The sequence below is a fragment of the Phaseolus vulgaris genome, chromosome 4 (assembly GCF_000499845.2).
Source record: "Phaseolus vulgaris cultivar G19833 chromosome 4, P. vulgaris v2.0, whole genome shotgun sequence".
In the NCBI taxonomy this organism is placed as follows: domain Eukaryota; kingdom Viridiplantae; phylum Streptophyta; class Magnoliopsida; order Fabales; family Fabaceae; genus Phaseolus; species Phaseolus vulgaris.
In genome coordinates this window covers 38,589,322-38,661,410 of record NC_023756.2, presented here as the reverse complement: position 1 = coordinate 38,661,410, position 72,089 = coordinate 38,589,322, and the positions used below count along the sequence as shown (strand labels likewise).

At 31.3% G+C, this 72,089-nt stretch overlaps 3 protein-coding genes and 1 long non-coding RNA gene across 4 annotated transcripts in view; 1 reads left to right on the top strand and 3 right to left on the bottom strand.

Annotated features, from left to right (window-relative positions):
* The first annotated feature begins 27,317 nt into the window (after positions 1-27,317).
* LOC137838787 (uncharacterized) lies at positions 27,318-29,650 on the top strand. Its single transcript, XM_068648013.1, has 3 exons — positions 27,318-27,561; positions 27,651-28,231; positions 28,499-29,650. The coding sequence occupies exons 1-3, from the start codon at positions 27,318-27,320 to the stop codon at positions 29,648-29,650; spliced, it is 1,977 nt and encodes a 658-aa protein (XP_068504114.1).
* Positions 29,651-35,939: 6,289 nt separating this feature from the next.
* Positions 35,940-39,115, bottom strand: LOC137837597 (BAHD acyltransferase DCR). The gene is made up of 2 exons (XM_068646626.1): positions 38,519-39,115; positions 35,940-37,139 (listed from the first exon to the last, which is right to left on the bottom strand). The coding sequence occupies exons 1-2, from the start codon at positions 38,966-38,968 to the stop codon at positions 36,258-36,260; spliced, it is 1,332 nt and encodes a 443-aa protein (XP_068502727.1). The 5' UTR covers positions 38,969-39,115; the 3' UTR covers positions 35,940-36,257.
* A 9,624-nt stretch (positions 39,116-48,739) lies between these two features.
* Positions 48,740-49,311, bottom strand: LOC137836505 (uncharacterized). The gene is made up of 3 exons (XR_011085315.1): positions 49,032-49,311; positions 48,898-48,942; positions 48,740-48,795 (listed from the first exon to the last, which is right to left on the bottom strand). It is a non-coding gene; the product is annotated as an uncharacterized lncRNA (long non-coding RNA).
* A 22,570-nt stretch (positions 49,312-71,881) lies between these two features.
* The window catches only part of LOC137838786 (uncharacterized), a 696-nt gene continuing 488 nt past the window's right edge, over positions 71,882-72,089 (bottom strand). The window contains exon 2 of the mRNA XM_068648012.1: positions 71,882-72,089. This exon is cut by the window's right edge and continues 64 nt beyond it. Coding sequence (XP_068504113.1) covers positions 71,882-72,089 — 208 coding nt within the window.

Genomic DNA, 72,089 nt, shown 5'->3' with positions numbered 1-72,089 from the left:
ATGTTGAATAGATTCCTCTTGCTTTTCACAAAGCGAACACATAGAACATATATGCAAAGTTTTGTCATCTGATTTTTAACTTACACATGTTTAATTTTATTTACTTTTGTTGTGGTATAAAATATAAAATTAACCTTATATTTTAAAGTATTTATTTAAGGTATTATTAAGAGTAATCTAATTAACCGAAATATAAAAAAATTAAAAGTGTGTAAATTTGAGAAATTTTTAAAATATAAAGATTAAAATTATGAAAAAACAATAAATAGAATAAATAGAAATTAAAATAATCAAAATTGTAATTTAGTCTTAAATGTTTATATAGAACAATAAACAAGTTACAATGAAGACGAAGTTTCATAATTAAAAATGAAAATGTGATTCTGTTAAAAATAATTAATCAATTTCTTCTACAAATCATACTTGTAAGATAAGTGGTTAAAAATAATGCAGATGCAACCATCCAAAAAATGTTCTATGCATATACTTGAAATTATGCAGAAAAGTTAGTTTATTAATTAGAGATAAATGTTTATTATCATGTCTCTTACAACTTTATATTATTTTATCCATAGACACTGTGCATACTGATATTATTGAAGACAAATGAAAGAATCAAAAATTAGAATTTATAGAAGATTCCTTTGTCTGAGTGTTTGTGCAAAGCAAACCTACCAACACAATACCATGTTTCATGTTTGTGAAATGACAATATATTTTGTTTAACTTAAAATTACCAAATTCATGTCTATGCAAACACATTCAAAGTCCTTTTAATTGGTCTAAATTTGTTGACTTATAGCCTTATATCTTACTAAACTTAGCTTCTTTATTAATTCACATATATTTTAACATTCTCAACAAAAAGACATGTTATTTATGTCTTCTTGCTAATAAGTGACTATATACAAACAAAAGATATTTTTAAAAAAAAAATCTTTTGTATCAACCTCAAAATACCCCATTAATTTAAAAAAAAAACATATATACTACTTTATGCTTGTTCATAAAAAATATTATATTTGGAGTATTCACTACAGAAAAATCATGAAATAAAAACTAATTTTAGAGACAAAAAATAATTAGTTGCTATAGTGACTAAATTACAGACCATTTAAGGGAAATATTTTGTTGGTTTCTAAATTAGTTTCTATTATTGTTAAATGGTTTCTAAATTGGTATATTAGTAACCAAAATTTTTGTTATCAAATTTAGAATCTAAATAATTGGTAGTTAAAACCTTGGTAACTAATTAGATACCAATTTAAAAACTATTTAGCAATAATAGAAACTAATTTAGAAATCAATTTTTTTTTTAGTTTTTAAAATGGTCTCTAATTTAATTACTATTGCAACTAATTATTTTGGTCTCTAAAAATTGATTTATATTTGATGATTTTCTTGTAGTGATTTTACTTCAAAATTGAAAAAAATAGAAAAATTATGAGTAGTTAATTTGAGATTTAAAAAAATAAAACTCAAAATCCATAATTTATTATGTATTATAATTAAATAAAAAAATAAAACTTGAAATAAAATTTAGATTTACACTTAAAAATATACTGATAAAATAAAAAATAAAAAAATATTTAATTATTTTAATTGCATAACAATATTAAAAGAAAAAAATTATAGGTTAACTCGCACTTTTGTTATCTAAACTATACATTGATATACTTCACGTTCTTATTATTAAATGAGATCTATTAAAATAATATTTTAAATGAGATCTACAAACATACATTTTTTTAAATTGAAGAAAATTCTTATATAAATAATTTTTTTAATTTTACAAAAAAATATTTTTATTTCAAAGAAGATTTGTAAACCATTTTCATAAATATTTTACCAAAAACAATTGAAAAAAGTCTATTAGAACAAAATGGATATAATATTTATTTATAAACTTATTCAGAATGTAAATATACATAAATTTTTTTTAAATAAAAAGTTGTGTACTAGTTAAGAATTTAGTATTAAAATATATCAATTACTATATTTTAGTAAAAAATATATTTAAATAAATATAAAAGTATCTTTTATGCTTATTAAATTCTACGATGTTTTTAGTTGAGTAAACTCAACAACTTTTGTGAAAGTCTTTTTATTTTAAGAAAATTTTATATAGTATATAAGAGTTTAAAAATACTTTTTTACTTTTTTTCTTACTCTTGCATGAAATAAGACATAGAATATACATATATATACCGATTAGTTATTAAATAATTATTAAATAAAAATTAATATCATTAATTTTAAATATCAAAATAATTAAATTAAATTAAATATTATTTTATAAATTAAATTTTTTTATTGATATTTAAAATAATTTTTATTATTAATAAAGATTATAAAATAATTTTTAAATTAGTATTTAACTATTAGTTATCGGTTACTAACTACTTTATATTTTAAATTATTTCAAGATTAATTTAAAATCTTAGTAGTTAAAACTTGAATAACTAATTTAAATTTATAAATAATTTTATAATTTTTTATTAATAATAAAAAATATTTTAAATATTAATAATTTTGTAGCTTCTACAATATAGTATAATTTATTAAATATATTGAATAATTATTTTTTATTTTAAAATTGATTGTTATTTAATAATTTTTTTATATCTATACCTATATATAAAGGGGATTCCATCTTAACTGCTCTTAATTTTTTTTCTATTTTATCCTTATATTAATATTTAATTTTATTATTGTATTATGGTCATTGTGTCATTTCTTATTCCCCTAACTGCTCTTATTTTTTTTTTCCATTTTATCCTTACTTAATAATTTATTGTATTAATTTATTTTGGTTATTTGGACATTTTATAATTTCAAAAATTAATAAAATATTTTTAATTTTAAAATTTATTTTATTTGTTATTATTTAACTAGGGAGTGGAGAGAATGGAGAGGGTGAAGAGATTGATTAGTTACTTTTTCTGTTTTAAAAATCTTCTTCTCTATTAAATAAAAAAAATTAAAGATATTTGTAATATTTTGTGGACCACTTTAGCAGTGAAGATTTGGTACGTTACTTTTCTGATTAAACTGATATTTTTTTTTATTAAAATTGATTTAAGAAACAGATTTTATGATTCTCCACTACACATAATCCACATATCCTACTTTCCACTCTTTCCTATGTAGGTACTTACTTCCCATTTTCTCTCTCCACTACTCTTTAACTTCTCATTTTAATGTTATTAAGAGAAATTATTTTTGAAAAATAAAAAAAAATACTAAAGAAATAAAAAATGCGGATACACAGACACGTTAGTGCCTATGTTCCTGCTAGTATACATAATTGTATTAGTATCTTTTGATATGTTTAATAATAATTATAATTATTATGAAATTGAATTACCTGAAATATGTAGAGAGAATTTATTGTATCAAAACATATTTTATGTATTTTTAATTAATATTTAATTTAAAAACTATGTTTATTCACTTTTTTTTAATATATATATATATATATATATATATGAGATTTTCGTACAGATATTTTACATTAAGTATTATTTCTTTTTTATTTATCATATTACTGTTATTTTTTAATATCATTATATTGAATAGAGTCTGGAGTCTACTAATTTTTTTTATTTCATATATTTGATGTCTAATAATATCAATATTTATTTATTATATTTTATTTTAAAATCAATTTGAAAAAATATACTAATTTTAAAACTGATATCAAATGGACTTATAAGCCTAAAAATAATTTTAATTAGAAAATATAGATTTCGATTCCAATACAATTGATTTATAAAAATAATTTTTTTAATACAAATCCGAACTTAATTATTTAACTTATAATAGAATCAAGCAGTCCAATAATAAAAAATATTAAATTTAATAAAAAATTTTAACATTGATGAAAAGTCTTAGCAAGACATGGTAGTTTTGAGAGTTTTGAAAACATTATTTTGATTGAAAAGTATGCAAATGGAGTAATATAGAATTAAGATGGATTAATAAAAGTGAGAAACTGAAAAAGAAATTTGCAATAAAAAGTAAGTGGAAAAGTTGTGAGGTAAAACCCTAATTTGTTTTTTAAAAGGAAGAAAGAGATTAGAGAAAGTTGTTGGGTTAGTTTAATATTTGTTTGGTTGAAAGGGTAATGTTGGTGTGCACGTGTGGGAATCCACTTGCGTTTTGGTGACATATGTGAATGGGTTTTCGTGCATTGCCCTCGTGTGTCTGTGTGTGAATGTGACATTCCCTAAAGGCTAAAGCATCTCTCTTTTTTAAAACCTTGCACGCTTGCTTCTCTTCATTCACATTATCCTTCACTCCATTCATATCACTTTCATATCTCAAAATACCTTTTTTTTTCCTCTCACAATTTCGTTTTTAACTATTCTTTTTGTACTTCTACCTTCAAATTTTGATATTTTCAAATTTCAAATTTTGATATTTTAAAATGATAAATTTGGAAACAAAAAATGAGAAAGAAGTTGGACTCTTTTTAAGATAAAAAATAATTAATTATTATATTAATTAAATTAAATAATATTTTATAAATAAAATAAAATAATTTTTATTATTAATAAATAAATTTTAACCGATATCTAATTAACTCACCAAATTTTTTAGCTATTAGCTACTTTAAATTCTATAACTTTTAACTATATGATTATTTTAGATTCTAGAGTTTTACTTATCAACTATTTTAGATTCTATAGTTGGTAGCTAAAATCTTTGTAGATAACTAAATATCAATTTAAAAACTATTTATTAATTATAAATTTCACTTTAAATATCAATATTTTTTAATATATAAAATAATATCTAATTTAATTAATGTTCTTACAATGTCAGGTTCCTCTCAGAGTAATTCTTGTAACTTCTATCTTCTCGTCCTTGCAGGTCCTGTGTTCGGCAGCTCTCCGTCTTGCGATTCTTTCTCCAAGATCGGCGGAGAGGGATACCTGCGAAGGCGCTCCGACTCTCAAGTTAGTTAGACTGCGATATGCGGGTAAGTTAAGGATTAGAAAAATTACTTCTAGCATTGGGTCTCCTTCGGTATTTATAGCTTTGTGTTGGGTGTCAGTTGTTATGGGCCTGCTTTTGAGCTCAGATGAAGGTCCAAACGTACTTTAATCATAACTTATGATTAAACTGGCTTAATTACAGTTAATCGTGGATTTATCATCTGCTTCCAAGTTCATCCGGTCTTATCGATCATTCGACCTCTCGACCACTCGGTAATACAATAAATATAATAGTTAATTATTTTTTATTTAATATTTTTTTTATAGTGTTTCTTTTTATTAAAAAAAATACATTGAGATTTTGAATAGTAACTTACTTAATACATGCTTAGAAAAGAAAAATAAAAGGGTAATTCAAACTCACTCTTAAAAAGAGAATGGTTATGAATTGTTCTCCACTTGTGTAACTGGCACATGTTCTTTCTTTGAAAAGATTAGGCAAAAGCTACTTTTACTAACTTGACACCACTTTTTAACCTTGTCCATTCAAAAGGTTGAATACTGCATAATTGAACCTATAATTATTCATAGATATGTTGATGATTAGCTCAAACTTACTCAGTTAACCACTAACCCAACAGAAAAGATTTTTAAAAGTACCCAAAAGATTGTTCTTTTAAGGTCAATGTCAGTGTGATTCATCTTACTTTACATATGAATGGCTCACACAAGGGTTTTTCTCCTTTTCCACACACCACTTCCCACAGTTAAGTGGATAAAACAATTCAACTTTTCATTTTTATTTTATTTTATTTTTATACTATTTCATACACTTGCTCTATATAATTTGTTCAATTTTGATTCTTTCTTCATTCATGAATGATTTGCACACCCTTTTGAATGTAAATAATTTATCATGTATTACTTTTTATAGTAGTTATTTAAAAGTCACATCCATTGTAATTTCTAATTAGTAAATGGTGTAAAAATATATGAAATTAATTCTTTGACCTTTCTGATTTCCTTGATGATGAATGCAATCTTTTTAAAAATGAATGTTTATTAGTGTTCTACTTCTTATATCAGCTTTTTCTGAAAAGATGATAATCATACGAGAAAAAGACCCCATTATGTGTTCATCCTATGGAAAATGGTAATAGTGAAAGATAAAAAGTATCATTCCAAAGTTAAAAAAGAAAATTGCCTTATTCTTCTTCTCCTTTTATCTATGATAACCCAATGAGCTTGAACAACATTCCCAAGCAATGTTACTTTCAAAATCTTTTAAGCATATTTCCATTATTCTCTTTAGAAGCCTTGAGATGGGCTTGGGCTATGTGAAGTTTAAAATAATTTGTTTGACTTTATAGATTGAGTTTGAATGATATGAATGGAAGTGAAGAAAGAGAGGGGGAAAAGACACTAACTTTATTCACATAGCTAATTCATAGATTGGTGGGTCCATTAGGAGGTGGAACTACCTGATAATTGACAAGATGCTCCTCATATGGGATGGCTTTGTGTGGCCATGGCCCTACCAGTCAAAAGCTTAGCCAGCACACCACATGCTCCAATTTAACAAGTAGGTGGTGCTTCATCTACACATTTTAATATTTTTTTAAAAAAATATATAGAAAAAGTTTATGTGAACAAGGTTCCTAAATACTCTCTAGGGTTACTACACATACCAAGACCCAAAAAAATGCTTACAAATTATCTATCACATGTGTCTTTAAACTTATGTATGAGTTTGGTTTTCTTTAATCAGCAATATATATGGGAGTACTTGGATACTCCAACCCTTTCAAAGAAAAAACAACATTAAATTATAAAAGTTTAAGAAATTTCACTTCTTAATTATAAAAGTGATGATTCCAATACAACATTTACTATTAAAAAATCATTAAAAAAATTAATTTTAAAAACAAAATAATATTTATTATTATATTAACTAAATTAGATACTATAAATTAAAAATTATTAATATATAGTAGTTTCTAAATTTATAAACTAGTTTATAAATTAATATCTAATTAACTATCAAAATTTAACTACCAATTTAAATTTAAATTAGTAGGTAGTTAAAATCTTCATAGTTAATTAAATACCAATTTAAAAACTAGTTTATAAATTTTATTAATAATAAAAACTAGTTTATATACTAATAATTTTTTAACTTTTAAAATAATATTTAATTTAATAAATATAATAATTAATTGTTTTTATCTTTAAAATTAATTTTTTATTTAATTATTTTCTTATAATGGTTTAAGAACTCAGCTGTTGATTCCATAAAAAAAAACAAAGATATGAGTTTGGTTCTAATCAATAACTGGATTAGTATTGCACCAAAAGAAAAATGAAAATGAAAATGAAACATTTGGGTGTGGAGAATTGTCTAAGGATGATGTCCTTTAAGGATAAAATGGAGCAGTCATGGTTGTTTGAAAACAGCTTGTGTTGAAAGCTGGATATGAACTGGGAAGCCTTTTTTATGAAGCCACCAAAACTATTTAATTAGCAGAATCTGACAACTCTGTCACTAATAAACTATTGCCACCATTCTTCCCTTCCTTTCTTTTCAAATTTATCTTATGCCCTTAGATCCAACAGATTCAATTTATACATACAATAAAGATGCAAGTACAAACGTACAACAAATTTAATATATATATAATTACATTTTTGGAAGCTTAATTTAATTAGAAAGAAATTGTTATATGTTACTAAATGTTTTAGGAAGATCCCATTGTCCAAAATTATGTATTTTTTAATTACGGTATTGATAGAATTTATTTACTACTAAAAATATAGTTAGGATCTTGAACTCATATATAGATATTTTTCTCTTAAAATTATGTAACTGAAGGATTTTAAGCAGAAAATAAGAAAAATGTATTAAGTTTTGTAAATAAATAAATTGGATTATTAAAAAAAAAAACTAGAGGACTAAAATAGCATATAATCCAAACTACATACACTACAAGAAAATCATGAAATAGAAACCAATTTTTAAAAAATCATGAAATAGAAACAAATTTTTAGAGACAAATAATAATTAGTTACTATAGTGACTAAATTAGAAACCATTTTAGAAACTAAAAATTTGTTGGTTTCTAAATTAGTTTCTATTATTTTTAAATAGTTTCTAAATTGATATCTAATTAGAAACCAAGGTTTTTCTACTAAATTTAGAAATTAAATAATTGGTAATTAAAACCTTAATAACTAATTAGATACAAATTTAAAAATTATTTAACAATAATATAAACTAATTTAAAAACTAATATTTTTTTTAGTTTTTAAAATTGTCTCTAATTTAGTTATTATAACAACTAATTATTATTTTTTAAAATTAATTTCTATTTCATGTTTTCTTATATTACAGGAAAATTACTACTATGATAATTTTTAAATTATCAATATGTTAATCCCCAACTTAAAATTGTGAAGAAAGAAGTATGAAAAATTATTCGTTACTATTTTTCACATTAAAGAACTGTAGTTCATACTCTCATTGTAAAAGTGAACAAAATTTAATGTAAATGATACGAATATTAAAAAAAATATACATATACATTTTAATTCTCTCTTATATATCTTATTTCTATCTTTTTTTTTTTACCAACAACACATTACTTATTATTTATATTATTTTTCCTTTCTATTTTTCTTCATCTTTTGGCCACAAAAGGTTAAAAGAAGAGGTACAACTCTATTCGAGTTGACTTTAGCTTCCTACAATAAACTTGTGCCATATTTCATATAATAAAAATAGAATAAGAAGCCAAATATTTATTGTAAAGTGGTGCATGTTGCATAACTCGATAAGACAATAAACACAAAATTTATTACATCAACTATTATACTTTTGCCACCCAACTAAAATTATATTCTCCCTTCTTTCTTTTTATTAGTGGTTTAAGATTTTTTCACTCAAACTAAGAAAATTATTTTGATTTTTTTATTTATTTTAATGCACTTAAATAGTATTATTTGGAAACAACATAATTTACTCTTAAGAATCAATGGTGGTCACACCTTGATTGTGCTGACTTTTATAAGTATTTATAGAAAAGTAATTAAAAAAATTCTACATAAATACTAAATTTTGAATAAGTAAATTTTCTAGAAACTTTTCCATTCAATTATCTAAAAACTTATTTTTAATCCATATATAATTAGTTTTTGATTTTTAATTTTTTTTTTCATATAAGTATAAACATGTATCTAAATATCTCGTAGTAAAATTGCTTATTGTTTTCACCAAAAGAAAAGTTTCAGACAGAAACAAGCAAATATCATATTAACTCGGTAATGAATATTGTATTTATTGCTGTATTATTCTAATGGCTTCATAAACATAACTCAAAAACATAATAATATTAACTCGAAAAAGTAAAAAAGAAAAGCATTCAACAATAACAATAAAAACAAAAACGAAAAGACACAATCCCTACACTATAAAAACATTATTCTGCATTTCCATTTATTAATCTGTTTATTTAATTTTATATTTATGCCCTTTTTATTCTATCTTTGATCCATTATCGTATCTAACATCCAAGTGTTGAAAAAAATACTAAAGATATTTCTAATAAATGAGTTATAGATACATTCTTAAGCTTTAAAACCTAGATATTACAAGAAAATCTCATTATAATGTAGATATATTAAATTTAAAGTTTTAGGTACTTAAGCAGAAAGTGAATCACAATAACTAAAAAATATTTTTTATTTTACAAAATTTAACCTTACATTTAATTTTAAATGAAAAAACTGTAAAAATATAATATGAAACTTGCTAAAATATAATGTGATATAATGAAATGTATTTAAAATAAAACCTTATACTACTATGACAAAAGTAATGGATCCAAACCTGAAATAAAAGTACTTAAAAAAGAAAGCCCAAAATTATAATGATGATGGTACAAATTTATCCAAAGGAAATGGACTGTTTCTTCGTGCACCTCTACATGTTCTTCTCCCACCTCCATAAATTTTCATATTTTCAAAATGTCTCTTTGTACGATTTTGGGTTACATAATTCAGAAGTCATTTTATAAATTCATAATTAGATTATGGATTACATAATCTGAAAGTCTTTTTTGAGATGCATTATTAATTTTCAGATTACATAATTCGGAAGTCTTTTCTAGCTTCTGGATTATGTAATCCAGAAGATGCATGTCCAAATTACATAATCTGGAAGTTACTATCAAATCCAGACTTCCATATTATATAATCCAGAATACCGTTCTGGATTATGTAATCAAAATATAAAGGTGTCACAAAAAGGATAAAAAAGTATTTTCATGTTTTGTATAGGATGCCAGAAGCACATATGGAGGTGCAGGAAGAAACAATCAAGGAAATGATGCACTACATCTAGCAGGCTTTTTCCTCCCCTATTCAACTGCTTATTCCTGCATCTCCATGCCTTCTTGTGCTACTCCCATACTAAATGTGAAAATACTTTTTTATCTTTTTTGTGCCACCCCCATACATAATCCGAAAGATGTTTTTGGATCTGAAAGTGTTCTTTGGATTTATGAAATCCAAAAGTCTTTTTTAGATTTGAGATAAGCCTATGGATTATGTAATCCATAAGCTAATCACACATTTGAAAAAAAGACTTATGGATTATATAATCCAGAAGCTAATCTCAATCCATAAAAGACTTCCAAATTGTGTAACTCAGAAGCTAATGAAACATAAAAAAAAAGGCTTTTGGATTTCATAATCCAGAAGCTAATCTCATGTATAGAAAAGACTTTTGAATTATGTAATCCAGAAACTAATCACAAAAGGTTTTCGGATTACATAATCTAGAAGCTAATTACAAAATACTTATGAATTATATAATCCAGAATATTAAAGAAAGATATTTTTTTGAATTAAAAAACTTATGGAAGTGGCACAAGAAAGTACCGAGGATAAGAGTCCCTCTATTCTCAACATTTCTTTTGGTCCATAATTTTTAAAAGAACCATTTTTTAAAGTGACTTCTAGACTATCCGTTTTGAAAATTATGTAGAACATAAGTTTTCTAAAATTGATGAAATATATTTTAAAACATGATTTTTAAAATAGTATAATATTTTTAGAATAAAATTTCTGGAATGGAATGAATTTTTTAGAATGAATGAAATACATTTCAAAGAAATTTTTCTAAAACATATGCAATAACTATCTGAAATACGTTTTCTAGAATAAATTTTCCAGAACATATAAAATGTGTTTTGGAAAGAGTTTTCCCAAAAGAGCTTTCTTTTGCTCTTTTTCTTCCTCTGCAACATTCTCCATCTCTTCTTCTTCTGCAGTGATGGTGCAACATCAGAGGCAACGGTGGTGGATGCAGCGAGAGAGAAGCCAACAGAGGACAATTCAGTCATTTCACCCAACTATGGGGGTGCAGATTGAAAAGGGGAATGCAGGAAGCAAAATCCAATCTAGCAAATAAACCCATGAGACCAGTTGTAAAAACAAAAACATAAAATAAAAAAGTAAGAGAATGGAGGACGAAAGCTCATAAAATGTCATGGGCTTCTACTTCCTGCACCCATACGTTTTTATTCCTGCACCCCCACAATTTTAAAAATCCCTGAACTTGCCTTGACCTTTTATTTGGAAAAGGGCACAATGGTGGAGTGTGCTACGGATTCATCAATCCAGAAGTGAATCATGTTTTTTTTTCTGGATGAGGTGTTCCGGAAGCAAATTATTAATAAATTGTTGATTTCTGGATTGCTGAATCTGGAAGCCTAATTTCTATTACGGATTTCCCAATCTGAAAGATTTACGGATTTCCCAATTTGGAAGATTTACAGATTCCCCAATTTGGAAGATTTATGGATTTTCAAATTTGGAATGTGAAAAAGCAAATGCGGATTCCTAATTCTGTAAAATTATTGAACTACATTGTTTGGAATACTAGATATAAACTGCGAAAACGATAATCCGAGACACTACCGACCACCACCAAAAGAAACACCTTCCTATACTAAGAGATGGAGCAGCGCCGTTGCTGTTCAAAGAGAAATGGAATTCGTGTATGCAGGCAAAGGAAGAAGAAAGAGTAGTGTGGATTTTATGTTATTTTGAAGTTTTTAAAAAATAATAGGGTTAGTTTTGTCTTTGCAAAATATTGCGGAGTGCAAGAAAAAATTGTGGGGTATAAGAAGAAAAATGTAGGGATACAAGAAAAAACAACCAATGTCATGTGCACTGAACTGGTCTAAAACCCAAAGTAAATCCATACTTCATTTATTGACCCGGCTTCCCATAGGTGTTCAAGATATGACTAAATACTCACTATTTCTTTTTGCACCCATGATTTCTTCCGGTGCATTTCCATGGATGTGAAAAGTTTAAAATGCCTATGATTTAAATTTTTTTTTATAAAACTTGAAAAACCTATTTTGAAGAATTTATTTTGAATTATACAATCCAAAACATATTTTTAAATTTGTATTTCAAATTATACTTTAAATTATATAATTTGAAATAAATTTTCAAATTAAAAAATATATTTTAAACTATATAATTCAAAATATATTTCTAAATCTAAAAATATATTTTAAATTTTGTTATAATATAACAATTTGAAATGTATTTTTAGATCACATAAATTTTTTTAAAATATATTTCAAATTATGCAATAGAAATATATTTTAAGTTCTACAATTCAAAATGTATTTTTGAATTAGGTTATTAAAAAAAGAATATCCTATTGTAAGAATCAAAATATATTTATATATTACGTAATTCAAAAACATATTCTAAATTATATTCAAAAATATATTTCTAGATTATGTGATTTTAAGGTCCATATATATATATATATATATAATTTAGAATATGTTTTTAAATTATATAATTTTTAAATATTTCTGAATTTTAAATGGTAGAATGTGTAATAAATTTTATAGGATTATTATACAATATAATTTTATAATCCACATGTAACACTCTAAAAGTACATCTAATTATTATAGCATTTTGAAGCATAGCATTCTTATTACACCTCTCTTATGCATAGCATTCTAAAGCATATAACAAGGAGGCTATTTACCATAGTCACCCTTATAAAGTTTTGCGTCGCATCTAAGAGGGCGACTATGCTAAATAGCCGCTCTTATAAAGCTTTGCACTGCATCTAAGAGGCGACTATGGTAAATAGTCGTCCTTGTAGATGGTAACTTTTTTAGTACATTCTATTTAATGCTAATTCCTATCTAAATTGACCCGTTCAATTATAACCCAACTAGACAAATACATAAATTTAGAGAATCAAATTATATATATTGATAAAAATGTATTACAAACAGTAATAACATATATCTTTACCTATATTCCTATCTATCTATCTAATTCCTACACTATTGATTAGCTATCCTAAAGTTATAAAAATTTAGGAAATATGTAGCCCAAGCATGTCTCACATATTCTATGGCGGCCGAAGGCATTGCTTGCTCATCCATAAAGAACTGCATTACAAAATAAGGTTCATATAAATTAGTGTTAAGATACATATATGTTAAAAAATTATAAAAATAATTTACCATCATGTTACCTGCTCCCAATCACTTTTAAGCCCTAGTCTTACAATGATAACCATCTATTGCAACGTAGTAGCCACACTCATAGCTTCCTAGTTGTCTATTACACTATAATTCAATAGAAAGTAAAAGTTAATATTGATGAACAATGAAAAGAGAAAGACAAAAATTACAAACCTTTAGTGTGATCCATTTCAGATTTTGATAATTTGAATTGGATCGACCTTTTAGGATGTTATATCCACGCCATGAACTGATTAATACAAAAAATTGCGTTAGTAGATTCTTAATTAGTAATATACAAAGTTAACTTTATAGTGTACTTACTTATCAATCATATTCTTCAGATGTGTGGATGACCTCTTGTGTAGGGAACAAAACCACACAACAGTCTTATCAATCATGGATAAAACCAGTAACTGCCAATGACCCCTATATCATCCATGAAAAGAGTTAGTAAATATTTAAAACATTAAATAGTTGTTGACCAAGTGGTGTTCAAGCTTTGAAGAATCCAAACCCTTTGAAGGATATTGAAGCCTTTGCTGTGCTTGCTGTTGATGTGCTGTTTTAGTTAGGATTTGGGGTAGATTGTGTATGTAATCCACCTCTTTGATTGAATCCAAAGCATAGGCATTCTCAATCTTTTTGAAAGAAAAATGTTTTTCAAACTAAGTTAAAAACAACTGATTGTTTTGTCGAAACAACCGATTGTTTATACTTAGATGTTTTTAAGAAAAGATTGAAAACTGTTTTTCAAATGGTTGAGCTCTTAAAACCAAAACAACCGATTGATTCGAGGAAACAATCGATTGTTTATTTTGGGACCATAACAGAAAAACTATTTTATCTTTGAATGAGCTTTAAATGGGTTAACTGCTTACGCTTCAGTCATTAAATGCTTTGACCAATATTTTAAAGCAATTTAAGAGTTTTTTAAGATTCGATAACAAACAACATCTTTGAATAAATTCAGAAAAACAGATTTGAGTAATCAATCTTTTACAAGATTTTGAATAGAGTTTTTGAGTTTTTCAAAGAGATGAGATTGCTTAGAGTTTGTGATCGATCAAAGTGTGTGAAATAGGATTCTGCTTGTATTGATTTCAAATTATCTTCTGTAACAAGTGTAATCCTTGTACTCTGTGAAACAAGTTTCGTTTCTGTGTTTGCTGAGATTGGCTGTGTGTTCTTGAGGGGGTCAAGATCAGCAATCTTAGTGTTGGTGTGTTGGCCAAGAAGAGTGTGTGTCTTGAGGTGTTCAAGGTCAATTTCTTGGTTGTGGTGTAAGTGATCAAGGTGTGGTTGCTTAGTGGATTTCCTCAGGGTTTCTAAGAAGACTGGATGTAGCTCTGGGTTTAGAGTGAACTAGTATAAACATCTGTGTGCAATCTCTCTATCCTTAATCTCTTTAAATTCAGTTTTGTTTGTTGTTTGCTGGTAAAAAACAACCGATTGTTTATGTGAAACAACCGATTGTTTCTGTGAAACAACCGATTGTTTTTCTGGTACTGCAGCTTTTGCTTGCTGTTTTGTCAAACTAAATTCTTTATCAATTGTTTTCTTGAGAGAATTTCATTTTTGACTTAAAAGTTTGCGAAAACCCTATTTAAACAATTTCCCCCCTTTAGTTTAAAGTCATCCATTCTAACAATTGGCATCAAGAGCTTGGTTCTTGAAAGTTATTCAAGTTGATCCTAAAACTGTTTTTAAAATGGCTGATAGACTACCTTTTGGGGAAGGTGCTTCAATTAACAGGCCACCTCTGTTTTGTGGTTTGAACTACCAATTTTGGAAAGTAAGAATGAAAATCTTTATGGAATCACTTGACAAAGGAATTTGGGATGCAATTGAAAATGGTCCTTTTGTTCCAAAGTTTGAAAAAGATGGATCTGTCATTGAAAAGCCATGGTCTCAATGGACTGATTCAGAAAGCAAAAAGGCCAAATTCGATTGCATTGCCAAAAATATAATAACCTCTACTTTAAATTCTGATGAGTTTTTCAGGGTCTCTCAATGAAAATCATCAAAAGAAATGTGAGACACCTTGGAAGTCACTCATGAAGGGACAAATGAGGTGAAGAGAGCTAGGAAGCATACTCTAATCCAAGAGTATGAGATGTTCAGAATGCTTAAAGGTGAAACAATTGTTGAGGTGCATAAAAGATTCACTCACATCATCAATCATCTCATGAGCCTTGACAAGACCTTTGAAAAGGAAGAGCTGAACATCAAGATCTTGAAATGTCTTGATAGAGCATGGCAACCAAAGGTAACAGCTATTTCCGAATCTAAAGATCTAACATCATTAAGTATGGCTTCTTTGTTTGGTAAGCTTAGGGAACATGAGCTAGAGATGAATAGACTCAATGTTCAAGAAAGTGAAGACAAGCACATAAGGAGCATAGCCTTAAAAGCTTCCAAGCACAAAGGAAAACAAGAATTCAGTGATGATTGTGATGAGGAAAACCTTAGCTTGCTGTCAAGAAAGTTCAGCAAATTCTTGAAGAGAAACCGCAACAAGGAAAACAACAAAGATAGGTATGGAAACAAGAAATCCAATGATTTTAATTTCAATAACTATACTTGTTTTGGTTGTGGTGAGCAAGGTCATATAAAGGCAGATTGTCCAAACAAGAGCAAGGAGAAAAAACCTAGCTACAAGGAAAAGAAAGGCAATACAAAGAGAGCCTACATAGTTTGGGATGAAAATGAGGTATCATCATCAAGCTCTTCATCAAGTGAAGATGAGAAAGCAAACATCTGCTTGATTGCTGAAGATGATGATGAATCTTGCAGCTCAAGTGAGGTTAGTTCATGTACTTCATTAAATGAACAAAATTATAGTGAATTGCTTGAAGCTTTTCAAGAAACTCATGATGAAGCCAATCGATTGGTTCTTTCAAACAACCGATTGAAAGAACTTAACAGCTGGCAGGAAAAGAGAGTGAAATCACTTGAAGATGAGATTGCAAAATCAAAAAATGATTTCAAAAATCTGGAAAATCATTTAAAAAATTCTTCTTGCAAGTGTGACACTCTCATTTGCGAAAATTGTGAAAAGCTCGAGAAAAAGGTTCATTATCTAGTTGATACTGTGGACAAGTTTTCAAAAGGGAAATCTAACTTTGAGAATGTCTTGGCATCTCAAAGCTGTGTTTTTGGAAAGGCTAGTTTAGGTTTCAATCCACAGAATCAACAAGATAAGTTTTCAATTTTTTTTTTTAAGAAAGCCAGTAAAACAACCGATTGTTAAATCAAAACAACCGGTTGTTACATGCTTTTATTGCATGAAAAAGGACCATTCGGTTAGATTCTGCAAAATAAGAAAATTCTCTATTTCTAGAGGCTACATGAAATGGATTCCTAAAGGATGTGAGGTTCCAAATGAGAAAAAGAAATCTATTGGACCCACATTTGTGAAGGGACCAAATCTTGTTGCTTGAAGTCATGTTTGTGCAGGAATTCTAAAGAAGTGTGAAGGACTAAGTCATGTGATCAAGTTCTTGGAAGAAAAAGACCATAATTGAAGCTGAATCAATGCTCTGCATATGTCAAAAGGTCCTCAACAGTGAAAAGAGGCTTTTTGATCATAAAGCACATGACTCATTGAAGAAATAACATAAGGATATGACTTTCCTTATCATGTTCTTAATTTCTGTTTTAAAGTTCATTCTCATGGTTAAAAATCTTCTTTAAAATGCTTAATATCATTTGCTTTGAACGTTTTCTGCTAATAGTTAAAATTCAAAATCAGTTTTAACAGCTGCAGAAAAACAACCGATTGTTTCTTCGAAACAACCGATTGTTTTGAGTCTGACAACATTGTGAAGAAATCAATTTAATTGCTATTTTGAATTTCTATTCGTTGCAGATCAATTCAAAGAGAGAATCTTGGTCAAAGAACCTGTGATTGAAAGCTGATCACGTTCAGAGAGAAGTTACAACTGTCATAAAGGAAAATATTCCAAAATCTTGGAAATTCAAGAGCCTTAATGACTAGTCAAAGATCACATGTGAAGATCATGTGTTTTTCAGATTTTCTTGACGTTTTTTGTGCAGGGCAGAGTCAAGTCCTCTCTCTTTGAAAATCTGGTACCCACTCATATCATCGAATGCTATTTGATTCTTTTACTGCTATAAAATCTGTTGCAGCTAATCTCTTCCTCAAGAACAACCAATTGCAACATCTCTTTCAAAAATTGTGAAGTGAGCTTTTCTCTGTTTTCTTCTCTGCCATCATGGAATCAACTCCTCCCACCTCAAAGAGAGTCAAAACTAGAGCTGTAAGGTCTGGAGGAAGGCTAGAAGGCTGGTTTTCTGGAGACAATGATCTTATTGAGAAGTATAGGTATGAAACAAGTATAAAAAAGATAAACAACCTCAAGGTTGTGTGCTTTGATTGGCTGAAAAGTCAAAAGCTTGATAATGTAAGGAGGCTGCTCAAAGATCAATCTCTCAGAAAGTTCCTGGATATGAAAGGAAACATTTACCCAAATTTGGTAAGGGTGTTCTACGCAAATCTAAAGTTTGAGGGAAACAATCTAGTTTCTCATGTGAAAGGTGTAGAAATGGAGATAACTCAGGAGGTATGGGCTGCTGTTGTTGGTCTCAAGTTCTCTGGCCTGAGAATCAACAAGGGAAACCTTGGAGTACTGGAGGATTTCAACAAAATCCAATACTACAAGAGTTGCTTGAAGAATCAACATGCTCAAGTTAGAACATGCTCATTAGAACATGCTCGGTTGGAGGTCTAAAGCTTGATGAAAGGTTGCTAGCCTTCATTGTGAACCTTGAAGATGAAACATCTGAGTTGGTCAAGTCAACTCAAGAGTTGAACAATGGATCACTCAGCAAAATGGGTTTTACCAAAGTAGGTGGAAAATGGATTAGCAAAGATGGTGACCATGATGCCTCAACTAGTGCTGCTGCTGATCTTGAACAAGATGAACCTGCTGATATGGATGTTCAACATGAAGATCCACCTGAAGATTATCAAGATGCTGGACCAAGTGCTGGTGCTGGAAATCAAGAAGAAAGGATGCAAACCATGTCTCCTTTTGAGAGACTCATGATGAATAGGCTTGATAGCTTTGGGGAGAATCAAAGAAATCTCCATGATCTCTGTGTCAGTAATTTCCAGAGGATTGACAACAGGTTTGACAGCATGGATGCACGCTTCATGGCTCTAGATGAACAAATGGAAGTTGTCCAGAACCAAATCTTTGATCTTCAATTTGCTGATGATGATGAATGAGGAAAAACAACCGGTTGGTTTATCGAAACAACCGATTGTTTTTGTTGATTATATCTGTTTTTCAATTTTTCTTTCCTTTTGCTATTACTGCTTTAATTCTGATGTAATCAAAACAATTATCTCTTGTCTTATCTCTTCTTTTTGTCTATTTGTGAAGACAAATAGGGGGAGATTATGCTGTTTGTGTTTGATTTCAGTTTTATGTTTTCTGCAAAAACAATTTGCTATTTTGAATGTTGTTTATTCTGATTTTATGCTCTGGATTTCTGTATTTGTTTCTGTGCTAACCAAATATTAGAAGTTCTATGCTTTGCTTAAAACTGTATCTTGCAGGAATTGCTTCAGATTCAATCAGGTACAATACAAGCATCAGGGATTTGTCTTCATCAAATACGGGGAGATTGTTGAACCAAGTGGTGTTCAAGCTTTGAAGAATCCAAACCCTTTGAAGGATGTTGAAGCCTTTGTTGTGCTTGCTGTTGCTGTGCTATTTTAGTTAGGACCCGGGGTAGATTGTGTATGTAATCCACCTCTTTGATTGAATCCAAAGCATAGGCATTCTCAATCTTTTTGAAAGAAAAATGTTTTTCAAACTAAGTTAAAAACAACTGATTGTTTTGTCGAAACAACCGATTGTTTATACTTAGATGTTTTTAAGAAAAGATTGAAAACTGTTTTTCAAATGGTTGAGCTCTTAAAACCAAAACAACCGATTGATTCGAGGAAACAATCGATTGTTTATTTTGGGACCATAACAAAAAAACTATTTTATCTTTGACTGAGCTTTAAATGATTTAACTTCTTACGCTCCAGTCATTAAATGCTTTGACCAATCTTTTAAAGCAATTTAAGAGTTTGTTAAGATTTGATAACAAACAACATCAGTGATTGCTCAAGCTTTCGATACCCCGAATGAGACAGTACGTGTGGGGTAACATTCTTTAATGCTATGTCTTGAGCTTTCTTTCGACGATCCTGTCATAAATGAAATAAACAAAGTGAATTAAATAATATTATGTTATTAAGTTATATAAATGAAAATAGTTAAGTAACTTCACTTAACATCCACGCTTTACATTCACGGCTTTGACCAAAAAGACGCCATGTCTTTTCATCAATATGGTTGTACTTTAAACAACGATTTTCACATTTATACTTGCCAAAAATATATTTCGTCATCAGTGTTGACTTAAACTAATGAAATTTAATTTCGATATTGGATATGATCTTTGATTGAAGCGGTTCCACATTAGGGATTTCAAAATTTGTTCGCAAAATAATATCATGAAATTAAAATTGATCAATGAATATTAAAAAGCATTATATGATAACGATAATAGTGTAAAGCTTACCCGAACATCCTCCCAGAGCATGTTTCGATCGACCTCTGACACATCCTCCCATGAATTAATCAAAATAGAGAGCCTCTCATGAGAAACAACTCCAAGATAGTTGCTAAAGGTCTCAACATTAGGACCATAAGCCACTCCAGTGTTGACGTTAATGTCAACAGGTGTCTTCTCACTAGCAACACGTCTCAATGAGAGACGCTTCAATCTAGTAGGTCCTCTGTTGGCTTGTCCGGATTGGGGTCTGATCGGAGTCTCCATATTTGTGTTAAAAAATTAGGTAACAAACATTAGTTAAATTGCATCGAAAGGAAATCATATCAAACAAATACATAAAATTCTAAATTTGTATTATCAAAAATATTTCTAAATTTATTAGCATAATGGATTGAATGTTCATATGTAAATTTCTTCACTGTGGTCTTTACGGTTGCATGTACATCATCAACTATATCGTCATCTCTATTCATTATGATTGGTGTGAATGAACGGGGGTCACCATTTTCAATATCATTTATGACCACCCCTTGTTTTTTCTCGTGTAAAACGACATACCAATGTTCTCACGTAGGATCTTCGACGTTGAAAACCTGAGATGCTTGTTGAACCATTATAAATGGCTCATCTTGATACCCTATCTTTCAAAAGTCCACTAGTGTGAATCCTAATTCATCAATTTTAACCCCATTTTTATTGTCAACCCATTTAGACTTAAAAATTGGAACGAAAAACTTAGTGTAGTCAACCTCCTATATCTCTTCTATAAACCCATAATATGTCATTGATCCAAGTACATGATTTGTATCTTTCGAACTGGAAAACTGCATTGACTCGACTTTAAGAGTAACACCAGAATTTTGAATTGTACTCTTTTCATCCATAGACTTCGTGTAAAATATACAATTGTTCACTTCGTAACCTGTACAAGAAATGACATCAAACTTCAATCCAACAGCCAACCAAGTCAAGGTCTCCGATGCTGTTGAATCCTTTAACACCTCGTTTTTAAACCAAGGCATGAAAGTTCTGTTCCATCAAGACCCATTTCTCTGGTTGTCTTGGGTTATTTGCCTTCACAATGGCTTTATGAGCATCTATGTAAGATATAACTTCATCTGTGTTATTCAATATATACAAATGTGTTTGCAAGACTTCTGATCGAGATTTGCTTACCACATGTACACCACGTAAACATTTACTTGTAGAACGCCTGTGGTGTCATGAGTTAGTTGGAAGACCTATTGGATTTTCTTTTGACATGTACTCTGAACAAAATTCAATACTTTCTTCCGATATGTACCTTTCAATCATTGAAGCTTCTGGACGATAATGATTTTTCACATAACCTTTCAAAATTTTCATATACCGCTCAACAGGATACATCCATCGTAAGTACAATGGTCCACACAATCTAACCTCTCTTACCAGATGCACAATTAGATGAACCATGATGTCAAAAAAAGATGGAGGAAAAAACATCTCCTATTCACACAAGATAACAACAATTTCATTCTCAAGTTCATCTAATTTTAATGGATCAATGACTTTACAACAGATGGAAGAGAAGAATGACCATAAACGGGTTTTGGTATGTCTAACATTTTTTTGTAAGATCCCACGAATAGCTACCAACAACAACTATTGCATCAAGATGTGACAATCATGAGACTTTAACCTAATTAACTTCAAATCTTGCATTGGCACTAGGTTCTTCACAGTGGAGGAATGTCCTTGTGGCACTTTCACATCCTTTAGACATTGACAAAAAATTACTTTTTCATCTTTTGACATGGTGTAACAGCCTGGGGGCAAATATGTACGCTTACCCATTTCTATCGGTGTCAACTCGCCTCGTATGTTCATCTCAATCAAATCTAAACGAGCATTTAGACCATCATTTGTCTTCCCGTTAATGTTAAGAAGTGTACCAATTAAGCTATCACACACATTCTTATCAACATGCATTACATCTATACAATGTCTGACTTCTAACCTCGACCAGTACGAAAGATCAAAGAATATTGATATTTTCTTCCATATGTTTGTCACAGATGACTTCTTTTTCGACTTACCGAAGGTGTGGTCTATGTTAATTACCTTTTCGTAAACCTCAATACCAGTTAATGGAGTTAGTGAACTACTAGTCTCCTGATGTCCATTAAAGGCTTTTTTCAACCTCTGGTAAGGATGATGACTTTTAAGAAAACTCTGATGCCGAAGATATACTGTCTTTCTTCCATGTTTCAATTATTGAGAAGTGGTGTCTTCTTCGCATATTGGACATGCTTTATGACCCTTAACACTACACCCTGATAAGTTACCATATGCCGGAAAGTCATTGATGGTGCAAAATAACATGGCATGCATCTTGAAAGTTTCATTAACAAATTCGTCAAATACTTCAACACCCTGATCCCACATTAACTTAAAATCTTCAATTAGGGGACTTAGATAAACATCTATGTCAGTTCCTAGTTGTTTTGGATTGGATATCATCATAGACAACATCATATGTTTTTGCTTCATGCACAGTCCAGGAGGTAAGTTGTAAATAACTAGTAAAACAAGCCCTGAACTATGATTCATACTCATATTACCAAACATATTCATTCCATCAGTAGCTAAACAAAGTTGGATATTTCTTGATTCTTTACCAAACTCTAGAAACTCGTCATCAAATTTCATCCATTGAATAGAATCAGCTGAATGTCGGTACATGCCATCACATTTCCTCTCATCTTAATGCCATCTAAGATTCTTAACATCATTTGGGTTTGCAAACAAATGCTTCATCCTTGGAATGATGGAAAGATACCACATAATCTTCATTGGGGGTCCATGCTTTTTTCTCTCTTCAATAGTATCATCATCTTTTTGTTTCAGTTTAGAACGTGATAACCCACACCTCGGACAACTTTTCAACAATTCAAAATCTTTCCTATATAATATACAATCATTAGGACATGCATGTATCTTTTTATACTCCATACCCATCGGACAAAGAATCTTTTTGGCCCCATAATTAAAATTAGGTAGAGTATTTCCTTCTGCAAGCATATCCTTAAAAAACTGAAGCAATTTCGTGAAATTTTTATCAGTACATCTATTTATTGCCTTCAAATTCATCAATATTAACACCCTCGACAACCGTGTGAAGTTAGTTGATCCAGGATACAATGGAGTCTCGACATTGCTTGACATATTTCCATATCCATGCGCTTCTGCAAAAGACTCAGCTCCCACATCACGAATCATGTCCTCCAATCGATCATCATATACTTCACCATGTAGTACATCATCCATGATGGACCCCACATATTCTTCAGTTATGGAAACACGTGGTAAATTTAATAATTCACCATGCCATATCCAAGTTGTATAAGATCGAAGAAACCCATTACATAGAAGGTTATCCCTGATTTTCTTAACATTAAGACTTCTTCCGTTAAAACAGTTAAAGCACAAACACAATCTTTGCTCCATCGTGATCACTATTATTCGTGTTACATTGCACAAATTGTATAAATTCTTCTACTCCTCTTTCGTTCTCATCACTTACGCAAATAAAATTATTCCAATTTCGATCCATTATATTATGTAATAGTCATTAATGTGTTTACTAATGAGTGTGAAATCTCACATTTGCCGAGGGTCAAACACTCCCGAACTCAATACCAGCACATATCAATTGCCGAGGATCGAACACCCTCGGGCTCAATACTAAAATGTATCAATTGCCGAGGGTCGAACACCCTCCAACTCAATACCAACACGATAATTCTATTTTAACCTAACAACTAACATAATATAAATTAATAATAAATATAAATTATAATAAATACTAAATATATAAATGAAAAACCATTAAATTAATTATAAATATTAAATAATATAAATCTATCTACCATATAATAATTTAATAAATCTATTCTAACCTAAAAACAAAAATAATATAAATTTAGATTTAAAAAAATTTAAAAAATTATAACCACCAACCTTGTGCGTGAAGGCAACCAACAACGACAATGAAAGCAGCGACAACGACAACGACGACGAAGCAATGGGGACACAAAGAAAACCCAAAGAGCAACAATGGAAATGGAATAGTAGGATTGTGGTGACCTTCACAACAATGACAAAAAAAGAAACTTAAATAAGAGAAACAAAAAAAAAAAGAAAACCAAAAAGCTTAAACAATGGTGAAGAAGTAGAGAACTTGAAAACAACTTACCCAACAGAACGAAGAAGAAAGGCTCGAGGAAAACGAAGAAGAAGCACAAAGCAGAAGAGAAAACGAAGCATTAGAGACAAAGAAAGTATGAAAGCCTAACTGGCGTGCTCTTAGTTAGGAAAAAAAAGAGAGTCTAAAACGACAACTATTTGGTAAAGTCAACCTCTTAGAGAAATTTAATTTAAAAAATGTCACCGCATTTTGAAGGATAGCGTCTAGCCGTAAAAGCGCTTTAAGTGTAGTAATAAGTCTTTTTTGCACTACTGTGATCATCTGCTCGTGTACATAGTACAGTCACCGCAATTCAAACACAATAAGAAAAACCAGGGTAAGCTAGTGAAAATAAAATTTTATAATATACACAATTCAATCAAAAGAGGAAACCAAATTACATGGATAAATTTCTCAATTATTCAATCTTCTTCAGTTCTCAACATAAAATTCCACATGGATATACACATCCAAGATATTCAACAAACATAATAACAATTGGCGCCTTCTGGAAGACCCATATTAAGTAAGTCCTACCAGAGACTAACACCTGATCCAATACCAAAGACTTAGATTACTAGTGAATCAAAGAGAAAGGATCAAGGTAAGTTCAATACAACCCAAGTCGTACATCTCATATGTCACAGTGTGCATTTACTCCCCCATCAGCTTCTCACCACATGATATCTTAGTCTATGTGACTTATATCATAAGTGAAGCTCGAAGATCTCTGTTACCACATAGGCATCAATACTTAATACACAAACAAACATCATTCCATACACTATCCCAAATGCATGACTTCAATTCTATACAATTTTCATTATACAATATCATTCAAAACGAGAGAAAGTGTGAGGTGAGATAAAGAAGAAAATGAAAAGGGGGTGGGAGGGGCTATTTCTGGGTCTTACAAATTATCCCAAACAACAAAAATTTTCGTCCTAAAAAATTAACTTACCAAGCAAAAATAGGATATGATTATCTTATCTTCTCTTTTATTCCTCAAGTGGAATCACAACATGTGGGATTTCACAATACTTTGACTATGTTGATGTTTCTACCATGAAGTTACCTTATTTTAGAACCCAAAATTTAAACCCCACTTTAAAAGAGAGATATTTTATTTAACTAAATTAGACATTAGAATATGATTATTGTTAGAATGTGTGGCCAAAACAAGAGGGGGAAGGGTGAATTGTTTTCACAAGATTGGAAGTAGAGTGAAAAGTTATGAAAAATCAACCAATTGATTTTTTGTTCAACTGGATAAAATTTTAGTTTTATAGTTCTTAATGATGCGGACATCCAAGCCCAAGGGCCACACACAACAAGATTGAAATATTAAAATAAAATAATATTACACAGAGTATCAACCTAACCACTGACACAAATGATCATTCTTGAAATATAAGGATTGTAGTATCGTCTTATTTTCTTACAAACAAGAAAAGACCTTTGTAATTTATACACTGTTGAAACTCAGATTAGGGGAACAAATATTTTGATAATTTTAGAGAGTGTCTCTCTGCTAGGGTTTTTCCCTGTATCTTGCGATCTTATCAAGAATCCACCAATTCTTGTGGCGATCATCCTTAGGCTTATCAAACTTTGTTTGTGGCGCCTTCCTTTATCCAGGTTTCTATTATTATTGTTTTGAATTTATTCCGTTTCGTAACCCTAAATTCCCAATTTTATTGTCATGTCTATTTGGATTCATATCAGTTGGTATTCAGAGCAAAGGTTTGAGTCATAATATAATTGTGCATCCTGAATTTTTTTTCTGTCTCCCCTCATTACTGTTCACGGGGTAATGTTCACGGTATTGTTCACGATACTGTTCACGGTATTGTTCACGACACTGTTCACGGTACTGTTCACGTGTACTGTTCACGGTATTGTTCATTTTTTTTAAAAAAAAAAGTAGAAACAGAAAAAAAAAGAAGAAGAAATAGAAAAAAAGAAAAGAAAAGAAAAAAAAGGAAGAAAAGGAAAACAAAAGTAGAAAAAAAAAGAGAACAAGAGGAAAACAGAAAAAAAATAGTTCTTATTCAGTGCATACTTGGTGTTTGTTAAAAGTTCTAAAAGTGTCCTATCTACATATTTTATTTTCTCTATATATTGTTTTTGCTTGCTGTTTTTTTTAATTGTCTTGCTTGCTTGTTGATAGTGAAATTGTTCTTCACTATTTTGTTCTTTACTATTATTTTTAATTGATTCTGATTGCTACTTTTGAAAGTGATTCTGGATTATTGATTGCTTGATTCTTGTAAGAACCTTAAGTAGAGAAAGAGTGGTAAAAGGCAGTGTGATCATTAGAAAAAAAGCCTTATTGTGTGAAACACGAGTGTTGAGTGTAAACACGTGAGAAAGTGGTGTGAGGCCCAAACTTATTGTTATTTGTAATCTGTTTACTTGAGCATGGCAGGGGAACCGTCAGATAGTGGACTGTCTCAACTACAGATGCAATGCTTAACACAACACTTGGAAAGGATAATGAAACAACAAAGTGATGGACTCCATGAGAGGTTGGATCAAATGGAGCAAGCACAACAAGTAAATCCAGAAAATAGAGGAGGAGATAGGAGGAGGAGAAGAGAAAATGATGGAGAACAAAGAACTCTGAGAATTGATGGAATAAAATTAAATATTCCCACATTCAATGGGAAAAGTGATCCCGATGCTTACTTGGAGTGGGAAATTAAAGTGGAGCATGTGTTTGCTTGCAATGAGTACAATGAGGAGCAGAAGATGAAGTTGGTAGCAGCTGAATTTTCACATTATGCCTTAACTTGGTGGAATAAATACCAAAGGGACAGAACTAGATATGAAGAACCCATGGTAGAATCTTGGATAGAAATGAAAAGGATTATGAGGAAGAGATATATTCCAGCAAGCTATAATAGGGAGTTGCAACTCAAACTCTAGAGAATGACTCAAGGAAATAAAAGTGTGGAAGAGTATTTTAAAGAGATGGAGGTAACCATGATTAGAGCTAGAATGAATGAAGAAAATGAAGCAATCATGGCTAGGTTTTTGAATGGACTGAACTACGATATTAGGGATGTTGTGGAGCTGCAAGAGTATGATGACATTGAGGACTTGTTGCACAAGGCTAACCAAGTAGAACAACAACTCAAGAGGAAAGGAATCATGAGGAGGAGTTCTAACAATAATAATAATTCCAACTGGAAGGATAAGGTGATGAAGGATAAAGGAGTTCCCTCAAGTTCAGCTATGTCTTCAAGTCATCTAATAGATATAATAATTCACCACCTAAAATGAAGACAAGTGATGTAAAATGTTTCAAATGCTTAGGAAGGGGACACTATGCTGCAGAATGTCCAACAAAAAAAACTATGTACATGTTATCAAATGGACAAATAGACAGTGAACCTTCAAGTGAAGAAGAGAATGAGGATGTAGAGGTGGAGTTGGATGCATTGGAGGGTGATTTGTTGATGATTCGAAGGCTTATGGGAAGCAAAATGCAAGCTTTGGACCAAACCCAAAGGGAAAATATTTTCCATACTAGATGTTCCATTCAAGGGGAAATATGTTCACTCATAGTTGATGGAGGAAGTTGCACCAATGTAGCTAGCTCAAGACTAGTTACCAAATTGAATTTGGAGACAAAACCGCACCCAAGGCCATACAAGCTTCAATGGCTTAGTGAAGATGGAGAGATGATAGTGAGTAAGCAAGTGGAGGTGAACCTATCCATAGGACAATATAATGACAATGTCTTGTGTGATGTGGTTCCAATGGAGGCAACTCACATTTTGTTAGGGAGGCCGTGGCAGTTTGACACCAAGGCTATTCATGATGGTTTCACCAATAAAATCTCTTTCATGCAGAATAATAAGAAGATCATTCTCAAACCCTTATCTCCTAGAGAGGTGTGTGAGGATCAAATCAAATTGAGAGAAAAGAGAGTCCAAGAGAAAAGAGAGATGAGTGAAACACCTAAACAGAGCAAGAGTGAAACACTTAAAAAGAGAGAAACACATGAGAGAAAAATGAGTGGATTACTGAAAGTGAATGAAGTGAAGAAGTTGCTACTTTCTAGCAAACCTCTTTATTTACCTTATTGAAAAAACAACACTTTGGTTGATGATCATTCTAACCAAATTAATTTTCTTCCCAGTGTTGATTCTGTTTTGCAGGAAATCCAAACTCAAGTTGAAGAATTGATGAACAAAGGATGGGTACAAGAGACCATGAGCCCATGTGTTGTTCCAGTAATTTTGGCGCCTAAAAATGATGGTTATTGGAGGATGTGCACAGATTGCAGAGCACTCAATAACATTACCATTAAGTATAAACACCATATTCCCAGGTTAGATGATTTAATGGATGAATTGTATGGTGGTTGTATATTTTCAAAAATTGACTTAAGAAGTGGTTGCCATCAAATTAGGATTAGGAATGGGAATAAATGGAAAACTGTCTTTACAACAAAATATGGATTGTATGATTGGCGTGTGTTGCTATTTGGGCTAACAAATGCCTCAAGCACTTTTATGAGATTAATGAACCATGTTTTGAGAGAATTTTTGGGCAAATTTTTTATGGTGTATTTTGATGACATCTTGATCTATAGCACTAGTTTGGAATTACATGAGGAACATTTGTGTGCTGTTTTAAATGTTCTTAGAACAGAAAAGTTGTATGCTAATCTTGAGAAATGCACATTTTGTACTGAACAAATTGCATTCTTGAGTTTTGTGGTAAGTGCCAAGGGAGTTCATGTAGATTATGAAAAGGTGACAGCTATCCAAGAATTATGTTTACATCATGTTGAGTTTGCTTACAATATGGTTGTTGACAACACATTGAATTGTGATTCATTTGAAATTTTGTATGGATTAAATCCTTTAACTCCAATAGATTTGTTAACTATGCCTAACATTTCTGTTTTAAAGCATAAAGATACACAGTCTAAGGTTGACTATGTGAGAAAGCAACATAAAAAGGTTGAAGCACAAGTTGAAGAAAAAGGTGAAGGTTATTCTAAACAAGTTAACAAAGGAAGAAAGAAAGTAATCTTTGATCCTGGAGATGGGGTCTGGGTACACATGAGGAAAGAAATTTTAACTAGACAAAGAAAATCCAAGCTCCAATCTAGACAGGATGGACCTTTTCAAGTGTTAGAAATGATTAATGACAATGCCTACAAGATTGATCTTTCAAGTAAGTACAATATGAGTAGCACTTTTAATGTGTCTGATTTGTCTCCTTTTATTGCAGGTGATGAAGCTTTGGATTTAACTTCAAGTCTTTTTCAAGAGGGAGGGAATGATGCGGACATCCTCTAAGGTCTTTCTCAAGAGGGAGGGAATGATGCGGACATCCAAGCCCAAGGGCCACGCACAACAAGATTGGAATATTAAAATAAAATAATATTATTATTTGGAGTTAGGATTTGAACTCAGGACCGAGTACAGAGTATCAACCTAACCACTGGCACAAATGATCATTCTTGAAATATAAGGATTGTAGTATCGTCTTATTTTCTTACAAACAAGAAAAGACCTTTGTAATTTGCACACTGTTGAAACTCAGATTAGGGGAACGACTATTTTGATAATTTTAGAGAGTGTTTCTCTGCTAGGGTTTTTCCCTGTATCTTGCGATCTTATCAAGAATCCACCAATTCTTGTGGCGATCATCCTTAGGCTTATCAAACTTTGTTTGTGGCGCCTTCCTTTATCCAGGTTTCTGTTGTTACTGTTTTGAATTTATTTCGTTTCGTAACCCTAAATTCCCAATTTTATTGTCATGTCTATTTGGATTCATATCAGTTAACCACTGAGAATTCACTAAGCAATCAAACCAAGATTACAAAACACTCACCAAGAGTGTTGATCTTGAACCCCTCCAGAACACACAACACTTATTGGCAACACCACAATTTTCAAAAACTCTTTATGAAATTGCCTTGCACAGATTACACAAAATTACAGTGTTCAAAAGAAGAAAATAAAGTACACATGGGCTTAACAAAGAAGTAGTACAAGTGAATAAAAAACCCAATTCTATTTCACACAAGCTATGATGCAAAAGCTCTTGATTCTCATAAAAACATTTTTAATAAGCTTTCTTTCTTAGGTTCTTAAAAAGATCATAAAATAGTCTTTATATAGACTTAAGGAAGTGGTTAAAACTGTTTGATCTTTAATCAAAAGCAGTTAGAAACATTTTAAAAAAATTTAGACTTGTTAACAAAATTTTGTTAGAAAAACAACAAAATATTTTACAAAACAAATGATTGAAATTATTTTTTTGTTAAGGATTTTAAATAAAACAATATGTTGTTTTATCGAAATAACCGGTTGTTTCAATTTGATAGAAAAAGAAAAAATAAAGCAAAGCTTTTTCAAAACCTTTTGAAAACCACTAAGTGTCAAACAACCAGTTGTTTCAACAAATCAACTGGATTAAAAACTTTCTATAGACTCAAGACCTTCGAGTAACATTTTTTTCAACAAACTGATTTGAAAAACAACTGACTAAAATTTTACATCTTTTTAGAAAACACTTCTTTTTAAAAGAGATAAAGAATCAAATGAGCTTAGATCAATTAGAGGTGTGAATTAACAATTCAAAAACTACTAAACAACACACATAAATATAGTAGCCGGTTCTTCAAGTCTTCAAATCAAAATTGGAAGCATCAAAGCACCTTGTTCAACAATCTCCCCCTATTTCATGAAGACAAATCTTTGGTTTGTTTGTGTTTTAGGTTTTGAACTTAAGAGCTCATGCAAATGAATGTCTCTTGATAGTCAAGGAACTCTGCAAGATGCATACATTTGAACATTAGAAACATAAGGACTGACATTACTTTGGTTCGTTTTCCCTTGAGCAGTTATTCTTTGAACTCAATGTTTCTTGACCGCTAAGAATACCTGAAAAAGAAAGAATTCAAGAAGCAATGTTTGGTTCCTTTATGAATGGGAGTCCATAGTTATTAATTGGGACTTTAGAAACCTTAGGAACTTTAGGAACCCATTTCAAAAGACCTTTAGGAACATAAAACCTCATAATTCTTCAGAATTTAACAGTGTAACCCCTTTTTCATGTAGTAAACATAGATTTTAACCTGTTGTTTGGACAAATTAACATGTTATTTTTCAAAGAAATTGGAGAAAGGTTTTGAAAAAGGTTTGCTCTTGCTGTTTGGATTAAATCCCAGTCCAGCCTTTCCAAAAACACAATTTTGTGAAGCAAGAACAGTTTCAAGATTGGATTGACCTTTGGAAAACTTGTACACAATTTTTAAAAGATAGTGAAACTTATTTTTGAAAGGAATCGCAATTTTCACAAAAGCTTGAATCAACATACTTACAAGAAGAGTTTTGGTAAATCATTTCTAGGTTTTCAAAATCAGTTTTTGAATGACTTAACTTTTCTTCTAAGATCTTGATTCTATTTTCCAACCATTTGTTTAACCATTTCAATAGGTTATTCAATAGGGCCAGCCTATTAGCTTTCTCATGAGTTTCTTTGAAGGCATCAAGAAGTTGACTATAGTTTTCAAAATTCGCATAAGTGTTGGAACTTACACTACTAGTTTCTGAATCTTCATTTGCCATCAAATCCTAAGATGAACCGCTCTGATACCATTAAATGTAACACATAAAAAATACATCTAACTATTCCAATACAAGTTCTACATGTTTCTATACAAGCTTAGGGTTTTTCAAAACATTCCTGATATGTGATTAGGACTTATAAAAATACAAATATTTACAATTCATAGCTTAAAACAAGACTCTAAAGCCTTCCAGGCTCTCTTGTACCTGTATGATCATCTGCTCATGTACATAGTACCATCATCGCATTTCAAACACAACATGAAAAGTAAGGGTAAGCTAGCGAAAATAAAATTTTATAATATACACAATTCAATCAAAAGAGAAAACCAAATTACATGGATCAATTTCTCAATTATTCAATCTTCTTCAATTTTCAACGTAAAACAATCATATAGATCCTACATGGATATACACATCCAGAATATTCAACAAACAGAATAACAACTGACGCCTTCTGGAATACCCACATTAAGTAAGTCTTACAAGAGACTAACACCTGATCCAATTCCCAAAACTTAGATTACCAGCAAACCCAAGTCGTGAATCTCATATGTCACAATGTGCATGAACTCCCCCATCAATTTCTCACCACTTGATATCTTAGTCTATGTGACTTAGATCATCTGTGAAACTCGAAGATCTCTGTTACCACATAGGCATCAATTGATGCAATCCTAGCTTAAATTGCTATGAGTCTTTTGTTTTGTATTTTGGGGTGCAGAATTTGGTGGGATTGGGTGGCTAAAATGGGTGAAAGAAACTGTGAAGTATTGGTGTATGCAGAATGATAATGAAGCTTAAGAGAGGTTTGGCCAACTTCTAAGAGGTTCCTTACTAAAACACATAGAAATAAGGCTAACAAAGAGTGAGCTAAGAGACTAGTTAAGGCTGAAATTTTGGCAGCAATTCAATAGTCTATTCAAAACTAATTTACAAGGCGACTATCACTTGTATTTATAATGCTATGGACAGTCAAGAGCAAACTTTAACCCTAAAATCTCTCTACTAATAGAAGGACAAGTGACTCTCTCTAATTGGAGCAAATCATCAAAAATTAGAGGTTGACAAGTGTCCTCCTCTAATTGGAGAGAATCCTTTCCATTCCCATGAAGACAGATATCCTTTTGGCATTGGTGGAAATCCTTTCCATTAAGGATATGACATGTGGACATTCACGCCTTCCTTGCCACTCCATGTTTTCTATTTGCACTGTAGTAATTTATTTGTGCATCCTAGATGGTCTAGAGTTGCATTGGGTCCAAGGAGGCCCAATTGTAACTCTAGCTACACTTCTTTTTTCTATTTACACCCTACTCTAATTGGCCTAAAACATGACCCAAGAAAATGGCCCAAATACAAGCCCAAAATAAAGCATGTACTACTTTGTATAATGTTTATAAAACTAGATAAAAATGGAAGCGCAAACAACATTAATTCTCTCTAAGATGAAAGTCTTCTATGATCTTTTTATGCTTCCAATCTTCTTAGCCAAATGTTTCGAGGCTGGATGAGTTTTCATCATCAATACTTAATACACAAACAAACATTAGTCCATACATTATCCCAAATGTATGACTTCAATTCCATATAATTTTCATCATACAATATCATTCAAAACACAATCCACAACATTAAAAGTCTTTTTTTAACATAAAAAAAACACTAAAATACTAAACTATCAAAATATAATATTTCTACAAGTTTAAATAATATATAACAAACAAGATCTCTGCAAGATAAATTGAATATTGGGACCACGTCCCCTCCGCATCCAAATCTTAGGGTGCTACTAAAAATTGAAGTTAGCTTCCCTTATCTTAAATTCCTCATTCTGATGGAAATTTTACATCAAATAGGGGAACCACTCCAAAATTTAGGAAGCTAGAGCAAGTTATCCAAACATTACCAAATTGTAGTTTGAACTAAATCAAGTTGAGAGAAACACTTTTCTCAATTGACCTCACTAAGGTTGATAACTAAATCATAGAGATATAAACAGAGAATAAGAGATCTTTACAGTAAAAATGAATTTATTCTGTTTGAAAATTTGATCGAATAGAAATGTAGTCTGACTATTGGAGGGTGTGATTAGATTTGAAAATAGATAAGTTATAGGAGAAAAATTGAAAAGAGAAGAGAAATAGAAAAATGGGAAAAGAAAGCTTGGAGTGAGATAATGAAGAAAATGAAAAGGGGGACTCTATATGGTCTTACACCAAGTACAATTTAAACTTTTTTGCGCAATTTTTCGTACTAATAAAAGAGTATGAAGCGGCTAAAAGAAGTTTTGGAGATTTGTTTTCAAAATACCTAATTTGAGTATTTCTTTATTCATATATTTTTTTGCTGGTTGAAAAAAAAAAAAGGGTGCAAAGTACAAAGACAAAGACATGACATGTTTGAGATATATCTTACAATAGGCTACTGAAACTACCTATGATGAAAACTTATGCGTAAAAGTAACATAACATCTTCATAGATGAGTTCGCTACCCTTCACTTGCTCATTATGAGCACACATATATTATTCATAAATCCCAAAGAAAAATATTTTTTTCTTTTTTTTCTAATCAATAAACAAATTATTTAACTTTATTAAATAATCTTCTTTGACCGTCCATTAATGTACTTCTAATCAAATAATCTTTTTTTCCACTCATTTTTTTCCACTTCAACAAACAAAGCATTAAAGTTGTCTTGGTTTCAACTTGCTTGTTATTTAATCTGTCAGTACTTCTATACTCATCACACTTGTCACTCCAACAATCCAAATCTTTGCCACCATCTCAATCATCAACCACGTGAACAACCATTCCCCCATGGTCAAGCCATCCTCCACCAAATGTGATGCATGCTAAATTATTTATAATTTATGTAAATTTTTCCATCTTCTTTACATTTTCACAAGTATATACAATTGCAAGACTAACCCTAATTTCATTAGCTAGGTAGAATCCTTTAATAACTTAGATTCCCTAACACTACAAGGAAAATTCGTTTGAGATCTTTGCCAAGTTCTATTACAACTAATCATCATTTTGGATAAAATGGCACCATGTTTGGTTACTCAATCTACCATTCTCTCCCGAAAACCTAGAGTACTAGACCCTATACACGTGCCCATATTAATCATAGTTGCCTTCAACTTTCACTCTATCTAAATGTGTGGCTCATTATTGCCTACCTATTACGTTTTCATTCATAATGTAAGATAGCATTGTCCCTCCATAGTTTCTCTATATCGACCATCCACTATTTAAGGCATGACCCAATTTTCAATACCACTTCCCCCAATTGAAGAAACACATTTAATTCTTTCTCTAGCAAGATAGACAGAAAAGAGCTCAACTGATTATGATTCTCTTAAAAATGGAAACAATTTTTAAAAACAAAATAATTAATTACTGATTAAATTAAATACTATTTTATAGATTAAAATATTATTGATATTTAAATTACTTTCTAAATTTATAAATTAGTATCTAATTAGTTACCAGTAGATACTGAGTAGTTGAGAGTTAAAATTATAGTAGCTAATTAGATACTAATTTATAAATTTTATTAATAATAAAAATTATTTTTAATATTAATAATTTTTTTATTTTTTAAAATATTATCTAATTAATATATAATAATTAATTATTTTTTATCTCTAAAATTAATTTTTATTTAATAATTTTGTTGTAATTTTTTTTAATATAAACTTTTAACCACTAAAAAAAATATGAAGTGGTATCTATATACCTTATTCACATGTTCCTTGTCTTGAAAACAACCATTTTGCTTTCCTTTCTTGCCTTTTCGCCATTTCTTTTCCAAATAAATAGTTTTGTGTTATATATATATTTTCTTTATTACAAAAGTTATGCATATAGGTTAACCTTTATTAGAAGAGGAACTCAAACCTATATATATCAAGTAATGAAATTTGGATTTCAAACAGAAGATTGAAACACCATATGGAAATATCTTCTGTAAATTCTGGTTTATCAAAATCTAAAACACCATTTAATTAAAAAATTCCCCATAAAGGAAGTGTAAATAACTTATATATATATATTGCTAAAATTAAAACTCTCAGAATAATTCCTTTCACTTGTCATGTGACTACACGACATACATAGTTGAAAAGAAACATGAGTAGGTTGAAAATAAATGAAGAGCATAAAACCACAAACTAAAAACACTTGAAACCTAAAACAACAGAACATTAAATTAAACAGCATTCATGAATCACATCAGAATGCTTAATTGGACATTTTAGTCGCCCCTTCCAAAGTTGCTCATCTTCTACCCACTTTTTTCTTCAATGAACTTCTGCAACTTTATGCTTCCAAAAGAAACTCCTTGTCTTGTTCCAACCTCCCCATAGCCTCAGGCTCCAAGGTTAGTTCCACATCGATGCTCCTTCCTCCAATCTTCCCTGGATACAAATAAATCATCCCATCAAACTTGTTATTTGTTCCACTCCTCACATTCTCTGGCTTTCCCCACCCAAAATCAATGTCATAAACCTTGAACCTTGGGGAGCTTCCCACTGCCACACAATTCACCCCTGCATCTTTGAATTCAAAGATCTTGGGTGCACTTTCCCACTCCTTATTTCGTTCATCAATAGCTTTTGCATTGTGAGCTTCAATGGCCTTCTGCACCAATGAAGCTGCAAATTGCTGCGGATGGGCTGCTAAAAGTCCAGCCGCCGTAACGGTAAATATAGCCTGAATTAGGTTTCCGAAGTAACTCTCCGGCATAGGTGGGTCAACCCGCTTCCGGCAGTCGGCAAAGACGGTGAACACGGTGTAATCCTCCGGCTTCAGGTTACGTGCATGGCTTACATGGCGCCAAATATGGGAGGAAAGAGCCTGAAATGTTGAGAACGGTTTTGAGCCGTCCGATGGAGGGTTCTCGTTGACCGTTGACTTGATCTTGTCGATCTTTGACTCGGAGAATTTGAATATCCTTTCCCTGAGAGTGGGCTTTGCCTCGCCGTTGGAAGTTGGTTTTTCGTTGGGCTCCGGCAGTGAGAGGTCCAGCTTCACTCGCGTGTTCCGGGCCTTTGTCCGGTCCAGGAACGGTGGTGCTGACGTGGAGGGTGAGCCGCTGCAAAGCTCGGCCCATGAGGTCATGAATTGCCACGTGGCAGTCCCATCCAAGACCGCGTGGTTGAATGCTAGGCCCATTGCAAGCCCATCTTTCAGCTTCGTTAACTATGCATAAGCAAAAAAATCGAAATGAAAAAAAAAAAAAAAAAGGTATATATATATATATATATATGTATTATATTACACTGTGAGAGAGAGAGTAAATGTGATAGGTGATGAGTGGGGTGCAATATAATGGCATAACGTGGAGGTTTAAAGTGTTCAGATTAACACATACCATTGTCAAATAAATTGTCCACCTACACTTATAAATACTAGTGATACTTATTATATATAAAAAGATATTTAATTTCAACTGTTACATTGATTTTAGTTTGATTATGTGATTAGTCATAGTAATTAGAGGATGTGCAATGAATGGTTTTATAAGACTCTAAATTATAGGTTTCACAAGTTTTTTTTTTTTCAATCGTGAAACTTTGTAAGACCCATATATATTTTTTTAATCTTTTTATTTGCAGTTCATTTTTATTTTATTTTAAGTATTTTAAACTTGAATCCTGTTTCATCAGAATGTTCCAATAATTTGTTTTATAATAACTTGAAGCATATTTATTAGGACAGTTATCAGATGCCAAGTTTGCGTAAACTTTATCTTCATCTGAGCCACACTCAAAGGAACATCATTATAGTTTTGAGTTGAATCAATTCATTGTTATAAAGATATGAATTGAAATGTGATATGATGAAATATGATTTTGGAAATTTAGCAATTGAATGATGTTGATTTTGAGTGGACCAAAATTTAGTGCTGAACTGTTAAATAGTTATTTGTGGTTGACAAAATGAGACGCGCAAAGTGGTGGCAGTGATTTGATGCTTTACCTATATTCTTTTGTTGGAAACAGAAAGTTATATTTATAATTTTATACAACTTCTAACCTCTTATAGGAGTGATTCAAAAGGGTGGTGGGCTCAGTTTGCCCTGGATCTGATAAAATATAGCAGAAAAACATCCATTCACCCAGTCTCATTCATCTAATAATTTCAAAGTTTTTGTATACCTACATGCTTTGATTCAAATAGAAGCTACAAAAGAGAAAAGATCAAAAAGAGGGGTGTTTTCATGACATAAACTAAAATGTTCCATAATAATTCATCTTCTTTTTTTCTTAGGAGAAAAACAAGCAAAGAAAAAGGGTAAAAAGAAACATAGAAATGGCTAGTGGGGTTCATATAAGGCAGCCATCCAATTAGATCTGATACAAATTGGTAAAACTTTGTTTTCATTGTTTCCTGCAACCCCTTTTATGACTGTTAGTTATCACTATGCAATGTCATTAACTTCCACAAAAAAAGCTTTGAACTTCGAGTTGAAAAGTTGACCCTTTTGGCTAAAACTAGCTTCCAAGATTATAAATGCTAATTGACTGATCAACAACATAATTAACCAAATCAACATGCATTGAAGAAAGTAAAATTACCTGAACTGCCAGCAAGGGTCTATGCATGCCTTCCAAGTTTAAGATACCTGTATAAGGTATGAGCTCCTTCAGATTGCTGCTACTTTCAGCCACAGTTAGTTGATCCACAGCAATCTCATCAGCAACAGCTTCAACAACCTCCACACCAACCATGTCATCATCATACTCAACCCTAAACACCCCATCTTCATCTTTCCCTAACTTTCCAGCTAGTTGATGGAACTCCTTCAGGACTACACCAAGTCCAAGTTTCAGCTTCTGAACCATGCCCTCAAAGTCTTCCCCTTTGTAAAACAGTAGCTTCTGGTTGTAGTAGAAGGCCAAGTAGGGAAGATCAAAAGTGACCAACTGGTACTCTTTCCTCCCAATTTTCTCCTCAGGTTGCACATGGCTCTTGTTAGTGATTTTCAGGTTGAGAGACTCTTCCTTCTTCACCACCTCACCAGCCATTTTTCTTTTCTTGAGAAACTGTTTGGTGGAAGAAAAATGTGAATTGATAGTGTTGGTTTGATGTGAGAGCAGTGCTGTGTGTTTGGATGAATATTAATATAGAGCAGTGTTGTTGGGAAGCATTTATGGAATTCATGAGAGCGGTTGTGACCAATTAATAACGCTTATTGGGTTAGTAGATTGGTAGGAAGTAATTATAGATGCAGAAATGTTTGGTAACATCACAAAACTCATACTCAAAACCTATATTTTGTACTAATCTCTTAGATTCTCTTCAATATTATTATAAATAATTGAGAACACTCAAAGAGTTCCTTAATCTATATATGACTATATGTTGGATAAAAATATAATACTTTTCATATAAAATTATTAATCGTTCAAGCCAATACTTATTAAAAAAATATTAATGTACCAATTATTAATTATGATAATATTTTTTTTCACTAATATGGTTGCAAAATGAGTATTAGTTTTTTTATAAGGTGAATTAACCATTTAGTTTTGATTTGAAAGAAAATTAGTATTTAGTTAAGATTCTAATAAACAAAATCATTTAATGCTTTTTTATATTTAAAATGAAAAATATTGTGAAATAATTAATAAAATTTAATACGTAACTAATACAAATTTAGCATCTACCTTTAACATTAAGTATATGATGTTTTAAGTGGAAGAGACCTACGACCCAAATTTATTTCATACAAAATAGTTTATCATAGACAATTATTTTAACATATTTTTGAAAATAAAATATTCAGTTTGACCCTTTTCAGAAGTGGTCGTATCTATTGTTAGTTTTTTTATTATTTTTTTGTCAGGGGATTTATTACTAGACTAAATACTTAAATAAATCACCTTGAAATTTGTGTGCCTCTACGGTGAACTTTGGAAGACTGGATGTTTATGTCGTTACCTAACCTACATTCTTAATTTGGTGCGTTTGTAAAAAATAAATAATATTTTGTATAAATTAATAATTTATATATATCAAACAATAATTTAATATTAATAATAAATCATGTTCTTATGGAGAATGAATTTTCTTTCTTCGTTTTTCAAACTATTTTATTGAGTGGTGGAACACCTCAAGGAGATTTTTCGATAGTGAAGTCAATAAAAATATATGTGAATTTGTAAGTGAGTAATTGAATAAGAGATTAGATCTATTTCATAAAGTTCAATAAAATGATTACTTTATCATAACCGTTAGGTCACGTTTTTCTTATGTGTGTCATATCATTTTGGGTACTTGGCAGTTAAAATTGAACTGTAAATAATGTGGACGGTTAATGTCGAGCTATGAGGTGAACGACCATAACTACTAGCTGTTCTTGTTCACTAACGTCTACTTAATATATTTATTACAATAAATATATAATAAATACCTATATTTTGGGTATTGGGTAGTACATAAGTCCCCAAGTTTGGAAGCCGAGTACACAATTTTCGAGTTTTATGAGAAAACATTAAGGTGTTCAACTCGATATGAGGGAGCATAAGCTTGTCCAACTTTGGGAGTGTTTAACTTATACTTTGGCTGGAAAACAGAATCAAGTCTATGGAAGAAGAGTTGGGAAAAACAAAAGATTTTGAAAACCTTGATTTGATTTACAAAAACTCATCTTGCAGTTGTGAGTCAAAAGTTTGTGAAAATTGTGAAAATCTTGAAAGAAAGATTCACTATCTTTTGAAAATCTTGGACAAACTTACAACTGGAAAATCTAACATTGAAGATGTTCTTGCATCTCAAAATTGTGTTTTTGGAAAAGCAGGTTTAGATTTTATCCTCAAAGCAAAGGAAATGGGATTTCAAAACTTTTTTCAACTGTACCAGAAAAACAATCGGTTAAAAGGTCGATTCAACCGGTTGTTACATGCTTCTATTGCATGATGAAAGGTCATTCAGTTAGGTTCTGCAGGTTTCAAAAATATTTTGTTCCTAAAGGAATCTTTAAATGGATTACTAGATGTTTTGATGGTTCCAAAGACAAGTGTAACACAAAGGGTCCCAAGTTTTTTAAGGGATCAAACCTTTTGATTTAACAAGTTATGTTTTGCAAATTTTTGACTTTACTTGAAGGGTCATAAAGAACAGGATCTTAAGAAGATTTGTGTACAAGTCAAAGCCTTGTCCTGATTATATGATCTGCTTACATTTGTGTAACTGTAATCTGAGGATAATTTTCTTGTTCTTCTCTTTTGAAACATTGACTCTTAAATCCAATTCAATGACTGTTCTCTATGCCTGGATTATAATTAGCTTGTATTTTTTCTATGCTTTATACAAAATCGTGTGCATCATAAACCTTGATGTTTGGATATAACATGGCTGTTTGAAAATCTGATTTTCTCAAAACTTTTCATCAGGGTAGAATTTCAACCGATTGTTTCTTCGAAACAATCGATTGTTTTCTCTCTGTCAGCAATGGGCAAATTTGTTTTTAATTTCTAAATCATTATTTGTAATTCTGTTCAAACCTAGTGATATTTGTGGTTAATATTGTATTAATTATATGTTTGAATACAATTTACCTCTACGATAACTGCTCTTTATGAATCAGATTCCTCCTAATCTTGGAAATTAAATCTGCTTTTAAAGTTTGGTCAAATCAACATGTGAGTATCTGTACTTTCTGTTTGACTGAAAAAAAAACAACTTTATGGTTCAAATTTGATTCGTTTTTCTGTTTTGAAAACAACCCACATAATGCCAATTTTGACTGAGGGTTATGGCTATATAAGTAATGCAATTAGTTGTTGTATTACACACAAACAACCTGTTGTTCTTATTTTTTCTCTGCTATAAGTTTTCTCTACAGTGTGCTAAAGTTCCTTTCTAAATTGAGATATGGCCAGAACTCCTCCATCTGCTAAAAGGATGAAAACCAGGGCTGTTAGAAGTGGTGGGAAGCTTGAAGGATGGTTCTCTAGAGAATCATAATTGATTGACAAATACCTACATGAAACTAGTAGGAAAAGTGTGAATACACCCAAGCTTGTTTCCTTTACATGGATGAAACAACAAAATCTGAATACTGTGAGAAGCCTACTCAAGAACAAAGGCTGAAACATTTTCTTGAGCCCATTGGAAACATTTATCCAGATTTGGTGAAGATATTTTATACTAACCTTCAATTCAATGGTGACTCACTTGTTTCTCATGTGAAAGGTGTATATATGGTCATCACAAATGATGTATGGGCTGTTGTGGCTGGATTGAAATTCTCTAGAGTGAGAATCAACAGAGGCAATCTAGGGGTTGTTGAAGAGTTAAAAAAAATGCAGTTATACAAAAGTTGCCTCAAGAATCCCCTCTCCAAAGTGAGAAATTTTTCTATTGGAGGGTTAAAGCTTGATGAAAGGCTCATAGCCTTCATTGTGTCATGGATCATCACACCAAGAGGGAGCAATCACTCCACTCTTTTTGAGGAAGACCTTCTGCTGATCTATTGCATCATGAAGTGAAGATCAATTGGATCCACACCATCAAGAAGCATATGCAAAAATCCATGAGGTTAAGTGACTTCCACTACCCCTATGCAATTTTAATCTCTAAATTTCTTCACTATTTTGAAGTGGATATAAAAGGGGAGCTAGCTGAAATTATCAAGCCCTCAAATGAGATTAACAGTGGATCCCTAAGCAAAATGAGATTTACTAAAATTGGTGGGAGATGGGTGAGCAAAGATGGTGATCAAGTTGGCCGAAGTGGAACCAATGATGGTGATGAACCTGAAGATGCAACAACTCAAGAAGAACCTGCTGCTGAGACTCAAGAGGTTGGTCACAATGATGCTTACATGGGAGAAAGGATGACCACAATGTCTCCTTTTGAAAGATTGATCGCATGGACACATTTGCTAAGAATCAAAGGAATCTCCATGATTTGTGAGTCAAAGTTCAATCATATGGATTCACGTTTTTCAAGTCTGGATGAACAGATAGAACAGGTTCAGAATCAGATTATGGAACTACAATTTGAAAGGGAGAACAATCATTCTTTTTAATTTTCTAGTTTAAATTCCTCAACAATATTTTTTTTCTTTTATGCTGCTTTTTAATCCTTCCTTTTGTCTATTTGATAAGACAAATAGGGGGAGAAGTATTGGGTTCTGTAATGTTCTTATTACCTGCACTTATTAATGCTTTGAACATTGTTGTTATAACTGTTTAACTAGTTTAAATTTGAATTTTTAAAACTGTTAAAACTCAGATACAAAATTTCAACCGGTTATTCATACGAAATAACCGATTGTTTATCTGTCTTTGCACCTTTGTATGTTGACTGGTTTCTCATCTGATTTAGCTGAAGTTCCTCTCTGGAAATCACCTAGTGGGAATTGGTTTCTGGTGCTTATTTGATTGAAATGGATTACCCTGTGTTTCTATGTTTGCTCATGAATACAGGTTATACAGATTCTAAACAAGAACATTCCAAAAAGCATCCCAAGGATTTGTCTCCATCAAATAGGGGGAGATTTTTAAGCATGGGAGCTTTGATGTTTCAAATCCAAGATGAAGCTTGAAGTTATGCTGCTTTTGGTTTGGGTTTAGATTAAAATGTTTAGAATCTATGTAAAGATCAGTTCTTAATCCTTGCACAAATCTTTCCCAATCAGTTTTAAAAAGCAAAGTGTTTTTCCAAAGCAAAGGGAAAAACAACCAGTTGAATTATCAGTATAATTGGTTGTTTGACACTTAGCTGGCTTAAAGGTTTTGAAACTATTTTTTACTTGGTTATGTAACTTCCTAACCAATTCAACTGGTTAAATCGTGGTTTCAACAGGTTGATTGTGTGTTTTCATAAGAGTTTTTTTTTTAAAACCTGTTTTAACTATTTTGAATGTGATAAAAACTGTTTTAGCTCATTAAATGCTGCCTTAAACGGCTAGTTTTCAAGTGCTATAAATATAGCCTTTCTTTCAAATCAAAGTACACAAGTTTTTTATACAAATTTGAGATAAAAGAGAGATTGAGATTTGTTTTTGAAAGAAGTTTTCAAAATATTTGCAAGATTGTTGTTAAAGCTTTCCACTGGTACAAAATCTTATCATAGGGCTTCCTGGTTTGTGTATCTCAGGTGTTTTCTATCCCTTTCAAGATTCTTGTAATTGTACTTTCATTAAACTTATAAGTGTGTGAAATCCTGCAAAGTCAGAGGGTGTTCTGACTTGAGGTGTGTGGTGTTGCAAAAAGGGTGAGTGGGTCTTGTGGTTTTCAAGGTCACCTCTTTGTGGTGTGTTGGTGTAATCTGGATTTGATTACTAGTGGAACTCAGAGGTTGTTTTGAGAACTGGATGTAGCTTAAGGTTGAGTGAACGAATATAAAATTTGTTGTGTAAATCTCTATATCTTTAACTCCTTATATCTGTTTGTGTTAATTCTGTTTCTGCTGCTGGTATACACAACCGATTAAAATGCAATTTCAACTGGTTAAAATTCTGAAAACAATTTCTGTATCATTGGTTGATTGCTTTCCTTAATTGCTTATCTATGATTGTTTGATAAAGGTTCTTTCGTAATCAATCTTTGCGAAAATCTTTGACAAACAATTCACCCCCCTTCTTGTTTAAGCCATCAATTCTTACACACTTGAATCAGATTGACACATGTTCAATCTGGTTTAACTACGTTTGAGGATTGAAAAAAGATAATCTTTTAGATGACATGTGAAGAATTCATTGGTGGAAGAATTTAGGAATCAACCGCTTTTTATTTGTTGTTTTAATCTATTTTATATTTTATTTTAAACAATCTCCACCCCTTTTATCTTTATTGTTATTGCTAACTTTTCTCGCTTGCAGATAGATTTTGAACACTGATTTACTGATTTCACTATTGGGTTCGTTGGGAGATGACTTGGGATCATCTGACCACAATTATACTATCATCCCTCTAGCGTTATACAGGTCTACGCTAGAATCATTTTAATTTGAAAGCAAAATGACAATTATCAACTTTTATAATAGTTCACTCTTAACACAAGAGCTGCATTTAGTTTAGTTCTTGACCCCTACAAGAACTCTCACTCATAGCCAATTGCAGATACAATGACCCTATCTAAATTTGCTTTACAACAATCAAGAATAAAAATAAGGGTTTGAAAATACCTGAGTTGTTACATCAAATAATACAAAAGAATACAAACTCAAAAACACCTTCTCCACAATACAGGAATGATCCAAGAAGCAAATAAATTATCCAAGATTTTAAAAGAAAACTTTTTGTTTTCTCTTATTTAATTTCGTAATTTGAAATGTACAAATTATCCCTTTTTATGAGTTTTCAATAAAGAACAAAACATTTTAATCAATTCAGTTATAGAATTAGAAAACAGTTAAAACATTAAGTTGATTTCTTGAAATAAAAAACTGTTTTATTTAACAAAAGAAATCAACAACTTTTAAACCAATTTATATTTCGAAATAACTTATTGATTTCATTAAACAAAAAGGACAATTTAAAAATAAAACTATTTAAAACATTTAGAAAAGCTTAAGTATTTTCAATTTGCTGATACGATAATTCAATCAGTTAAAAATACTTATTATAGCCACAAGACTCCAGTAGATGTAATTTTAACAGATTTAAAATCTTAATCAACCGATTAAGAGAAAACTTTCTTGGAGATAACTTGGATTATAGTGCATTGTAAAAGGATACAACAAAATCTATCTAGACACACACACAAACTCACAACTTTCCAATATTCATGGAAGAATTTGGAATCATCAAATCAAGATCTTCAAAGTCAACAATCTCCCCTTATTTGATGAAGCCAATATTTGGTGTGTGTTAGATTTTGATGAGAAAGAAGTCCTGCAGGAAAAAGGGAAATAAAAAGCAATCCAAATATATATGTATACAACTACATGACATTCAAACAACCATGTAGTATATTGAATTAAAACTATCAAAAACTAAAAACAATTATACAAACAACCAACATATATTTATCCCCCTTTGTCTTCAGCAAATAGACATAAAAAAGGAAGACAAGAGAATATTAAAGCATAAATAGAAAGCAAAAATATAATGTTCAGGGTGCATAAAACATAGAATGCATGTATCCTAGATCTCTTTTCCACACTGAAACTCAGCAAGTTGTGTCTGAACAACTTCAATATGATTATCCAGGTGTTGGAACTGAGCAACACAAAATTCACAGTGATCCTTCTAATCACTAGCCATAATATTCGTACGATCAAGCACCATATTCTCAAAAGGAGACAGAGGTTCACCACGGTCTATAGGAGGAACATAGAGCCTATTTATGTCATCTACAATAGCTTCGCTTGCTCTGGCAACAACATCAGCGTTGTCATCATCCTTGCTAACCCATTTTTCATTCACCTTAACAAATCTCATCTTAACCAGAGAGTCATTGTTAATTTCATGAGATGGCTTCACAACCTCAATCATTTCTTCTTCAAGATCAACTTCAAAATATTGAAGAAATTTGGAAACTAGAATGACATAGGAAACCTATAACCATTTAGGCGAATAAACTTCAACATATGTTCTTTAATGACATAAATATAGTTAACTTTGATCTTCTTTATTATGCAGTTAACCAGAACCAAATCTTCTTCAGTGAGCACAACATGATTGCTCCCCTTTGGTGTAAGCATCTAGGCTTTTATGAAGCATCCAAATGGTTGGATTGAACATTTACCATTAAGCCAAAACAATAATTGATACTTAGAGTGTAACTATTACTACGTAAGAGCATATCAGCTAAAGCACCCCAATTTGATTGTAACTTGACTCACTTGACTTCCATCACAAGACAATTGATGTCATTTGCAAATGTGAATCTTGTTTAAATGTATGTAGTAAGTACAAGAAGATAGTATATAACAAAGGTCCCCTAGTTTCACTAGTGGCCTAAATAATGTAGATTAAAAATCAAATTGTGAGAAGTTAAAGAAAATTCTTGTATGTCCAAAACATTTGTAAATGTGCAAATATAATTATAATAAACTTATTCTAGCCTATAAAATCAAAGTTTGTAACCCAAATTAGTTCAATAATTATCTACTATAAGAGTATTTAAGAAAACGTTATTAGATATTCTTTACTATAAAGATCTATATATTGATTAATTATCGATGAATATTAAATAATTTTTTGTGTTAATATTATGCACTACAAGAAAATCATGAAATAGAAACTAATTTTAGAGACTACAGTGACTAAATTAGAACCATTTTAGAGATTAAAAAAAGTGGTTTCTAAATTAATTTCTATTATTGTTTAATGGTTTCTAAATTGGTATCTAATTAGCAACCAAAGTTTTTGCTACCAAATTTAGAATCTAAATAATTGGTAGTTAAAACCTTGATAGCTAATTGGATACTAATTTAAAAATTATTTAACAATAATAGAAACTAATTTAGAAACCCAATTTTTTTTAGTTTCCACTACAAAAACAAGTGTATATTGTGACGGTTATTTTCATATATTGTGGCGGTTATAACCACCACAATATACGCTTGTGGCGGTTTCCCAAACCGCCATAGAACTGGCCGCCACAAAGTTTAATGTGGCGGTTATACGCTACCCGCCGCAACACTTGCCACTTTAAACATAGTGTAAGTAGTGGCGGTTTTTATATGTAAGTAGTGTCAGTTATAACTGTCGCAATTTACATTCATTGAAGAAGATTCTGGCGTCATAATATACGTAAGTAGTGTCAGTTATAACTGTCGCAACTTACATTCATTGAAGAAGATTCTGGTGTCATAATATACGTAACTAGTGTCAGTTATAACTGTCGCAATTTACATTCATTGAAGAAGATTCTGGCACCATAATATATGTAAATAATGACGTTTTTAACTGACGTAATTTTAATTCTGAATAAATAAAATTTAACCACCATTTTTTTATAATCTGTTTTATACAATTATAAAATTTAACCACCACTTTTTCATAATAAAATAAAATAAAATAATGTATAAAGTTATAATCATCCATTCTTTTCATTGAAAATATAAACACACATAATAATGTTCAAAAGTTTATATGTAATTGAAAATTAAAACACATAAAAAGTTCATACATCCCTAATCAAGTTTAAAATTACAACACATAATTGTTCAAAAGTTCATACATCCCTAATCAAGTTTAAAATTAAAACACACATCCTTAATCAGTTTTGCTTCCAGCACTTGATCCTATTACTTGATTAGGTGAAGGAGCACCACTTCCAATGGCTGAAATAAATAATTTTAAGTTAATGAACTTGTTTGAATTTGTATGTATCATGATCAATACATCATCATCAAAACAATCCAAACACTTACCCCAATTTCCAACGCCTCATCATTCACACATGTGCCATTTTTCCTCTTATGTGTGATCTTCCACATTTCAACTCGTCCAATATTTTTACCAGTCTCAATTTTCTATATGTTCAACAATAATAATATAAGTATAATGTAGCGGAAATTGTAATATATTAAAATAGAGAACACAATATAAGCAAACAAATACCAAATTATTTCTTCTTCTTGACAAAGACATAGCACCACCAGTGTGAAGAATAATTTGTCTCTTCCTTATATCTCTATTTCTATTACACATGTTCTACAAAGTGAAAATGAAATCAGTTTTGTGTAAACTTAAAGTAAGCTTATTAATAATATAAAAAAAACAGTTTACCATACCAATTCTTTATTTATCATTAGAAGTGTAAAAAATGCCAATGAGTCCAGCAAAAGGGGCATTAGAGAGAGAATGAAATAGAGATTGAGTGACCATACTAGGCGCTTGTTTATCTCTTCTTCCACAAGATATGCTAGTAATTTCTCAGTCTCAATCTGCAAATCATTACAAAGAAGGAAGAACAGAGACATGAATGATGGAATCTGAAATTCCCTATCAATTCATATAAAGAGCAAAGTATCTTCTTTGATTATTACCTGTGATAACTGTGCTGAGTCATCGAATTCAGGGTAAAGGAGCAACTGCAACATTAAAGATCAAAGTCAGATTTTCTATCATACTTTTTAGAACTAAATAGACACAAGACATTCAGCATGGTAAATGAGTTTACTTGTCTCCTAATAAAGGGTGGCAAAAATTCAAATAGAGCAGATGCCCATGGTGAAAGCTGAGAAGATATCTTGTCAACAACAACACCTTGTCTGAGTAAGCCATGAATTTCCTGAGGTACAAAAAGGTATTGGAAGGAACAGATTAGATACCACCTGAGAGGAAAATTGCAAAGCTAATATATAAAAGCAATGAGAGAAACTGTCATTTTCTGATGCTTCAACAGTCTACAATGTAGACTTGATAGATACCATTCTGCTTTGCACTTAGGTGGAGCTTGACTATCGAGAAAGAGGTGTTACAAGTTACAAGTTAAAATAACAGAGTAAGTCACTAGTGCAGAAATGTAAAACAAATGCGGCTATTTTAAATTTACAAATGCGGTCATAAAACCGCATTTGATCAGCACGCATTCGTAAATCTGGCATTTACAAATGCGGTCATAGGACCGCATTCATAAATCACATTTACAAATGCGGTTATTTTAAGTAACCGCATTTGTATATTATTCTGAATGAGGGATGTGGGTTTGGGGTTTAGGATTTATGAATGCGGTCTTGGTAAAAACCGCATTCATAAATCACTATTTACAAATGCGGTCATTTACCAAGACCGCATTTGTAAATAGTGAATTCGCATTTACAAATGCGGGCATTGTAAAGACCGCATTTGTAAATCATTTGAATTGATTTACAAATGCGGTCTTACCCTAGAACCGCATTTGTAAAACAATTTAATTTAAAAAATGCCACCGCGTTTTTTACAAATGCGTTTAAGCGCAAAGCCGCACTAAATAAAGGGTCGTTGTTTTCATATTTTGTACTAGTGAGTGGTTAACAATTGTTACTGGTTTTCAATTGAATTCGAACAGAGTAAATGCACAAATTTCACACAATCTTTTGTTTAACAATATCTTTTGTGGGTCATAGATGAAAGAAGATTTGGTAGCAGACATTTAAGGTTTTGATAGCACGGGGAAGTAAAATTAACAAAGTTGTATTGTCAAGGGACTACTTGGATCAATGATTTGTTTTTGGATGCTGGTTAATCCACTTAGATGTTAGTTGATGCAAGTTCTTCTCTGACCCTGAACTTCTTCTCACAGCAACAAATTCCTACCTCTCACATGAACACAGTAACACAGTAAATTTATCAAGCGACAAAGCTATAGAGTTTAGAGCGCGCAAGCAAAAACCTGAACAAACGATTGATTTGTTGAATCCTTGCGCGGAGGTGCCGATGGCGGACTCGAGAGTGAGCGTTAGTTTCGTGAGAGGACAAAGGCGTTAGGGTTTCATGAGAGGACAAAGACGTTAGGGTTTCGTGTGATGGAAGAGGCGTTAGGGTTTCGTGTGATGGAAGAGGCATTAGGGTTTCGTTTCGTGTGAAGCATAGAAAGGGAAGAGGCTTAGGGGTGTGGAGCAGAGAGAGGGAAGAGACGTTAGGGGTGTGGAGCAGAGAGTGAAGAGACGTTAGAGTTTGGTTTCCAAACTCAAAAGCAAAATTTCAAAAAAAAAATTATTTTTCAAGGAAAAGAAAGTTTTAAATAAAAGGAATAATGAGAAATGGTGTATGCAGATAAAAAACTGGGGAACTTTTTTTTTTTTTAAGGATAATTGCGACATTTAAAACTGACATATTATACTGAAATGACGTATTATACAAAGATAATTGTGGCGGTTAGTCAAACGACATATTATGTTGAAAATTGTGGCGGTTATTAATAACCGCCATAATAAAACCGCTATTTTTTACACTGTTTTTTGTAGTGTTCTAAAATAGTCTCTAATTTAGTTACTATAGCAACTAATTATTTTTTATTTCTAAAATTGGTTTCTATTTCATGATTTTCTTGTAGTGATGATACCCTTTTGGATGTTGAGTTTTATGATTTTTTGGAAATGTAAATATAATAAATTTAAATTACTTAAATTTTTAAAAGTTTTATTTAAACAAAAAATAAATAAATTTATTCAATTTTAATTTTTTGAAATAAGCATTTTAATTACTTTCAAATAAAGAAGTACTAGTTTAACCAAAATAACTACTATAAATTTCAATTGAAAAAAATTTGATTGACATCCACAGTAGAAAACCATGACGAACATCATTGGAGAAATAATTTTCTCTTACATCAATAAATAAATAATCTTTATAATGTTAATTAGAATTTAATTCATATCAATGTTGACTAAAAAATCTCACTTACATTAGCTATAATGTAGTGTCATCAATATTGATAAAACTTTCTAGACGGCCTCAACTAAAAAATAGTCGTAACAATCTTGGTTGAGAAATCTATAATTCGTGTTGATTCTAAAATAACTACGTTTTATCACTTAAAAATAATATAAGTTGATTTTAACCAAAAAAAAAAATCGTATTTAATATTAGTAAACAAACACTTTTGATTTGATGTTGAGAAAAAAATATCCTAATCAATATTAGTTAAAAAATAATATTGGTCTTAGTAGTACAAATTTAAATAATAAAGCTAAGTTATTAAATTGGTTAAATAAAAACCGATGCAAAACGTCACGTAATGATATTTTTATAATTTATGACATAAATATTATATTGGTTGTATTAACAATTGATGTAATATGTTCAAATCACATCATTATATATATTAAGTGGTGATATTTTTGTAATTTCTGCCATATATATTACACATATATATTACACTGATTGTACTCACAACTGATGCAATTTTTAAATTTTAGGTTTTGCGTTTTAATGTTCACTTTCCTCTTGCGCGCTTGTTTGCTTTCTCTTCTTCCTCGTTGTGTCGCGTACTCACAATTCTTTGCATTTTCATTTTTGATTTGGTTTTTTGGATCTCCGATGATGTGGGTCACGATAGTGTGTGGTGCGAGACATTCACCACTTCTTCTTTATTGCGCTGTGTACAATTCACGGTCTCGTTTTTTAGGTTGTGTGTTTGTATTTTTGGGTATGTGCTTTGGTGTTTGGAACGAGTTGAGTTGATTATGCATTTTTTTTGTCTCTACTTATTTTCATTTGGGTTGCTTCAATCCTAGGTAAGTTTTTTAACATTTTTTTACTCTTATTATTTATGTTATATTAATATGTAATGATGTGATTTTGAAGAAAAGATGTTAGTAGAGAGTATTAAGGTCGGGGAAATCCTAGGTAAGTTTTTTAACATTTTTTTACTCTTATTATTTATGTTATATTAATATGTAATGATGTGATTTTGAAGAAAAGATGTTAGTAGAGAGTATTAAGGTCGGGGAAGGGCGAGTAAATGTGAGTATGCTGTAATATGAAGACGACACCCTATTTTTTTTGTAAAGCCTCAATTCAAAGTGTTTGGACATTAAAAGCAATTCTGAAGTGCTTTGAACTTGCCTCTAGTCTTAAGGTTAATTATTCCAAGAGTAAGGTTGGTGGAGTGGGTGTGAACATCAATCAGACGACGATTTTTGCCTCTATTCTTAACTGTGATATTATGAAGGCACCTTTTAGTTATTTGGGGGTGACGGTGGGTGGGAATCATAAGAGGTGTGCTTTTTGGGAAGGGGTGCTCAATAAGTTAGGGAGTAAGCTGTGCTCTTGGAAAGGAAAATCCATCTCTTTGGCTGGCAGAGTATGTCTTATCAAATCGGTGCTTACATCCTTACCATTATTCTATGTCTTCTTATTTTGTATGCCGGCTACTATGGTGAAGGAAGTGAAAAAGATATAAAAGATATTTTTGTGGGAGTGGGGCTCAAAGAACAGGAAAATTGCTTGGGTGGCGTGGCTTAAAGTTTGATATAAGGTGGATTAGGGGTAATTGGTATAAGGAAATTTAACTTGGCTCTTCTGGGGAAATGGATTTGGAGACTTAAGTTTGAAAATAGAAGTTTTTGGAAGAATATTCTAGATTCTAAGTATGGTGGGTGGAGGGGGTTAAGGTCCCAAGTTCAGAATTGTAAGGAATCTTTATGGAGGAGGGACATTAGGAAAGTTTGGAATTTAGAGGAGTGTGGCAATGACTTTGAAGACAGAGGTAGGTGGGAGGTAGGAGATGGAAAAGATATCAGGTTCTGGGAGGATAAGTGGGTGGACAATGTTCCTTTAATGCATAAATTCCCTAGACTTTTTTCGATATCCTTATTTACTGGTCGCACTCTATCACAAGTTGGGGTTTGGAGTAATAATAATTGGTCGTGGGAATTGAGTTGGAGAAGGAATCTCTTTGTGTGAGATTCTAGTTTGGCTGACCTTTTATTGCAGGTGTTGGATAAAAGAGGTTAAAAAGAGAGGGTGAAAATACGACCAATAAATGGATTTTGAGGGATGTAGAATCTACGGACTTCTCTGTGAAAGCAACCTATAATATTCTCTTGGGGGAGGAGGCTGTAGGGTCTGGGGAACCTTTTGCGGAGTTCTGGACATGAAAGACTTTACCATCATCACTATTTTACGGTCTGGAGGGTGTTATGTAATGCGATTGCCACTAAGGACAATCTCTTGAGACGTGGTATACCCATGACGTGTGTTCGATGCCCCTATGTGGGGTGGAAGAAAAGATGGTAAGGCATCTATTTTTTGAGTGTAGGGTCTCTTTGAGAATTTGGGGAATGTGTCTCGAGTGGTTGGGATCTTCTTTGCCTCTACATTGTGATTCACAAATGCATTTTAAGATGTTCAAAATTTATAGGTTTGAAAAATGCTATTATTAGGTCCTGGGGGGCATTTGGGTACGTATTGTAAGTGAAATTTGGAACCACAAGAATAAGGTTGTTTTTTAGAATGGGAGCATATATGTAGTGGGGGTTTTTACGGTGGTACATGTTGGGTTTAATAGTGCCAAAGTTCAAGAGGGGGGGTGAATTGACCTTTTAAAACTTTCTCGCAGAAACAGTGTTTAACCCAGTTTTACAGAAAATAAATCGATTTATGTGAAAATGAACAGATTTATTTCAGCACTGTTTTTGTTTGAAAAGCTTTTAATACAGCAAGATTAATCACAAGATTATGCAGATAGATTTTCCAGATGCACACACACAGATATCAGATTGAAAAACAGTGAGACACAGAAAACAGCAAACCTTAATTCCACTTAATGTGATTTAGGTTCAGTTAAGGGCTTGACAATTAGTGAGACAATCTTATCACATACAACCTGTTTTATTCGCCTTTAACAGATTATCAGTGTTCTTATTGAAACCAGACAGTTTTCCAGAAATTAAGAACAATGTGCACAGCGCCCAGAAAGAACAGATTTATTTTCAATTGAACAGATTTATTTCTTTGTTGTTTTATCAATTATGCAGAAACGAAATTGCAGTGAGTGAGAGAGAATGAACACAAGCAGTTATACTGGTTCACTCAACTGAGCTACATCCAGTCTTCACCAACAACAGGTGGAAATCACTAAAACACAGTACAACCAAGTACAATTCCCACTGTTCTTGAAACCTACAAGAACTTAGGTACTCTTGCTGAAAAAAACCTATTTCAGCACACACACACCCACTCTTCAAGAACACCTATCAAGAAGAGTGTTCAACCAAACTATTACAAGAAATGAGAAGTGAAACGACTACACCTGATTGAGGATACACAGATCTGCCTTAAACCAGTAGGCAAGATTGCTAGAACAGTAGCTGCACCTCACACCAAGCTTTTGGAACCAAACCAAGAACAAGCACTTTGTGATTTTTGAAATCTTTGAAGAACAAATGCTAATCCTTTGTAAACTTTTGATTCTCTGCTGTAAAACTTGTTTTTGCAAATGTATGAACTGTTTGAATGAATATTAAACTCAGAAACAAGTTTGCATTTTATAGAAAACCAACTTATAACAGAATTTTGAAAAACAGTTAAAGCTGTTATAAAATGAACAGATTTGAAAATAAAATGAACAGATTTATTTTCAAAAAACAGTTAGAGAATTTGTTAAGTGAGGAGACTTAGTCAACCATTCTGGTGCAGAGATAAAACTGAAAACGTTTAAGCTTGTCATGGCACCAGAGACAAAAAGAATCTATTCATTTACAGATGAACAGATTTATTTTTCAAAACGAAAACAGAGAAAGTTTAACTATTTAAAACTCAGTCGTTTTGAAAGACAGAAGACTTAGTCAAAATACATGATGCACAAAATCCAATTTTCACAAGACTTAGCCAAGGCATCAGTGTAAAAAAAATGAATCTGTTTATTTAGGAAAGAACAGATTTATTTTTATGCAGTAAACGTGTTTTTTGTAAAACATGTGAAAAACAGTTTAAGAAAACTTATGCTTGTTCTTATCACATGGCCAGTGGTTATGAGGTGAGTTACTCAGCAAAAAGCCCACTCTTAGACAACCTCTAAGCACCACCTAAGACATACTTAAAGCAAAGCAAAATACAAAAGTAATGTACATATAAGTCTTCATCAAACACAACATATAAGCCTTCATCAAACACAATCTTGAAGGGGCAGCAACCATCTTCAACAGTACAAAGAAAGACTTGGTCTTGGGTCACGATAAAGGAAATATTGGCTGATTTCTCTTACTCAGACTGGTGTTTGGAACCTCAATGCTGTATGAGGTATTTGAAAGATTGATTTTTGGTGCTCCATGGTTAATGTTTTTGGTTAATGTTTTTGTTCAGGTTTGGAAGTTGTGGTGTGTTTTGCAAGTTTCTTGGTTTTTTCTATCTGGCAGGTTCGGGTTGATGGTTTTGCTTTTGGGTTGCGGTAAAGGAAAGTGTATTTGACTTATTATATTCGGTTTGACGTTGAACTTTATATGGTGTATGAGTTTTAATATATTGATGTGTGGTGTTTATGGATACTGTTTTGTCCATATTGGAAGGTTGTAATGTGCTTTGTGCATGTTTTTTAGTTTATGTATCCTCCTCGCAAGATCGATTTGTTGATGTTGGCACTTGGTTATTTGGAGCTCTTCAGCCTGTTGTCAAAGATCTTTTTTAGTAGTTAGATTTTATGTCCTGTTTGAGGGTGTAGTCTCTTTGGTGGGTTGATGTAATTGTATTTGTTGAAATTCTGTATCTTGATTTGGTAGGTTTATGGTTAATGTGTTGTAATGTCTGGTGGATCCTTAGCTGGTTGGGTGCTAGGAAACTTGTTTTGGGTGTTTTGTATAAGGGTTTGGACACCCCTGAAGTGCCGCATTTTATTTTATTTATTCTTTGCTGATAAAAAAAAACTAATGATTTTGATGATAATGTATATATTTAAATATTTATAATTTAATTTTAAATATGTTAGTTTTTAAGATTATTTTTTGTTATGTTTCAATTTTTAAAATACTATTTAGATTAAGATAAATATATTAAGTATTTTGGGATGTTTAGATCGAGAGAATTTGTATTTAATTTTTTATAACATTTTTGCTTTATTAAACATATATATTTGAGATGAATATTGGAATTAAAATTCATTTTTATTGATAATTTTCTTATGATTTGTTATTGTTATTCATATATGATATTACATGCGTTAAAATTATAGGTTGGAAAAATAATATAATTTATTTTACATTTTAAAAATGTTACATATTACATGTGTTAATATTTTAACCCATATAAAAATAAACATATTACATTGATTACAGACAAGAACCGATGTAATATGTCTTTCAGAAGTCAATAAATCAAACAAACAGAGACTATTACATTGATTATTGTCTGAAATCGATGTAATATACTCCTTATTACATATGTTATAGAATCATTGTAAAATATGATAAACTTTGTACATCATTGACATCTACATCAAAGATAAAATTAATGTAATAAATCTTCTAAAATTGATGCAAAATATATTATTTTTACTATTGTATATATTAAAAAAAATAAAATAAAGAAGATAAGAAAATAAGTACAAATGACTTTAACATAAAATATTTTAAATTTTTTATAAAACTAAATTTCCCTCTAAAATTATCTATCTAAATACAAAATAAAATAAAAAACTAAAATATTGTTTAATCTATTTGAAGATATATTTCCAGTTCAAGTTTAGATACAAACTCTAAATTAAAGTATTCTGTGGCTTTGTTTTGCGATATAAAAGAGGCAAGGGTTGAATGCTTTATTTTAAATAATATAATTATACATTATTTTCAATATTTTAAAAATATTAACATGTTAATTTTATTGAAATGTGCCAATATTTCATTTCCCGTTATTTTAAAAACCATGAAATTAAAAAAATACTCATTCGAAATGAAAAGTTAATTTATTTCCTTTCCTTTTAGAAAAAAAAAAACTTCTAAACACATGTTCTGAAGGAATTTATATCCTTATACGTTGCAAGGTTAATAAAACATCAACACATACGTACTAATCAAACATAAAACACAAAATCAATGAAATTAGTTGATATATGAATTAGTTTGTAGAAACTATCTCACATTGTTTCTCTAATTTATTATTTTTAATTTATTCATGAATTAACTTTAACTTGTGAAAAAATTAATTTCTTTTATAAAAATGATTTGATGTTAGGCATCACAAATTTAAATTATTTTTTCTCTTAATAATAGAAAAATTATATCAAATATATGTGAAAATTCTAAAAGTATACTAATAACATAATACAATTCTTTAGTATGTTCCACCCTTTTGCATTAAATAATAATAAAATTCATATAAATATGTTATAATTTAATATATATATATATATATATATATATATATATATATATACTTATGAATTTCATAAATAGGTTAGATCAGTAATAAATAATGCGAGTTTAATAAAATTTATGAAGTATTAATATAATTTTATCTATTGTATGTACTCAAATATAAAAGGGTGAGTTTGTCTTGATAAAAAAGAAACTTGAATTTCATTAACATTTGATGTTGAATTTGAAGACTTAAAATTCCATAAAACATGAATGTCTCCTACAATGTTGAATTTTGTACCATAAACTTAGAGATGAGTTTGTCGTTAGGAATTAAAATCATAAGCGCATGCGCCGTTGGTTCTGTTAAGGAAATACTGCTTTTTATTGCTTTAGATTGCTGTCCAATTTTCATTGTACTACCTAGTCTTAATCTTGACATTAGTCAATGGTTTTCACACCAAATTTTGACCATTTTCTTTTGTAAAACAACAAAAAGAAGAATTTTAAGAAAATTAATTATGTTTTGTTGGTGATGTTTGGTCCCCTTTTTCTTATTTTCTTCATTCAAAGAATGGTTTATGGTCCAATCTTCTTTTCTTAGTTTCTTCATTCAAATAATTGTTTATGGTCCAATCTCTTAACATTAACTTTTTTAAAAAATATGATCAAGGTGAATTATCGTAATTAAGATGTCTGTTTAAAATTTTATCACAATTTCGTGTTCATGAGAATTAAGATAAAATATATATTAAAATTATTTTTTATCTTACTTCTAAACTAAACTATTAGGATTATTATATGAGAAATTAATACTTACACAACATAACAAGATAATTTAGTGAAAAAGAAATCATATTTATTCTGATGGTTTTCCCGTTTTCCCTAGATGTATTTCTCTGGGTTAGTTAGAAGAATTATGTTTTAGCGAACTTTGGAGTAAGTCTTGTCATGAAAATTATGGGTAAGTTCTTGTATAATGATTGAATTACTCCTAAAGTGATTCATATTTATTTATTGTTTATTGTCGATAAAAAAAAATAAAAACTCTCATTCAGTTAAAATAGTTTATTGGAAATTATGATTTTCTATGATAATTATTCTCTTAATTATGTCTTTGAAATTTAGCTTAAATCTGGTTTTGATTCGTAAATTTGTAATTTTTTTTATTTGAATACTTAAATTTGAAAAAAAAATATATTAATTAATGATAACCAAAACCTAACTCTTTTTGATTTGATTTGATTACACAGGTATGTAGAAATTGAAACCATAAATGGGAAGCAATTTTGGATAACAGTTGCATAGCATTCCCATGTGTTTTATCTGCAAAGGCAGCATCTTCTTTATTTTGTACAACTTTTCTTGGCATAGCTAATGAGATAACTGAGGCATCAATTTTGCTGTCAAAATGTTGGACTTGTTGTAGTACCATTAATTAAACCTCTTCAAACTTCTAACTTTTTCAATCCCTCTCTAATTCAAACCGAAAGTGCTTTTCGTGCCTTCCATAAACAGCCGAAAACTTATGGTGAAAAAAGGTCAATTCTTCATGTTAATCAAATGCTTTAAATCAAATAAAAAAACTAATGTTGGTGTAGAAATGGACCCACCTCCATAACTCCAGAGCTTATCAAAATTGGAAGCTCACGTGGCTCCATCACACTATCTTCGAAATTGGAATATGTTTGTGATTAATCTAAACTAATGTAAAATATTAACACATCACATTCATATTCTTCATTTCTTAGGTCTCCTTTTTTTTTTTAAAGTTTTTACCATATGATTGATATTATATAGAAAATTTATCATTTTGGTATAATTTCTTAAATAAATTATTAAAATTAATGAATTATAGAAAAATAGTAAAATCAAGTAAGTTGTGTTCATGACTTTGATTTGAAATATAATACGACTTCCACTTTTTATTTTTAACCATATATAGAAGTCGTGATATATACACTTTTGTTTGATGTTTAGTGAAATCATGTACTAAGTAAGCATGGTTTTTCTTACTGAAATCTAATTGAGTGATATATATATATATATATATATATATATTAAAGTAGTGTTTAATAAGCATACTTTCTATTTCTTTTAATTTATGTTTAACATAAACAAAATATAGAAAAATCGTGCTTACATTGCAAAAAAAAAAAAAACTCACTTACCAAACACTATCTCAACACAAAATAAATTATATAAGGTGAAGTTGTTCATACCAAACATAATTTTTGTCTTGAAAAATTAAAAAAATTTAAATTATATTTGTGAAAATTTATAGAGTTGTGTTTCATAAATAATGACTTATTTAATTTTATAATTTTTTTATAATTTATTTATTCTGTTAATGAGTAAAAAAATCATAAATTCTAAATGTAACACCCTAAAAATACATCTAACTATTACAATACAAGTTCTACATATTTCAATACAAGCTTAGAGTTTTTCAAAACATTCTTAATACATGATTATGACTTATAAAAATACAAATATTTACAATATAAAATTCAAAAGAACATCCTAAAGCTTTTTGAGACCTCCAACACCTGTATGATCATCTGTTCATGTACATATATTACAATCATCGCAGTTCACAACACAACAAGAAAAGTAAGGGTAAGCTAGTGAAAATAAAATTTTATAATATACACAATTCAATCAAAAGAGGAAACCAAATTACATGGATAAACTTCTCAATTATTCAATCTTCTTCAGTTCTCAACATAAAACAATAACATAGATCCCACATGGATATACACATCCAAGATATTCAACAAACAAAAATTGACACCTTCTAGAAGACCCGTATTAAGTAAGTCCTACCAGAGACTAACACCTAATCCAAAGATTACCAGTGAATCCAACAGAAAGGATCATGATAAGTTCAATACAACCCAAGTCGTGCATCTCATATGTCACGGTGTGCATGAACTCCCCATCAGCTTCTCACCACCTGATATCTTAGTCCATGTGACTTAGATCATTAGTGAAGCTCGGAGATCTCTATTACCACATAGACATCAATACTTAATACACATACAAACATCAGTCCATACATTATCCCAAATGTATGAATTCAATTTCATTCCATTTTCATCATACAGTATCATTCAAAACACGATCCACAACATTCAAAAGTCTACTTAACATAAACAACAACACTTAAATTCTAAACTATTAGAATCTAATATTGTTACAAGATTAAATAACATATAAAAAAACAACACAATATATAAACACACAACATCCGTGCAAGAGAAATTGAATATTGAGACCACGTCCCTTTCACATTCAGATCTTCTATCCTAGGGTGCTATTAAAAATTAAATTTAGCTTCCCTTACCTTAATTGCTTGTTTTCCAAGCAACTTCTAGAATTTTATCCTCCCAATCTGGATAAGCTTCAAAATTTAAGGGCCTAATGCAAGTTATCCAATCAGAACAAAAATTCAATATATAGTAGAATAAGTTGAGAGGATTAATCTTCTCAACTGACCCCACCAAGATTGATGACTAAATCCTAAGAAAAAACATAAAATAAAGCATATATAGAGCAAAAATGAATTTTGTTTAAAAATATGATAGGGTAGAAATGTTCCTTAACTCCTCAGTTACAGTGATGTGAGTTGATTTTAGATTGCACATTTTACAGGTTTCACTTTTGTTTAGAATTTGTGGATTAACGAATTAAAGGTGAAAAACTTAAGAAGATTTCCACTAGACAGGAACTTAACCAAGTGGTTAGGTAAATGTGAATGTTCATTTCAGAAGGGCAAAGAGAAAAACACAGATATATGGTGTGGATGATGTGAGGGCGAAAATTAAAAGATAACAAGAAGAAGATGATAAGATATGGACCGAAATTAAAAGAAGATAATAGAATGAAGATGAGATGAAGATAATGCAAAAAGGAAGCGAAAGGAATTAAAAAGGGAAAAGATGAACAAACAGAGGAAACTTATGGAATGGAAGATGTCACGCCACTTGGAGCAGATGAACTCCAAAATGAGTGGTGCAAGAGCTGTCACTTGAGATATCACTCACTCAAGATAAGACCCAGATAAAACTGAGATTACTCAGACTCACAAATTCACTCAAGCAGAGTATCTTTACTTCAAATTTTAATGATGAAAATATATGAGGCAAGACACCCTATTTATAGGAAAGGGTGCCTTTGTGGGCAAGATGGGTGAAGGGTAGAAATGGCAAGGGAGAGGGCTTGCCTAGGGTGTTGACCATGGTCAAAACCACACCTTTAGGCATAACTTCTAGAAGGTAGGTTAAAAACCCTAATTCTAGGTGCCTTGTATTGAAAATGTGGGCTTGGTCAAGCCCATTTCGCTAAGTACACTCCCTTTTATGCTTTGTTAATCTACTCTAGTTTATTTGGACCCCCAAAGTGAGCCCACTTATTTACAAACATGTTTTTGTCTTTTAGAAAGACTAGAAGGAAGAACATTTGGTGTTCTGGTCTATGTCCAGTTCTTCTTCTGGTGAGGTCTGTCTGATTTTTGGTGGGGTCTTGACTTGATTACTGAGATGACTGCCACAATGTGAATTGTCTCTTGAGTCCTTGATCATCTTCTTGACTACTTGGATTGTACCATGCCCCTCAAATTGGAGAGAATTCGACCTCGAATTTAGAACTCCTGCAAATAACATAGTTAGTTTGTTCACATATAAGATAGTGCGAGGTGTGGTATGTGAAGTAAACTTATGTTCATGAAGCTTTGGGAGTTCATATGGGTAAGTTCTAGATACAAGTTTGGGATGACATGATGTTTTGCTGAAAATCCTCTTAAAAGGTTAGATCCTTTAGGAGGTGTTTGAATTTCATCCCTAAACTTCTTTACCCAAGATGTCAAGTACTTAGAATTATCGAGTAATGAAAAAGAGAAGGAGGAAGTATACCTAGGAGGCGCGATTAGTTTTGTGTGGGTCAACATTATTGTTTTGATTGTGTGAGATGAGATGTTGAGACCCATTTTACTTTCCTCTCTTGTTTCATTTTCTCTTTAGGTTTTCATTTTTATTTGGTCTTGATTTACCTATATTATCATTATGATTCTTTTACTTGGGCAATTAGTAGCAATGTGCCCAAAACCTAGACATTTAAAGTATTTTTTACTTGAAGTTTTGGTGGGTGATTTAGGAGTATAAGGTTTATGATGTAGGGTGGTTTCTTTTGAGAAATTGGAAAGATAATATTGGTTTTGAATTTTTTTTCCCTTCCAAGTTGATTTGTAAAAGCCATCATTATGAGTATTTTTACAAGAATTTTTCAAAACTTGTGATTCAACCTTGATCGCTAGGTGAACCAATTTTTCCAAAGAAGTATACTCATATAATTATACAACATCTTGTACTTCTCGCCGTAATCCACTCACAAATATAGCAATCTTTGACTCTTCACTTTCATGCATATTAATTTTAGTCAAAATTACTTCCAAATCTTTAAAATACTCGTCTACACTCCTAGATCCTTGCTGAAGCCGTTAGAGCTTCAATAAGAGTTCCTTCCTATGGCAAGGAGGAACAAACCACGCACATATGCATAACTTTAAATCACTCCAAGAGACCACGACTGACCTCTTGTTTAGTCCAATGTCCATTATGGTTTGATGTCACCATTGATTGGCATAGTCTATAAATTATAGGGAAGCTAACTTTATGTTTTGGTCTTCATCGACCTCATATACATTAAAAATATGATCTGCTTTAGCTTCCCATCCTAAATACAAATCAGGGTCAGTGTCCCCATTAAAAGATGGTAACTTAATAAAAGGAAAAAAAAGGTTTATGGTGGGAGGCGCCTATTATATGCATGATGTACTCTCCATTCTTCGTGTTCGTCTTTATAACTTCCGTAGTGCATGTGATGTCTTGTATCGCGCTGAGGCTTTGACCTCCTTTCTCGGGCCATGCTTTCTTGGTTGGCTTCTAACCTCTGTATTTTCTCTAACAGTTGTCTCATCTCCTATTCTTTTTAGGCCAAACTTCTTTGGGCTTCGGCTAATTCCCCCATAAGACGTGCCTTTTAAGGGGATTGAGGCTTGGAAGACTCCCCGAAAGAGAAATGAGCCATTAAATTTACACAAAGAAAGCAAATGGTTAGTTAAAATAAACATTTTAAACCTTAACTCACGTGTATCACTCAAGAAAGATATTCCCTCAAAAGGGTCTACACTTGTAGCAACACCTCAAGTGAAAGATGACAAAGTTCTTACACTTTCTCACCAAAGATCCCTCAACAAAACTTAAGAAAAAAGGAAAGACAAACAAGAAAAAACTTAAAGCAAATAAAGCTAAACCAAAATGGAATTAAGGTGAAGACAAACCTTTGAACAAGACATACACGAAAAACACAAAAAAGACGCAAAGAAACTTACTTAAACTTTAATTATGAAGGTTTGAAAGTTCTTAGAAAATGTGAAAGCAAGAAGGATGAAACTCCACAAGTATAAACACAATTTGCCATATACTTAGAATCCTTTTTTTTAGAAACTTGAAATTTGAAAGTTGAAATGTGAATGCTCTCAATTTCTTTTTTTTTTGTCCTTGTTTTTTTTATGGATTCAAAAGTTCCATATCCCTTTTTCCATGCATATTTGTAATTCACTTTCAATTTTCGAAAAAAAAAAGATTGGATTGGGATTCAATTCATATGAACACTTGCATTCTACGTTTGGAATTAAATCAACCACTTACTCAAACAACTTCTAATTTGATTTTAGCTCTTCACAACTAAAATAAGAACAAGTAGAATGGATTTAAGACTCCTAGGACACTAAGAACATATGACTCAAGCAAAAGATATAAGAAAAAAATAATTGACACCAAAAAAATTCAAAAGCAAAATTTAAAGGGCTTGATGAATAAAAAGCGGAATTGTAAATGACAAGGAATTAAAAGGCGGAAAAGAAATGTGCTGAATTGTAAAGCGGGAATTAAATTATTTGAAGGTAAAAGCAAGAATTGAAATGTGCTGAAAAATTAAAGGCATAAATCAACTCAACAAAGATAAACACAATTAAAACCATGCTCTAATTACCACATGATGTGAGTTGATTTTAGATTGCACATTTTAAAGGTTTCACTTTTGTTTAGAATTTGTGGATTAACAAATTGAAAGTGAGAACCCTAAGAAGATTCCCACTGGACAAGAACTTAACCAAGTGGTTAAGTAAGTGTGAAGGTTCACTTCAGAAGGGCAAAAAGAAAAACACAGATATATGGTGTGGATGATGCAAAGAGGGCGAAAATTAAAAGATAACAAGAAGAAGATGATAAGATATGGACCAAAATTAAAAGAAGATAATAGAATGAAGATGAGATGAAGATGGTGCAAAAAGGAAGCAAAAGGAATTAAAAAGGGAAAAAATGAAGAGATAGAGGAAACTTTTGGAATGAAAGATGTCACGCCACTTGGAGCAGATGAACTCCAAGATGAGTGGTGCAATATCCGCCACTGGAGATATCACTCACTCAAGATAAGACCCAAATAACACTAAGAGTACTCAGACTCACAAATTCACTCAAGCAGAGTTTCTTTACTTCAAATTTCAATGTTGAAAATACATGAGGCCACCCTATTTATAGGAAAGGGTGCCTTGGTGGGCAAGATGGGTGAAGGGTAGAAATGGAAAGGGAGAGGGGCTGCCTAGGATGTTGACCATGGTCAAAACCGCACCTTTAGGCATAACTTCTAGAAGGTAGGTTAAAAACCCTAATTCTAGGTGCCTTGTCTTGAAAAAGTGGGTTTGGTACAAGCCCATTTTGCTAAGTACACTCCCTTTTATGCTATGTGAACCTACTCTAGCCTATTTTGCTATTTGGATCCCCAAAGTGAGTCCACTTATTTACAAACATGTTTTTGTCTTTTAAAAAGACCAGAAGAAAGAACATTTGATGTTCTGGTCTATGCCCAGTTCTTCTTCTAGTGAGGTCTGTCTAATCTTTGGTGGGGTCTTAACTTGATTGTTGAAATGACTACTCATAGTGTGAATTGGCTCTTGAGTCCTTGATCATTTTCTTGGTTACTTGGATTGAATCATACAACATGGTACGATCAAATTCTAAAATAAATGATGTATGGAGTGAGAAGTGAATAGAAAAGTAAGAGAATGAGAGACATAGAGAGAGAAGGGAGGAAGAAAGAAAAAGAATGGTGCGTGAGGGGGGAGGGCGGTTACGTTGGTTTTAAGAAAAAGCTTTGTGAAACTAAACTCTAAACATATAATTTAAGAAAATGTTGAGATTTATTAAATTATGTTTCAGTTATTTCTAATCTTATTTTTATTTATCTTATCAATCCGTAAATAAGTTTTAAATTATATAAAAATACTAAATGCTTTATACATTTGAATTAATATATACAAATATGATTAAGCAACTTTCACTAAAAATCACTTGCTTGTCATAGTAGCGTTAGTGGTAATTACTTACAAATATTTCATGATTTAAAATATCCTATCAATACCAATAATTTTCTATTACGCCCTATCCTTAGCATTCTTAAATGCGTGTCTTATCTCTTTAGGTGTTATCTAGATTTAGATGTTCATGCATCATTTTTCAATAGTTTCTAAATTAAGTAAATCCAAATGAAATAAACTAAGATTAAATGCAATTACTTAATGAAGCATAACAAACGCATTCATTCATCAATAAGGTGCATTTTCTAATCAGTTTTCTTTGCTATTATTGAGTATTGAAGAACCTTGAAAAGACACTTTGCTACCAAACCAAAAGAGTACACACAGAGAGAACATGTTGATGAAGAGTAAAATCGTTGGAAAAATGGTAGTCACAATTATAAACTATTAAAGCTTCTCAGAAAACTATTTCTTCGTTTCATTTAAATCATCATAAAACATTAATAATTTATGATCAATGAGAGAAAGAGTTACAAATCTGAATTCAAATTCGATTAAACATTCAGAATTTACAAAATTTGCTTATTAACTCTTGATCCTTGTATCGCAAGTGTTTTGGTTTTAGTTTTTTTTTTATGGGAGAGATAGTGTGGACATCCTCTATTGGTAAGAGATAATCGCTAGGTTTAATGATCATTCGTAAGAATTTTTTTTTTTTTTGAAAATGGAAAAATATATTATACTTGCAATACATATGAAAAAAAAACTAAATGAGGTAATTTTATAATTTTTATTAGGGTTTTTCTTCTTGCACCCCTCAAATTTCTTTCTACATCTCATCAACTTCAAAATTTATTTTTCATAACATAAGAGTCAATTTTGGAAATAAAAATTTAGAAGAGAAAGAAAAATATTTTCTAATAACCTTTTTGGAACATCTATTTTACCTTCTAGAATCTAAAACAACTATTTTGACTTTCAAAATTTGATTTTTGGAATTGATGAGGTGTATGAAGAAATTTGAAGGGTGCAGAAAAAAAAACATAATTTTTAATATTATGCGGGGTGACCCATCTTGTCATACTTAACTCACACGAGTTGCAGATTATAAAAGATGGACCTAAGTGAGTCAACGAACCAAAATTGCAAACTCATTCCATGTTTTTCATAGGAGATTGTGGAACCACTCCCACACTGACACCTCTCTTTATCAATCATTTTATAACATGAATATAATATATTTTTTACATTTTAATTCATCAACAATCATCTTTATTGTTATAAAAATTTACAATATTTAATTAATTTTTTTTTGCAATTAATGATCTTTATTAGTGTCATTTTTAATTGTTGGAAATAAAAATGTCAAAATACACGGACTAAAAAGCTTGTAAAACACCTAAAAGTAGACAAAAAAAAAAATTATGTCCTAAAAGGAAAACTTACTTTTCGTAAAGAGAAAAGGAATAAACATATGATAAATCAAGTTTCTCTACTTTCCTATTCAAAACCTATTTCAATTCATTATTGACAATCATCCTATTACACAATTTATCATAACAACCATACAACAAAAAAATAAAATAAAAAATTATAAGATTTTATTCAAAACGACACAAATAAAATATTTTTTATTTTAATTTCTAGAAATAGATTTTGTTTTTAATTTTATATATTGGCGTAACAATTTTTTCTACATAAGTTGATAATTTTGTTATTACGTCATATAATAATATTATATTAGCATTATATTTAACAGAGAAATTATAAATAAATATAAAAAAAAAACAAAATAGTACATATCATATAAGGACTAAAAATTTAATCGAGTTAAACAAACTTCACGATACATTTATTTTTGACTAAAAATAACAAACTTGAAAGAATTTACTAATTAACGTGAGTGTTTTATAACTTTATTTCGAACAAAAATTACTTGAGAGGTTGAAAATTGAATTGGCCACATAGATAATGACTTTAAAGAGTGAATGAGTAACTATGAAGAAACAAAACTCATTATTTTATTACTGTCACTAAATTTTAATTAATTGTCTAAAAAAATTAAAGATGTGATAATAGTAGTTTTAGAAATAATATTATATTTATATGTACCAACATTTTGATTAACTCCTCCTTAACTAACCAACTTTTGATTGATAGATAGCATATAACCAGTTTAACTTTTGATTTATAGATAGCATCGAACCAGTTTATTCAATCATTATGTAGATTGGGGAAAATGTGACAATGTGACCCACAACAACATTAGGTACTAACTAATTATGATATTGTTAAGTACCATTGACTAAATCCACACCATGATTAGGTATTTTATTAAAAAATAGATAAATCTTTTTTTAAGAATGGATATAATAAGATAAAGTGCTCACTTTTATTGAATAATAGATGACTAGCCTTTACATAATAGCCTAACACAATATTATAACTACCCACTAGTAACATTAAAAAAAACTGCTCATGACTAATCAAATCCTAAAACTGTAAAACTGAATTAAATCCCATAATAATAGGTATTTGTTGTTGAGTGAATGGTAAAATCCTAACGTCTATAATCTTAACCATTCCTTCCTTAAACTGAATGCTAAAATTCAATTTATCTCTTTCTCATAACAAATTCTTAATAGTCCTCTTAGCTTCAAGAAAACATCCAACTTCAACGGTTTAGTCATTACATCAGCCAACTGTTCCTTTGTGCCACAATGTACTAATTCCACATAACTTGCCTTTGTGATCTCTCGAAGGAAATGAAACCGCACATCTATGTGCTTATTGCGACCATGCATAACTGGGTTCTTTGAGAGTTTGATTGCAGAACTGTTATCACAGTTAATAATAGTTGGATTGGCTTGATTCTGACCCAACTTTTCCAACACTCCTTTTAACCATAATGCCTGACATGCACATGAAGCTGCAACAATAAATTCTGCCTCGGTGGAAGATAAACTTACTATTGGTTGCTTTTTTGATGACCATGAAACTGCTCCTGAACTTAATAAGAACACATAACCTGAAGTACTTTTCCTCTCATCCAAATCTCCAACATAATCACTGTCAGTGTAAGCAACAAATTTATCATCTCCTCCCTTCCTATAAAAAATACGCAAACCAGTTGTTCCCTTCAAATATCTCAGGACCCTTTTTGCTTCTTGTAAATGAAGTTCAGTAGGATTCTCCATATACCTACTAATAAGACTTACCACAAACATCATGTTTGGTCGAGTTGTTGTGAGGTACATAAGACTACCCACAACCTGTTTATAGTAAGTCTTGTCCACCTTTACTCCATCTTCATCTTTCATGAGTTTATAGCCAGGAACTGTAGGATTATGAACAAAGTTACTGTTCTCCATTCCAAACCGTTTTAGCACCTCCAATGCATACTTCTTCTGACTAATAAAAACCCCATCAGATCTTTGCAGGACTTCAAGATCAAGGAAATACCTCATCTTACCAAGATTTGCCATATCAAACTCATGCTTCATGGAAGCTTTAAAATATGTAAACATCAACTCATCATTTCCAGTAAAAATAAGATCATCAACATAAATACTTACAATTAACAATTTGCCTTCTTTTCTTGTCTTGATGAACAATGTATGCTCATACTCACACTTCTCAAAACCTTCCTTCATGAAATAGGCTTCTATACGGCTATACCAAGCACGTGGGGCTTGCTTAAGTCCGTAGAGTGCCTTTTTTAATTTGTAAACCTTATGTTCATGTCCCTTTTGCACATAACCGTAGGGTTGCTCCACAAAAGACCTCTTTATTTAACTCTCCATGTAAAAATGTAGATTTTACGTCTAGCTGGTGGATGGACCATCCTTTTTGAGCTGCAAGTGCTACTACCAAACGAATTGTCTCCATACGTGCCACAGGTGCAAATACTTCAGTATAGTCTACCCCATGTTGTTGAGTATACCCCTTTGCTACAAGCCTGGCCTTGTATTTGTCAACATCTCCATTTTCGTTGAATTTAGTCTTATAGATCCATTTTACTCCAACCTTCTTTCCTCCTTTGGGTAATTCCGTCAATTCCCATGTTCCATTTTTGTTTATTGCTTCTATTTCCAGATCCATGGCGTGCTTCCATTTCTCACTTTTCAAGGCATTTTCATAGTGAATATGATCAATACCTGCATGTATAGCTAAATGAGCTTCATTATCTTCTTCAGAAAGACCTTCCCCTGTTGTATAGTCTCTCAACTAGACCGGTGGTCTTCTATTCCTTTCTTCAGTTGAGCTAGGACAACAAATGTCCGCCAAAGATTCAGAGGAAAAGTTCTCCCCTTCTATATTAGCTTCGAGATCAGATTCATTCCCCTCTTCATTTTCATCAAATGCAATTGTATCCTCCTCACTATCATCCCATTCCAATTTACACATAATGGATCCTTCATAGATCTTATCCCAATCCCAATTCATGTCTTCCTCGAATACAACATCCCGACTTATTATGATCCTTTGAGAAGTTGGATCATAAAGTCGATAAGCCTTTGATTTTTCACTAACTCCCAATAAAACACAACTTAAGCTCTTATCATCTAGCTTGGTTCTATTGTTGTAAGGCACATGAACATGAGCAATACAACCAAAAACTCTAAAATGCTTCATTGAAGGCTTGACTCCATTCCAAGCTTCTTCTGGGGTTTTATTTTTGACAACCAATGTTGGGCTTCGATTCAATACATGCACGATCCAGTTGACTGCTTCAGGCCAAAAACTCTTTGGAAGTTTCTTTGTAGAAATCATACTACGAACCATATTCATAATAGTTCTATTCTTTCGTTCCGAACCTCCGTTCTGTTGTGGTGTGTATGTAGTTGTCAATTGTCTGCGAATACCATTTACTTCACAAAAGTTATTGAATTCTTGTGATGTAAACTCTCCTCCTCGATCAGTACGTAAGGCTTTAATAAATGAGTTTGTTTCCTTCTCAACATGAGCCTTAAAATTTTTAAAAACAACAAAGGCTTTTGATTTCTCTATTAAAAAATAGACCCATGTTTTTCTACTAAAATCATCAGTGAAAGTAATCAAATACCGTTTCTTGCTGTTAGAAATGGGTGTGATCGGTCCACAAATGTCAGCATGCACCAATTGGAGAAGTTGTGAAGCTCGCCAGGTGCTCTTCCTTGGAAACGAGTGTCGTTGTTGCTTACCCACCAGGAAATCTTTACAAAGTCTTGAGGGAGACTTAAGTTGTGGTAATCCATTCACCATCTTCTTCTGTTGTAGAGTCTTCAAGCCTTTAAAGCTCAAGTGGCCATATCTACAGTGCCAAAGTTGCCCCATATCTTCTGTAATTGTATTAAAACAAGTAGATGCTATAGGTTGTGATATAGAATGGAGTATAAAAATTCGATTTGAAGTCATCTTGGTCTCCATGAGTAAGCCTCTCTCACGGTGAAACACCTTACATTTTCCATTTTGAAACAGAATTGTAAGCCCTTTTTCTTGTAATTGCCCAATACTCAACAAATTGTTCTTCAGTTCTGGAACATAGAATACCCCTGTAATTATCTGTGCTATTCCATTTACTTGTAGTCGTATATTACCCTTACCTGATACGACCATGCTTGTGTTGTTACCCAGCTTCACTGATTCTTTGAAACTTTCATCAAAATCTGAGAAATATTCCTTCTTCCCACACATATGATTGCTACACCCTGAGTCAAGAAACCACACATCTGTTGCATGGGCTTTATTCATATCCATGTAATCCATCAATAACATTGCTTCTTCAGTTTCTGCATAGTTGGCCTCCTCCTTGCTTGGACATTCCCATTGAAAATGGCCTAGCTTGTGACAATGATAGCACTCTACTGTGGCCTTGTCGAGGCTTTGTCTACCTCGTCCTCATCCTTTTCCTCTGCCACGACCTCGACCCCTTCCTCTAGATTGTGTTGCGTAAGTAATCTTCAAAGCATGTTCTTCTTCTATATGATAACTCATGCGTTGTTCATGCACGAGCAGGCTGCTTTGCAACTCGTCAATGGTCAAGGTGTCAGTATCCTTAGACTCCTTAATGGAACACACGACATAATCAAATTTGGGAGTCAAGGAT

Bases quoted from the DNA above. Each gene is read 5' to 3' on its own strand.
- LOC137838787 (XM_068648013.1), top strand. From the start codon at position 27,318: ATGATTAGAGCTAGAATGAATGAAGAAAATGAAGCAATCATGGCTAGG. The intron at 27,562-27,650 runs GTTCAGCTATGT...TCAAATGCTTAG, and splicing joins GGATAAAGGAGTTCCCTCAA to GAAGGGGACACTATGCTGCA. The intron at 28,232-28,498 runs GTGTGTGAGGAT...TCTGTTTTGCAG, and splicing joins AACCCTTATCTCCTAGAGAG to GAAATCCAAACTCAAGTTGA.
- LOC137837597 (XM_068646626.1), bottom strand. From the start codon at position 38,968: ATGGCTGGTGAGGTGGTGAAGAAGGAAGAGTCTCTCAACCTGAAAATC. The intron at 37,140-38,518 runs GTAATTTTACTT...GCTTATGCATAG, and splicing joins GACCCTTGCTGGCAGTTCAG to TTAACGAAGCTGAAAGATGG.